This window comes from Tachypleus tridentatus, unplaced genomic scaffold (assembly GCF_004210375.1).
Source record: "Tachypleus tridentatus isolate NWPU-2018 unplaced genomic scaffold, ASM421037v1 Hic_cluster_2, whole genome shotgun sequence".
NCBI classification, from domain to species: domain Eukaryota; kingdom Metazoa; phylum Arthropoda; class Merostomata; order Xiphosura; family Limulidae; genus Tachypleus; species Tachypleus tridentatus.
In genome coordinates, this window is record NW_027467782.1 from 41271998 (window position 1) to 41335243 (window position 63246).

The window sequence follows — 63246 nt, forward strand, 5'->3', positions numbered from 1 at the left end:
CAGTGATGTCGAGAAAACCCACTTGTAGAGAAATACATATGCAAAAACGGCTCGTTTGGGTTGAGAAAATATTTTACATAGAAGAGCAAACAACGTTTCAACCTTCTTTGGTCATCGTCAGGTTCACAAAGAAAGAGGTAACTGACCGGAAGCTGACCACATGTTTGGAAGGGGTTGTGTAACTGAGTGTCGGAATGTAGAGGGCGGTGTTAGATGTTTGAATATATAATTTATTTATTTTATTATATTAATATAGGTATAAAGGCGTTTCTTTATATTGGCTTATTTTGGGTTTAAGTTGTTGTACAAGTAAGGCTTCTTTAATTTTGCATTTGTTTATGTTTGTTTCTTGAGTGTTTTCTACGGTTATGTTGTGTTTATTTGACTTGCAGAGTTCGAAAACGTGTGAAGGTGACTTTTTATGTTCTTTGAATCTGGTTTCCATTTTTCTACTTGTTTCTCCAATATAGAAGTCGTGGCAGTTATAAATAATGTTGGTGTGGTGTTTGTCAATGCAGTTTTTACATAGTATAGACTTCAGTTTTGTGCCTGGTTTTTGAATAAATTTTGGTATTAACTGGAATGTCATATTTTGTTACTAGTTTTTGCCAAATGATGGTTATTTGTCTGCTGATGTCAGGAATATATGGTTTGCAGCAGTATATGGTTTTGTGATTTTTTGATTCGTGAGATATATTTACTTTTGTTGGTTGATTTTGCTTTCTGTCTCGGTGTTTGCGTATAATGTTTTCTAAGGTTTGTCAATAACACTATTCGTTGGTAAAACGTAAGCCCATGATTTGGCGGTCGATGGTGATCACTAGTTGCTTTGCACTGCTAAAGTAGGGGCGACGAGCGCATAGCCCTCGAGTAGCTTAGCGAGAAATTCAAAACAAAGAAACTCTTTATTATTACTACATTTTTATCACATTGTTTCAACTTTCTTCGCGCTTTATTACTAATAACTTACAATATGTACATTTACAACTTAAAATTATAATTAAATCTAAGCCTGGTTACAAGAGGCCAACATGTACATGACAAGTTGGTGTGTCACTTCAGTTTCTAGAAAGCTACATTTGACTCGAAATCGAATAAGACATCCAATTTCATTCAGTTTGAATTGGATTCTGAGTCATAATCTATCTTTTCTTCAAAGTTTAAGTATCAAATATGTCCGCATGATGAAGATATTCTGGTAATAGCAGATTAATAACATATTATTGTGGTGATTCATAAAAAAATTAATTAACAAGAATCAAATGATTAACACTAATTACAAATTTTAATGACCACACTTACAAATTATATCCTAACTCACGTACGCTGCGTGATCTTCACAACTTTCACCTTTGAATCCGTTTGACCAATGACAGTCAAGTAGCTTTTGTGACGACTCCACATAGACTACATTTTAAAGAAGCATCAAAAACAAATTAATAAATGTGTTTCTTTTGAATAAACATATTTGTAAAAACTATGTGATTTGAGAATAATTAATAATTATAGTTTTTTTTTTCATTTTCAAACTGTGATACATGCATGTACACACACAAAATTTAAAGTTTCGTTTGTTTCAGAAGGTTTTACGTAAAGTTATTGTTGTTTTGAATTAAGCACAACGCAATCCGTACTCTACCTCACCAGAAACCCGGTTTTTATTCTGGTTGGTCTGCAGATATTCCGCTGAGTTACTGGGGGACGAAAGTTACATTCCCCAGGTGAGGTTCGAACTCACAACCCCGGCATATTCCACAAGTACTATCTTATAAGTACCAATGCGCTAACTTTGTTTGTTTGTTTGTTTGGGAATTTCGCACAAAGCTACTCGAGGGCTATCTGTGCTAGCCGTCCCTAATTTAGCAGTGTAAGACTAGAGGGAAGGCAGCTAGTCATCACCACCCACCGCCAACTCTTGGGCTACTCTTTTACCAACGAATAGTGGGATTGACCGTCACATTATACACCCCCACGGCTGGGAGGGCGAGCATGTTTAGCGCGACGCGGGCGCGAACCCGCGACCCTCGGATTACGAGTCGCACGCCTTACGCGCTAGGCCATGCCGGGCCCCAATGCGCTAACTAATTGCGCCACTGAGAATTCATACACGCCCTTCTAATCAAATAAGTTTCTACGCATAGGGTATTCGAACCTGCAACCTTTACATTACTAGTCAAGCGCCTTAACTACCTGGCCACAACGAGCCGAGAAACTTTATTTACCACTTAAATGTTCTCAATAACACATACATGAAAATGTTTCGTGTATCCTGGAGCGTTCCTTTGGCTGTTACGGTGGGACACACGACTCCTATAGTTAGTTATTGTTTATAAAAGAACTTATTACATAATTATGTGTTGTTTGTCAAGTCCAGATTTATATACACCTCTTGAAAATCGAACCTTGTTTACGTTTATTTATAATAGTGTTGGTTTTCAGTGATTTACAGCTACATTATGGCAGGTTACATGATTTGAGTCTGTGTAGAATGGGGCATTTCCTGGTGGTGATAATATTTCTTTCTGTAATATGTTCTCACCATGCACAGAAAGTTGGCATTTTTACATACGTAGATGTATATGCAATATGAAAAAATGACAGATTTTATTGTACAAGAACTCTAAAGTTAGAAAGCGTGTGTGAATACAGCTAAGAAGGAATTAAAAATAGGCTTTGTTTTATACATGGTAACAAACTATGTTGATAATTCACAAGAATACTTTTATGAGAAATGAATTTTGCACTGACTTTCTTCACTTGAAGCGTTTTGAATTTATATTACAACGTCCATCTAAAAATACGAGTTTATTATATTCAAAGTGACTGTACAGTATCTTGTGTGCTGATGAAGTTGTGTAGGCTCATACATCAAAAAATAATTTTAGTTTTTAGTTTCTCTTTTTAATGTACTCAGCTAAGAAAATTTGTAATTCAATAACATAACTTTATCTTTACGATATAATATTTATTTTGCATGTAAAGTATATCTATTATAAAGAGCAACACAAGCTACAAAATATATAAAACCGAAACTCATGCTTCAGATAATACAGATCATAATGTTATGAAACCAAGCATACATAAAATATTACTGTACATTTCTCTGTAGATCACTAATAAACATGAGGCTCAGGAATCTGACTGTGTTATTTATTAGTAGCAGTTATTTTGATTGTTATTAGTTTTATATTTCTGTGGGTGTTATGATAGGCTTGTTCCCATTCCAAAATATTAGTTCACCTGTTATAGGATACTATATTTGGCTTGTATGCATTCCTAAATATTAGCTTGACCAATTGTTGGAAGAGTTAGTTACATCCATGTCACGTGAGATCTTATCAATGCAATAGAGATAGTACTGTACATAGGCTCCACCTTTTAACTGGATCATTCGACTGATCGCAATATAGCATATTAATGCTTTATTGCCATCTATTGGTGTGAATTAGTAATAATTGTCTCTGAAAGAAAACTTTAAGGGAAAATATGAATTTTAGTTTGCTTTATGATTTTAAACATTCAGTTAAGCTATACCTATGGATAATTTCATTAATTTTTTTCTTGATTTCATTTCTTATATTGTTATTGTTAGTGTATTTCTATTCGTTATGCTCGTTCAAGTTGTTTTCAGAAGACACCAATGAAAGTGACTTAGGCGTATTGTCAATCATCACCATTCAACTTATAATTCACAATAGAAAATGTAAATAAATTGTATTTTAGAAACTTGCAGACACCTACAAAACTAGGTTATCAACACTCTCTCTGTCCACTTCAGAATATTTAAAATTATTACCACTAACTTATCATTACAGCAAGAACTACAAAAATATATATTTTAAATCTTAACACAAGAGCTACAAAAATAGAATAATTAATCACGTTAGTTAGTTGAATGTTACTATTAAAAACTGTTTCATTCTTTCACATATTATACTTTAAAGCATTCTTCAAAATTAGAACTATTAGTTTGTTGTTCAGGTCAACTGAGTCGGAATGAGGTCAAAGCAGCTGTTCGATTATAACTACTTGACACTGATACTCTGACAAATAAATCAGAGTAGTTCCATGACACTTTTGTTAATTCAGAAGGTGGAACAGTGAATAGAGAAAAAATATATATATTTTTTAAATTTTATATACATAATATGTAAAGTGACATGATATTTCGGTGAGAATACGAGTTATCACTTCCATATTAAATGATAGACTTTTAGAAAGGTAGTTACTGTTTGACAGACTTGTAATAATCATGTGTCAGAAATATGACCTTCAATGTTGTTCAATAGTTTGTGTATTTCAATCCATTTCAATCAGAAATGTCACTTTCCCTCGTTGGGACAGCGGTAAATTTTCGGATTTAGAAAACTAAAATCAAGGTTTCAGTTCTCCTCAGTAGACACAGCAGATAGCCCGAGGTGTTTTTGCTATAAAACACACACAGAGAAATGTTATTTACATTTAATAAGGTTAAAATACTGTTATGCACTATTTTTCTCCTTCAAACCCCCAAAGACCGAATAAAAATGTAGTGTTACAAAATACAATAGATCTAATACTAACGTCTTATAACAAGTGTAATTAATTATAATTGTGCTTTGCCAGCTTGAAAACGAAGTTCACATAATAGCAATTGTTAGTGTAAAGAGTTTTGTTCTTAGTAAGTTAAAACAAGATAAAGTAAACACTAAATGAAGTTTTAAGTTTCAACAGGCTTCTTGGTTTATCACATGTTTTTCAACTTGTATAAAAACTAACTTGCACTTAAATAATATATATATATACACACATATATTAAGTTATAATATTGCTACTTCATAATCAAATTTTTGTTAACTGTACATTATTAAAATTGTCCATTTTTACTAACCCTTTTTTTCTCAAAAACAATTTTTATTTACAAAGTCTATATTCATTGTTAAAAAATAAGTTAACTTTGTTCATTAATACAATAAGTTATTATTTTTTGTCACCTTCGGTTTGTGTTTACAATGCATCTTTTAAGAAAGCCGAATTTTTATAGAAGTGAGTCGGACTTAGTCCCTTCTGTTCGCGTCGAGAAAGAGACAATAAAGTTGAATCTTGTAATTCAACACAGAAGGTGTTGGAAGATCCAAGATTCATGTCACGATATACAACTGAATGCTGAAAACTCCAGTTGTGATACGTTTTGATAGAAACATACAATCCCAATATTCGGTTAAGAGTAACTGAATTTTATTATTGATGCCTCTCGATTCCATGAAGGAACACAGGGCCGCAATTTCTTGCGAATTCATTAACAGGCTGGTTTTTTAAGTGAGTAAATTGTTAGCACACTGCACAACCCCAACCAGGTAGAGAACCCTTAACCGTCCCTAATTTTGCAGTGTAAGACTAGAGGGAAGGCAGCTAGTCATCACCACCCATGGGCTACTCTTTTACCAACGAATAGTGGGATTGACCGTCACATTATAACGCCCCCACGGCTGAAAGGACGAGCATGTTTAGCGCGACTGGGATGCGAACCCGCGACCCTCGAATTACGAGTCGCACGCCTAACGCGCTCGGCCATGCCGGGCACGTAACTGAATAGACAGCGGTTACTACTGTCTGGCTATCCTTCATCTAGTAATCATTTACAAGCCAGTGATAGCTATGGCTAAAGTTTTGGGGATCTGTTCTAGTTCTTTCGCCCATGTATTGCAAAAGATGTCATCAAAATTGAAAATACCAAATACTTACATAAGTACTTTTATTACCACTTCTTAACTTAACCATAAATTGATGTTTAACCCTACAAAAGTACACATGTATTTACTTATTAATTACATACTAAGACATAACCTTACAACAAAAGTACTTTAATACTTTTCTTTCAAACTTCATATGTGGACTTGATTTTTATATAAACATGATAACGTTCTTTGTAACATATCACATTGAATCATCGTCCCATTTAAATTCTGAAAATTGATTAACCAACTTAATAAGATATGGTTTAATCACACAGTTTCTCGTTGAACAGATGATGGTTGTCTTCTCTACTCCGAATGACAACATGTACAGATATGTACACAGCTTGTTTCAATATTCTGATCATGTATGACGCCACAGTCCTTCAGATCAACCTTTACTTTATCAATTTCTTGTTGAAGAGTTGATGGTTGTCTTCTTTACTCCGAATGACAACATGTACATATATGTACACAGCTTGTTTCAATATTCTGATCATGTATGGTGCTACAGTCCTTCAGATCAACCTTTACTTTATCAATTTCTTGTTGAAGAGTTGATGGTTGTCTTCTTTACTCCGAATGACAACATGTACATATATGTACACAGCTTGTTTCAATATTCTGATCATGTATGGTGCTACAGTCCTTCAGATCAACCTTTACTTAATCAATTTCTTGTTGAACAGTTGATGGTTGTCTTCTTTACTCCGAATGACAACATGTACATATATGTACACAGCTTGTTTCAATATTTTGATCATGTATGGTGCTACAGTCCTTCGGATCAACCTTTACTTTATTAGCTTGTTGAACAGTTGAATTGTCTCCGAATCTGTCATGTATATTCTGATCATGTGCTACAGTCCTTCGGATCAACCTTTACTTTATCAATTTCTTGTTGAACAGTTGATGGTTGTCTTCTTTACTCGAATGACAACATTCGGATACATATCATTTCTTGTTGAACAGCTTGTTTCAATATTTTGATCATGTATGGTGCTACAGTCCTTCGGATCAACCTTTACTTTACTGCCTCACGTGTTAACATTTAATTACACCTGTTATTTAGCTGCGTTACAGCAGCCAATAAGGGTTTGTAAATGTGACAATATCTGAAATACATTTGATCTAAATCCAGAGAACTTGCTTCTTTGTTCTATTTACTTGGTTATGTGGTTGAATTCTGTTTTCCTAGTATAGGGGCATTACCAGGATCAGTTAGAACCTGGTAGATTGAGATATGTAGTACAGGATTGACAACAACTAAGGATTAGTTATAACCTGGTAGATTGAGATATGTAGTACAGGATGAACAACAGGTAAGGATCAGTTAGAACCTGGTAGATTGAGATATGTAGTACAGGATAAACAACAGGTAAGGATCAGTTAGAACCTGGTAGATTGAGATATGTAGTACAGGATGAACAACAGGTAAGATCAGTTAGAACCTGGTAGATTGAGATATGTAGTACAGGATGAACAACAGGTAAGGATCAGTTAGAACCTGGTAGATTGAGATATGTAGTACAGGATGAACAACAGGTAAGGATCAGTTAGAACCTGGTAGATTGAGATATGTAGTACAGGATGAACAACAGGTAAGGATCAGTTAGAACCTGGTAGATTGAGATATACAGGATGAACAACAGTACAGGAACCTGGTAACAGGATGAACAGCAAGTAAGGATCAGTTAGAACTTGGTAGATTGAGATATGTAATACAGGTTAAACAACAAGTAAGGATCAGTTAGAACCTGGTAGATGGAGATGTGTAGTACAGGATGAACAACAGCTAAAGAGCAATTAGAACCTGACACATTGAGATGTGTAGTACAGGATGAACAACAGCTAAAGAGCAGTTAGAACCTGACACATTGAGATATGTAGTTCAGAATGAACAACAAGTAAGGATCACTATGATCCTGACACAATGAGATATGACCTTCAGAATGAACAACAACTGATCTGTCGTACATTATTTCCGTAGTCATTATTACGTGCGATGGTAACCAGAAAACATTACTAAACTGTTCAAACTACTGAATCCAGATTATATATAAAGTATTACGAGTGCCTTAACCATTTGGCCATGCTGAGCTGTCATAGAAGGGAAACTGCTTCACCTGAAGAATATTGTTATATTCTATTTGTCAGACAGTGAAGATGGAGTAAACATTTTTTCAAATAATAAAATAATTTTCCATATCTTCAACCAAGTCTCCTAATAGTATTCGTTTTTCTATTCTGACTGTTTTGACACCAATACCATAACAGCGCATTTTCAGCGACAATGGTCAATATACAGTTTCTTTTTTACCATTTTCTACTCCCTAACTTCGCTCTCAATTCTTCTTTTACTTCTCAGTATTTTCCCTTTTTCATTTTATCTGTCTTACAAGTTTTCCAAATTTCTAAAGTATAAAAATTATTTCCATACCTTTTGCACACTTATTAGGAAGAATACTGCTCACTGATTGTGAACCTAAAGGATTTTGTTACGTATTTTAAATTGTTTTTATTCTCAGTGCCTTTGTGGTGTTAATATATTTCTAGTTCAGCATGTAATTTACCTATTTTGTATTCATGTGATTCAAAACGTTACAAGTCAACCATTTACACAGCAGTATGCCTGCAGTATTAATACTCAAGAAACCTGGTTTCGAAGCGTATAGTGGGCATTTACAGCTAGATGGGTAGTTATGTGCTTAACAACAAACAAACAAAAGTTTGAGTTTTGTTGCCATGTTGTTCGTGCGTAAGCCAAGAGTAGTGTTAACCTATCTTTCCTTATTTCTAATCCATCTATACTTACTCTATTTTTTAACGCTTTGAGAAGCCCTTAATGGATTAAACAGTGCCACTTTTTTCTTTCCCCCAAAGCATTCCATGGTTTACTTTCAACGTTTAATGCTTTTTTCTAGGTGTAAATTATGGTATTATTTTAAACACTCACTACACTTTCCTTACACCTTTGATTGATTAAGGTTGTTTTGGTAATGATAAAGACTGACACTTTTTAAGGTATTTTGTTGTTCTTGTTTCCTTCAAATTTTGAACTTTTTTCTATTGAATATTATCTTCATTCACATAGAAAACTCACCCAAACTTGTGAATTCTATATTTCATCACGTAAAATTGGTAAGATAATACTGTGGTCCAATACGCCCAGACACTTTTTTCAATATTTGTTAGGCCTTTTAAGGATTTTAAGGAATTACATAGTTTACACATTTATTTAGGGTGACAGTATGAGGTTTACTAAGTTGAAAGTTCACAAATTGGTTTATATTATTCTTTACAGTTTCTGGACCTTTTTTTTTTTTACTGACAGCAAAGATTTTCTAGCCCTCTGCCTAGCCTCCAATTGATAGTTAAGCCTTTATAGTTGGCGCTTTTTTTTTGTATTGACGAAAGTTGTAATCTTCAGAGGCAGTTAAACCTGTATGTTTACTGCGAGGATTCAGTTCATTTATAGTTTGTTTTAAACATTGTATTTGGGGTTTTTCTATGATATATTTGATTTTTTGATTGGGCTGAAGGTTTACCTTTAATTTTAAGAAGGATGGTGTCATTGTTTCTCATTTGCAAGTTTTTTAGAAACATTATACTTTATATAATATTTATATATTCCACGACCATTAACTTTCCATTCAATTCCCTCTGTCTTCAATGTCTGTATACTTTTCCCTCTCATTCTACACTATTTATCTTCATTACTTAATCGTCTGTGTGCTATATTCTAGACATCAAGAAATTTCACGCGACAATCGATAATCTCAACATCAGTGAAATACGAACACAACGTACGACTATTATAGAGCTACGTAATAAAACTTGTTATAACATTTACTTTAAATTAATTGCTTGCAAATATCATGTTACGAACAAAACTAAACAAACATAAGATATTGACTTTCGAAATAAATTAACAACATATGCATTTATTTTGGGCTTGAGTTGTTTTTTTAGTAAGGCTTCTTTAATTTTGCGTTTGTTTATGCTTGTTTCTTTATTTAGTATTTAAGTGTTTTTTATGGTCATGATGTGTTTATTTGACTTGCAGTGTTCGAAAACGTGTGAAGGTGACTTTTTATGTTTTTTGAATCTGGTTTCCATTTTTCTACTTGTTTCTCCAATATAGAAGTCGTGACAGTTGTCTAATTGTATTTTATAAATAATGTTGGTGTGGTGTTTGTCAATGTAGTTTTTACATAGTGTAGACCTTAGTTTTGTGCCTGGTTTTTGAATAAATTTGTTATTAACTGTAATGTCATATTTTGTTACCAGTTTTTTGCCAAATGTTGGTTATTTTTCTGCTGATGTCGGGAATATATGGTGTGCAGCAGTATATGGTTTCGTGATTATTTAATTCGTGGGATATATTTAATTTTGTTAGTTGATTTTACTTTTTCTCTATGTGTGTACGTATAATGTTTTATATGGTTTGTGGAGGAAACTTATTAATGTTGATGAAGTATTGTTTTGTCTAATTCGTCGTTAATTTTATCTGGTGAACATAGTTTTATGGCTGTGTTTATTTGGTTTCTTAGTATGTTGAGTTTTTGTTTTGTTTCATTAATTTAACTGATCTCCATTTATAAGAACTCTCTGATTGATTCCATTTTGTCTACTGAAAAGACCACATGTCTACAGCTTTTCTTTTGTCAGTACTTGTGATCCAATGGTTGTTTCGTCCTTTTGGTGTAGTGTTCTCTTCCAAGTTCACTGAGATTGGTTACTTCGTAGTAATGTGTATCTTATAAGAACAATTAAACCTTACATTTATCAAAAGTTACGACAAGATATTTATTTACTCCGCTATTGAATCTATGTAAAGAATATAGCCTAAGTAACTTAAGACGTCTTTTGTATATCAACTACTTCTGTTGTTAACAGTGTCAGTTTTACTTACATCATAAGTGTCAACCATACGACCCTATTGGATCATAAAAGGTTGGACTAGCCTGTCACATTGAATAACCTTCAATGACCACAACTTTGATTTTTTGCACGTTTGGTATTTGTCTTTTCTCTTCTGGGAGCCACACTACTGCTGGAAATAGTAAGCAGACAAATAACCAACATTTGGCAAAATCTAGTAACAAAATATGACATTCCAGTTAATACCAAATTTATTCAAAAACCAGGCACAAAACTGAGGTCTATACTATGCAAAAACTACACTGAAAAACACCACACCAACATTATTTATATAATACAATGTGATAACTGCCACGACTTCTATATTGGAGAAACAAGTAGAAAACTGGAAACCAGATTCAAAGAACATAAAAAGTCATCTTCACACGTTTTCGAACACTGCAAGTCAAATAAACACAACACAACCATAAAAAACACTCACTACAAATAAAGAAATAAAGAAACAAACGCAAAATTGAAGAAGCCTTACTTATACACCAACTTAAACCCAAAATAAACCAATATAAAGGAACGCCTTCATACCTATATTAATAAAATACATAAAATTATATATTCAAACATCTAACACCGCCCTCTACATTCCTACACTCAGTTACACAACCCCTTTCAAACATGTGGTCAGCTTCCGGTCACTTACCTCTTTCTTTGTGAACCTGACGATGACCGAAGAAGGTCGAAACGTTGTTCGCTCTTCTATGTAAAATATTTTCTCAACCCAAACGAGCCGTTTTTGCATATATATTTCTCAACAAGTGGATTTTTTCGACATCACTGATGTTTCAAAAATGGGTTTCGAGCCAATGATTTTTAGATTACGAAACAAGCACCTTAATCCCTAGGTCATGTCAGGCATCGCTAACAACAAAACATTTCCAGTAGAAAACATGGAGTTCGAATACAATAAATCCGTTTAGCTGAGCATTTTATGTCTTGAAATTTGATTGATAAATAAAGGGAGACAAACAGAGACTAGTATAAATACATTAGATATTACACTTTATTACAATCAAACCATACAATTAGACTGATTAGTCAGAGAAACAAGTACAATGTAACGTATTTCGATTAATTTATCACTGTGTTCAAATGTTTAGAAACGTATTATTATTTATTAGCCAGATCTAGAACTTCTGAAAAGAAATATGGTAAACAATCATCTCAACTGGTATATAAATCTGTCAGTTTATAACCAAATAAACATGTTTACAGTTCTTCCTCTTTGTTATAAAATTATCAAATCACTTTATCTTGTTAATAGCGATGACCAACTCAGAGTTAACTGTACGTCTTGGATTCTCGCGTCTTTTATCTAGAATCCTATTATGAAAAAAGACTTGACGTTATTTTGTGTTATCTGTCTTTAACATGTCTAAAGCATCTAGAAGAAGGTGTATTCATGTCAGTCTCATGTTGATTGTTTACTAATGTGAATGTTTTCACATACCATATCAAGCTGTGTTTACGGACAACCTTACTATTTCCATATATGCAAAAACGGCTCGTTTGGATTGAGAAAATATTTTACATAGAAGAGCGAACAACGTTTCGACCTTCTTCGGTCATCGACAGGTTCACAAAGAAAGAGGTAACTGACCGGAGCCGTTTTTGTATTTACATTTTGAAACATGTTTACCATTTCTACTTTGAAGGCGTTAAAAATGTGACGGCCAACCCACTTTAGTCTGTCGCTTCAAGAATTAGGGACGACTCAAGGAGGCATCTGTGGAAGAAAATCAGTAAACAAACCACCTGTTAATAAGCCATGATGTATTCATGGTAGAAAATTTGAAAGTTCCTAGTTACACTTTGCTTTGTTTGATGGATTTAAAGCAAAACAAAAACAAATGTTCAAAAATGATTCATTGGTAAAAGGTTGTTTCGGAATCAATAAGCATGTGTTTAATATTATTTTTTTCGTAACCACTTCGAGATTAATAAAACTATAACAGCAGCTCCATCTGCTGTTTAGTGTTTAAATTAGAGCCGATGTGACTGTTGTGACACCACGATGAGCATCAGTGCAACTAGGGTTGATTACATTATTTATGTCAGTATAACTGGTGTGAGACGATTTAGGTGTCAGAATGACATTTGAGAAACGATTATAGGAGTCAGTGTGACTAACACTGTTATATTCCTCAGTGTTATTGATTTGACTATTTTTATGGGTGACAGTGGCTTGTGTGAGACCGTTATGAATGTCAACATTACTGAGACTGTTATAGATGTCACTGTGACTGGCATGAGTCTATATGTAGGTGTCAGAATAACGCGTATGAGATCATTATAAAGGTTATGCACGTGACTTCATGCACCTGGTTGGCTTTGTTTATTCCGTTATATTGGACCTAATAACAAAATAATAAAAAAACAGAAACCCTATTTTCAGTTAAATACTTAGAAATGAATCGTGTAATAATACTAGTTGGTTGAAAAAATACAGAGTTGACCTTTGGTTATCTTTGTTGGTGTCTCCATGCAGAATAATGTGGTTGCTGCACGTGAGTAACACCATCATATTCCTGTTATGCACGTGCTACTTACAGTCAAGTCCTGACCCTCTAGTTGAACTACAACCCATACAAACGACTGTAGGGCAGTGGTTGTGACTGACGTAGTTACAAACATATTCGTAACGTATTAAAATGTTTTCTTTCGGAGAATGAAATTATCATGAATATTGGGCTATCTCCTGCGTCTACCGAGAGAATCGAACCACTGATTTTAGAGATGTACATCTGAATAAGCACCACTGTTTTATCGGAGTACATCACGAATATTAATATTATAATCACAAATGCTTCAAAAACAGACATTTTGTGATACAGACCCAACCAAGCCCAACTAAAACAATACTCTATCCCAACCATAAGTTATGATTACATATATAGGGTAGCATGTGAAATACACCCTTAATATATAAACTTTTGTTCATATGTGAACTACTGCTAAGTTAATCACCGTGTTGGTCCTAATGTTTTTACTATTTTATTATCAAACAGGATTAGCAGTTCACCAACATGAAGATAGAACTTTTGAGTCATTTTAACAAATTAATTACACATATATCATCAACACATTATATTATCTCAGAAACTGTAAGTATATTTAGCAGCCTGAAGGTGGTGCTTGTTTTACGCGAAATGTGAATATTTGGATCAAATCACACATTAAAAACTTTACTAGTATATGGTCTGTAAATTAAAAATGTACATGTAGCGTATCGTTACAATACAAGCGTTGTGTAGATAAACAATTAGATCTAGATTCCAGGTCTAACGTCCCGGTATAGCCAGGTGGTTAGGGTACTCGACTTGTAATCTGAAGAAAACGGCTCGAATCCCTGTCACAACAAGCATGCTCGCGTTTTCAATCGAGGTGGCGTTATAAAATGATTCAATCCCAGTACAAGTTGATAAAATAGTAGCCCAAGAGTTGGCGGTAGGTGATGATGACCAGCTGCCTTCCTCGTTTCTTAAACTACAAAATTAGGGACGGCTAGCTCAGATAGTCTTTGTGTAGCTTTGCGAGAAATTTCAAAAGCAAACAATATAGGTCTAACACAAAAAAATGTGGTAAACGTTATCGAACAAGCTGATTCTCTTTAGGAAAAGAAAGAGATCACCCATCACCACACATGAAATACTGCTAAGTAAGTACAGGTGATTATATAGAACACATCTGGGTCCAGTTTAACAATTTTTATACCACTTCTTTACTTTCGACTACATTACCAAAATGAACGAGTCTGATGCTGAACACCCAGCCTATTACAAGACAGCTAAACTTTTTATACCTTCAATATGAGGCAATGAACTCCAGGTAACTGAAAACATCTAGGTATTCTGTGTCTGGAATGTCCATAACTGTGTCTCTGTGAACGGCAGCTAAGTCTGTGGTTATTGTTTTAAGGTTGAAATAGGAGTTCGTCATAGACATTCCAAATTACTAACATTTTACCTTATGTAAATCATCAGTCAAAACTATAAACACAAAGTTTTCCTGTATGTAATAAACGTTACAGAAACTCGTCATATTTGCACACAAAATGTCAGATAGTAAAACTAGCTCCGCTTTCAGTTACCTCTTCAAGTGTCACTGTGACTTCTGAGACATCAACATGGGTGTCACTGTGACTGAAGCGAAGCTGTTATTGGTGTTAATATCGTAAAAATGGTATTAATAAAGTAGCTTATATTAAACACCCACTTCAACGAAACTATATCAAAATAAAAGTCGAATATATCCCTTACATAATAAAATATACCAGTCATATTGTGTTAATTGGTTTGGTGTAGCTTGAACTTTGTTTAAAGTCACATGAGAGTTATATCCGCTAGCCGTTCCTAATTTAGCAGTGAAAGGCCGCCAACTCTTCACCTGGTCTTTTAGTCATGAAGACTGAGATTGATCGTCACTTGGTTGAAAGGACAAGCATGTTTGGTGGGACAGGGATTCGAACCCGTTACCCTCACATTGGGACTACACATCTGGTCATACAGGACTAATCTAGTGTTAATGAAGATATACCAATAATATAGTGTTAGTGAAAGTTGTTGAAAATGTTGATGTATGTTGCCTTGTTTCTTAATTCAAGTTTAAGGATTATCTCCATCTTGAAAAGTCCTTCATCTGAACACATCTTCACAATCCATATACATTATTATTTTTCATGATAATCACATACATTCCCAAACGTGACAAAGTATTAGTGACATCCAACTACATACTAAATTACAAATAATGTTGTTACTGTACCACTGGAACCTTATATTCAAGATGTTGATTTGGTTATTCAACATTATTTTAATATAACATTCTGAACCCTGTGCATCCTACTAAAAATATAAAATGTATTAAATCATCATACATGAACAATTTTAATATTTCAGTAAATATAGAAATGTTTTCTTGATCAGTTTCTGTTAAATAATAATTTAGTATTGAATGAATCAGGTAGGATCGGACATGTTATGAAGATTTAAAAACTTGTTTGTTAGAATCTTTTAAACAAGCCTATCTAATAATAGTAGAACTATACAAAGATTCGATAAAATGTAAATTAGTTTGTACTTTGTATTTTCAGTACGTAGTTGTATTGAAATTAACAAATGTAAAGAAATTCCTCATATTGGTTAAGAACCATTGTAATGAAAATATATCAGACAAACTGTCTGTTCACTGTTTAAATAATTCAGTCTTTAATTGTTGTTTTTTTATAATTATATTTATAGAGCACACCCACAGTTTTGATCAAATCTTATTGCAAAAACATATACATGATTTCAATTATTCGTATCAATAAATAATCTGAACATGTGGATATAGTCTCTTTGAATCTCTTCTCAATAACATGTTTCAACAATATCCTTACCATAATTGATGTTTTGGACTACATTGAATCAGATATTACTGTTATTTCATTTAAATGTGTCATTACATCTGCGATCTGCCTTTACAGGTTAAACGGATTTCTTGTATTCGAACTCCATGTTTTGTACTGGAAATGTTTGATTGTTAGCGATGCCTGACATGACCTAGGGATTAAGATGCTTGTTTCGTAATTTAAAAATCACTGGATCGAAACCCATTTTGAAACATGTTTACCATTTCTACTTTGAAGACGTTAAAAATGTGACAGCCAATCCCACTTTAGTCTGTCGCTTCAAGAATTAGGGACGACTAAAGGAGGCATCTGTGGAAGAAAATCAGTAAACAAACCACCTGTTAATAACCCATGATGTATTCATGGTAGAAAATTTGAAAGTTCCTAGTTACACTTTGCTTTGTTTGATGGATTTAAAGCAAAACAAAAACAAATGTTCAAAAATGATTCATTGGTAAAAGATTATTTCGGAATTAATAAGCGTGTGTTTAATATTATTTTTAGCGTAACCACTTCGAGATTAATAAAACTATAACAGCAGCTCCATCTGCTGTTTAGTGTTTAAATTAGAGCCGATGTGACTGTTGTGACACCACGATGAGCATCAGTGCAACTAGGGTTGATTACATTATTTATGTCAGTGTAACTGGTGTGAGACGATTTAGGTGTCAGAATGACATTTGAGAAACGATTATAGGAGTCAGTGTGACTAACACTGTTATATTCCTCAGTGTAGCTGATTTGACTATTTTTATGGGTGACAGTGGCTAGTGTGACACCGTTGTAAATGTCAACATTACTGAGACTGTTATAGATGTCACCGTGACTGTCTTGAATCTATATGTAGGTGTCAGAGTAACGTGTACGAGACTGTTATAAAGGTTATACATGTGACTTCATGCACCTGGTCGGCTTTGTTTATTCCGCTATATTGGACCTAATAACAAAATAATAAAAAAATATAAACCCTATTTTCAGTTAAATTCTTAGAATTGAATCGTGTAATAATTCTAGTTGGTTGTGATGCTGTTGCTTGAACAAAATACAGGGTTGACCTTTGGTTATCTTTGTTGGTGTCTCCATGTAGAATAATGTGGCTGCTGCACGCGAGTAACACCATCATATTCCTGTTATGCACGTGCTACGTACAGTCAAGTCCTAACCCTCTAGTTGAACTACAACCCACACAAACAACTGTAGGACAGCGGTTGTGACTGACGTAGTTACAAACATATTCCTTTAAAGTGTTTTCTTTCGGAGAATGAAATTATCATGAATATTGGGCTATATGTTGTTTCTACCGAGAGGAATCGAACCACTGATTTTAGAGATGTACATATGAAGATGCACCACTGTTTTATAAACTTTTGTTTATATGTGAACTACTGCTAAGTTAATCACCGTGTTGGTCCTAATGTTTTTACTATTTTATTGTCAAACAGGATTAGTAGTTCACCAATATGAAGATATAACATTTGTTATAACTTGTAAGTGTTGAGACATTTTAACAAATTAATTACACATATATTATCAACACATTATATTATCTCAGAAACTGTAAGTATATATAGCAGTCTGTAGGTGGTGCTTCTTTCAGGCGAAATGTGAATATTTGAATCGAATCACACATTAAAAACATTACTAGTGTATGGTCTGTAAATTAAAAATGTACATGTAGCGTATCGTTAGAATACAAGCGTTGTGTAGATAAACAATTAGATCTAGATTCCAGGTCTAACGTCCCGGCATAGCCAGGTGGTTAGGGTATTATTAAAGTAGCTTATTGTAAACACCCACCGAAACTATATCAAAATAAATGTCGAATGTATTCCTTACAGAATAAAATGTACCAGTGATATTGTGTTAATTGGTTTGGCTTGAACTTTGCTTAAAGTTACACGAGAGTTATCTCCGCTCGCCGTTCCTAATTTAGCAGTGAAAGGCCGTCTACTCTTCACCTGGTCTTTTAGTCATGAAGACTGAGATTGATCGTCACTTGGCTCAAAGAGCAAGCATGTTTGGTGGGACAGGGATTCGAACCCGTCACCCTCAAATTGAGAGTAAAGCGACTACTCATCTGGCCATACAGGACTAATATAGTGTTAATGAATGTATACCAATAATATAGTGTTAGTGAAAGTTGTTGAAAATGTTGATGTATGTTGCCTTGTTTCTTAATTCAAGTTTAAGGATTATCTCCATCTTGAAAAGTCCTTCATTTGAACACATCTTCACAATCCATGTACATGATTATTTTTCATGACCATCACATAATTTCTTAAATGTGACAACCAACTACATACTAAATTACAAATAATCTTGCTACTGTACCACTGGAACCTTATATTCAAGATGTTGATTTGGTTATTATAACATTCTGAACGCTGTGCATACTACTAAAAATATGAAATGTGATCGTGTTAAATCATCATACATGAACAATTTTAATATTTCAGTAAATATAGAAATCATTTCTTGATCAGTTTCTATTAAATAATAATTTAGTATTGAATGAATCAGGTAGGATCGAACATGTTATGAAGATTTAAAAACTTGTTTGTTAGAATCTTTTAAACAAGCCTATCTAATAATAGTAGAACTATACAAAGATATTATAAAATGTAAATTAGTTAGTACTTTGTATTTTCAATACCTACTTGTATTGAAATTAACAAATGTAAAGACATTCCTCATGTTGGTCAAGAACCAATGTAATAAAAATATATCAAACTGTCTGTTCACTGTTTAAAGAATTCAGACTTTAGTTGTTGTTTTATGATTTTTTTATACAGCATACCTATAGTTTTGATAAAATCTTGTTGCAAAACATATACATGATTTCATTTATTCGTATCAATAAAAAATCTGAACATATGAATATAATATCTTTGAATCTCTTCTGAGTAAAATGTTTCAACAATATCCTTTCCACATTATGGAAATGATGTTTTGGACTACATGGAATCAGATATTACTGTTATATCATTTAAATGTGTCATTATATCTGTGATCTGCCTTTACAGGTTAAACATACTGATAAGTTATGATGGTAAGTATTTTGCATGAAGAAAACCAAATAATTCTACTTTTGAACTTACAAAGTGAAGGACCAATAAATACGTTTATTTATAGTTATTTATATATATACACTAGAATACGCACATAAAATTTGGATACAGTTTTGGTAATGTCGATTTTCAGCTTTGCTTTACATCTGTAGTGTCTATATTTTTTAAAGAAAAAGTTATTGTACGTTGATTGTGAATTTATGAAAACTTAATATTTCTCATACACCGTAAATATATTTCCGATAGATACCACTTCTCATAAGATGGCTTTACTGTTCAGTTTCTGTCGACACTAGTTCCACCTACCCAAGGTTTCAACAGGAACGTGGCTACTTCTACTGTCGCAGCCGCTTCCAAGAAAAGAAGTACCAGAAGTGTGAGTCGATATTACGATATCTTACCTAAACTCACACTGACTTGGTTGAGGAAACAGTGATGAGCACTCTTCGGAAAGTGTCCAAATGCATCTCTATTGGAGTGCAACATCCCAACCTAGAGGAAAACACATGTGGGACAACGCTCATAACCAGATACAGTCTTCGCCCATGTTGACAGTACGTTTCACTAAACTGGGTGTCAAAGAGGATGACATCCTTAATTGTAGCTATGATGGTTGGTCCACCTTTCCCATGGTAATGTGTGATATCCTAGCCAACACAGTGCATCTAGACCAGTCTGTCTCCTTTCTATACCAGACCACCTGAGAATTAACCTTTTGAAGAAGATATGACAGGGGTTTCTTAGCCAACTAATATTATTTGGTTGGTCCAGTACTTTTCTAAAACCAGTTTTACCACAAAATAACCAGCAGGAGATTGTACCCGGCTGATATAACGTTCTCTAGTATACCACAAAGGAAAAATGATATATGGAAATGAAAAGTAAGTAAGCTATATGTACAGTTAATCCAAAAGCCACGTTTGAAGTTTGAAGAGTTTTGATAGTAGGATGATAATTCGACACCGAGTCTGATGAATAAGTGATATTTAAGGGGAAGTACTAATAAGGGGTATTTTATGAAGAAGGAAGTTACTTAATAACTGTAGAAAATAAAAAGTCATAAACAGCATGAAAAACGTTAAAGTAAAAGTAGGAAGGAAAAATTTTAACACATCATAAAACTATTGTATCAAATGTAAAGGTGAAGATTGGAACCCCCATTTTATTATCTCCAACTGGTTAGTTCAGAAGACATCTGGTTTTGGAAGAAGTTAACATTTCCTTACATGAAAATGTGTTTCCATTAGATACTCACCAGTTCACACAGAGATTATATCTTCTGTGATCATCTGCCTTGAGTATCTGCGTGACACTAGTTTTTAGGCAACTTCAACCTAAACTCACGTGATTCTTATTATACTATCGTGAACTGATAGTAAGGGAGAAAAGAACTGGAGAGAAAGCTCATGTGTAAAAATGGTTGTAATCCATCCGTTTTTTGACATGTTGGACCGGAGGAGGAAAACTTGTATAAAACAAGTCACAGCAGAAAATGGGATGGAACAAGAATCATTCCAAAGGAACCAGCATCTCTATGAAGTACTTCTGACATGAAATGAAGACGTAAAGTGCGAAAAGGCAAACAAAGAAGGTTCAGGAAAAGGCAGGGTAATTGTGTACTGGATAGTTGAACTGAACTAAATGGGTCAGCAGCCCAAAATTCAAAATTTATACCACAGTTTGTGAATCTAGATAGTGCATGTAAAAATACCCATAATTCTTAATGTAAGAATCAGTAAGACTACGAGGACCAGACATGTGGTCCTTAAAATGTAGTTGGTTTAAAAAGAAATCAGTATGTATTAAAATGTAAGTAAATGATGAAAAACAAGTAATACATCAGGATTAGATTAATACAAACGGGATTGTGAAAGAGGGAAAAAGACCTGGATTGGAATATACATGAGAAATTAAGCCCACATAAGGAGAAGATGGTCCAATACTGTCCTCAGTTGGAAGTTCACAAAGCTTTAGAAGTAGATGAACGTAAACAAACAAGCTGACCTCCTGCTAAATTTCATATTGAAATCGAAGGGATGAAAGAGAGTCAAATAGATGTGAATGAAGTTACAGACTACATAATGGTGTTCACTAATATATGAAAAGTGACTGTCATGTCAAATAGATGTGAATGAACTTGCAGGCTACATAATGGTATTCACTAATATATGAAAAGTGGCTGTCATGTCAAATAGATGTGAATAAAGTTGCAGGTTACATAATGGTATTCACTAATATATGAAAAATGGCTGTCACGTCAAATAGATGTGAAATTACAGACAACATAATGGTGTTCACTAATATATGAAAAGTGGCTGTCACGTCAAATAGATGTGAATGAAGTTACAGACTACATGATGGTGCTCACTATTATATGAAAAGTGGCTGTCATGTCATCAACACGTAACTTTCCTTTCCTGTTGAAATTTCACTTATGTGAAGAAATTCTTCTCTCACAAGGAATAGAGAAATAGTAATATGGTCTTCTAAGTTACCAAATGAAAAAAAAAATGTAATTAGAAAAACAAAGCAAATCTCTGTTATTAAAAGCTAGTAAATTCACAAAACAATTTTTTAAATACAATAGAGCGAACTAGAAAATAGGAAGTTGGTGTTTCTAAGATTGTTGGAAGACATATGCTGAATTATGAGAAATCTCATGACCAAAACTCTAAGGCAAACGAACAAAAAAGATATCTTAACTGTGTTAAAAGGTTTATCTTGTTTCAGAAGGAGTTGTAACAGGCAAAGAACATACCAGTCGGCTGAGAAACTCCTTTCATACCATCTCCTGCAGGCTGGTTCTTTGGAGATCTGGTATGGAAAGGAGGTGGACCAGATTAGATGTACTGTGTTGGCTAGGATGCCCCCACCCGATCATGGGAAAGAGGGTGGACCACTTTAGATGTAATGTTTTAGCTCGGATGCTCCCCACCCAATCATGGGAAAGAGAGTGGGCCCGTTTAGATGTATTGTATTGGGAAGGATGCTCCCCACCCTATCCTGGGAAAGTATGTGGGCCCTTGTAGATGTATTGTGTTGGGAATGATGCTCCTCACCCTATCATAGGAAAGAAGGTGGACAACTTTATATGTACTGTATCTGCTTAGATGTCCCTCCTCCCAACATGGGAAAGAAGGTGGACCAGCCCGGATATCTACAGTTAAAAATGACATTTTACACCCAACGTAGTGACCCGTACTTTCAAGATGGGAATAAGAGTGTACCTAGTTATTTACACGTTATCCCACAAGTGCGTTCCTCCAAGAAAAGAAGTCACACTCCAGGGGCATCTTGTGGACACTTTCCGAGAACTGCTCATCTAGGTTCCTCCACCAAGTCAATATGAGCTTCTCAATGTGATTCCTGTTATTTTTAGGTAAGATATCGTATCAAAGTTGATGTTTTCTTACACTGAAAATATATTTCCCATTGATACTTTACTCTCCTCACACTTCTGGTACTTCTTTTCTGTCAACTTTGAAGACTGTGTTCTAGAGTAAATAGGAAGCCAGCTTCCAGCTTTGATAGTAGAGTATGTTTCAGTGAAGCGTTGTGCTTGTTTATTTACATGCTACAACGCAGATGAACCATTGTTGAAACGTGCGGTAGATGAGAATTTCAAGGCTAGTGGGACCAAACATATTTTCGCATATTGAAAGCTGCACTGAACAATAATATCTGTTGTGTGAGAACAAAAAGATATTCCATCGAAAATAGTATGAAACTAGATATTTTAGACTATGTACAATAATCTGGTATAATTATCTATGTGTGCATAGTTTTAAATATTTTTCAAAACGATGCCTAACAAAACATTTTGCGAATCTTATTACATTGTCCTTCCAAAATAAAGTTTGTGTCTGCCAATCAAACATTTCTAATACTCTGAATTCAACCAATTAATGTGGCAGACAAACAGAAATATCTTTTCTCCTTCGTCTCTTCTTATAGTTTCCATTAACACTTGAACCAGTAATTTCAAGTTATCTCAGATAATTATGCTGCAGTATATTTGGTAGAATTCTGTAAATCAAAACAAATCATTAACCATGAATATAACTGTAAACAAAACTCAACAACTGACATGACAAATAATGATGTAATGATATCTAAAATCAATATTTAAATAAAATCAGGACTAGTAACTTTATATCAAGTACAAAATATCTGAATTAAAATATTAACAAATAATTTGTTGAAAAATATATTGTGAAATAAACATTTTTCCAAGTATAACATCAAATAAAATTAAATTATATTATGTGTGTGTTATTTCTGTAGTGAAGCCATATCTGGCTATCTGTTAACTGAGAATAATTTTAACCTTGATTTTAATGTTGTAACTCTGTACAATAAGTGCTTTACCATATGGGGAATGAATTATATTAAAATATATAAATAGTATTACTTGTTATATGACGGTAACCAAATGCTAGGATTAAATATGTTCAAATTATTTGTATGTAACTGGAACCTAAAATTGGTAAACATCCCAGATAGAATACCAAACAGAATTTTTCAAACAATCCCTTTTAGAGCTCTCTTTATCTCTTTGCTTATGAATTTCGCACAAAGCTACTCGAGGGCTATCTGTGCTAGCCGTCCCTAATTTAGCAGTGTAAGACTAGAAGGAAGGCAGCTAGTCATCACCACCCACCGCCAACTCTTGGGCTACTCTTTTACCAACAAAAAGTGGGATTGACCGTCAAATTATAACGCCCCCACGGGTGAATGGGCGAGCAAGTTTGGCGCGACAGGGATGCGAACCCGCGACCCTCGGATTATGAGTCGCACGCCTTAACGCGCTTGGCCATATCGGACCCTTATCTCTTTGTGTGTAGTGTTTCAACAAATGACTTTAATGTTCTTAAACATAAAATTAATTGTTCATTAGAGAAAATTCTATATTAATTTGAATGATTGGTATATTTTGGTGTTATTAATCAAACGTTCTGAACCTATATTCCTTACACCAAGAACTACAAGAAGTAATGATTGAGTATTTCAGTCATGTTAAGAACCACTCAACAATAACATACCGTTACGTCACATGTTGATGTGTAAATGACAGTGTTATTAATTCATAACAAGTTAGTGTAGAATATCCTGTTTGTTGTCAACATTATTCATACCTGTTCTACTGTTAAGTAAATAGTTAATGTTGAACTTTACCTTCATTCGTAGCTTTCACTCTCAACCCAGGAAGTGGCCGTCATAAACATGAGACAGATGAACTGATGGACAGACACCACGGTTGACAGTATGTATAAAACAATTAGAAGGATCATGTTCTCTGTCCAACCTGGATTGGATTTCCTTTTTTCTTTGTGACTTAGCACTGAATGGATGCCACAAAATTATTAATTACAAAGTATTTTTGAGTAAAACTGTTCGTACAGACTTAGAATTATTTCTAGCTTAAAGTTTAATGTAAAGGTGTGCACTCAACATCTGAAGGTTACTCACAACTCGTGGTCGTTGTTCAGGTCAAATTCTGTAATATCATAAAAGGTAAAAAGATTGCAGTAAGTAAATCACTTAGAAAATTGTACGAAAAACAAGACATGAGTAATTAGTATGTGTAGGAATGATAATTGGTTAACAAATACGTTCATAGGATTTGGGATTAGAAGTCAAAAATCAATAGGTATGTTGTCTACTGGAGAAACTCGTCGCAGTTCACATATAAACAAACATGCAAGTCTGGACTGGTTTTAATTCTTGACATACACTGAATGAATGATTCAAAATTATAAAGTCTCAAGTATATCTGAATAAAACTGTTAGTATACATTTAGAATTAGTTTAAAATATGATATGTGAGTGTGCACTCAACATGTGAAAGGTGCTTACAAGTTGGTGTTGGATAAAAAAACAACAGGTAAGTTAAAAAGATAAGGTAAAAAATACAGAACAATATGATGATAGGTAATTGGTTTTTATAACTCACTAATTATGTTTTAGACCCAGATTAGGTTTAACCCCATATCATACACATGGGATTTCTTCTGACTAAAGACATCCGAATTTATCTTTGTTCATGACTTGTCCATATTTTCACCTAAGAAAACTGCATGGCCTGATATACTGACAAAGCCGAACGCCATCTGGTAGTAAGAACAAATGAAATATGGGATTGTTCATGAAAACACACAGAAATGTTTGGTGACACATGGTTTTCGTTTATACGCTAACATAGTGAAGAAACAAGACATGAACGATAAAATATAAATATTCTTTGTAGGGATGATACTGATCTGGAATTCATACTTAAAGAAACCATCTACATCAAACAACTTTAGTCAACACCAAATATCATGTAACCTTCATTAACATTGAACCATTTAAAATATGTACAGCATTTTTTTATTGCCAGTAATTTACTTTCTATGTATTTCAGTTTTGATTAAATGATTGTTATTTCAGCAACGTATTTTAGTTATCTGGTTAGAAATAATGTATTATTTTAGTTTTGCTTTAAATAGTGAATGTGGAATACGTAAGATATTTTACGCTTCATATTAACAATTGCAGCATTATATAAAATTCAGGATATATAGTTTAGGTAAATTCAATATAAACAATTAATTAAATTATATTTTCTAATCTCACTATTACATAAACGACATGGCGTGCATATCTGTGTCCATTTGACCGAAATTGTTTTGTTTGTTTTGGAATTTCGCACAATGCTACACTAGGGCTATCTGTGCTAGCCGTCCCTAATTTAGCAGTGTAAGATTAGAGGGAAGGCAGCTAGTCATCACCACCCACCGCCAACTCTTGGGCTACTCTTTTACCAACAAAAAGTGGGATTGACCGTCAAATTATAACGCCCCCACGGGTGAAAGGGCGAGCAAGTTTGGCGCGACGGAGATTCGAACCCGCGACCCTCGGATTATGAGTCGCACGCCTTAACGCGTTTGGCCATATCGGACCCTTATCTCTTTGTGTGTAGTGTTTCAACAAATGACTTTAATGTCCTTAAACATAAAATTAATTGTTCATTAGACAAAATTCTATATTAATTTGAATGACTGGTATATTTTGTTGTTATTAATCAAACTTTCTGAACCTATATTCCTTACACCAACAACTACGAGAAGTAATGATTGGTTTTTCAGTCATGTTAAAAACCACTCAACAATAGCATACCGTTACGTCACATGTTGATATGTAAATGACAGTGTTATTAATTCATAACACGTTAGTGTAGAATATCCTGTTTGTTGTCAACATTATTCATACCTGTTCTACTGTTAAGTAAATAGTTAATGTTGAACTTTACCTTCATTCGTAGCTTTTCACTCTCAACCCAGGAAGTGGCTGTCTTAAACATGAGACAGATGAACTGATGGACAGACACCACGGTTGACAGTATGTATAAAACAATTAGAAGGATCATGTTCTCTGTCCAACCTGGATTGGATTTCCTTTTTTCTTTGTGACTTAGCACTGAATGGATGTCACAAAATTAGGGAGAAAGGAGAGAGTGAAAGGAGGAGGAAATACATTTTGAGTACAGGAAAAACCATACCAGAGGGTTCCACATTACTTCTGGAACATCTATTCTCTTTGCTCTGGCTATATGAAATCTAATTTATGAGAGGTAAAGGCAGACTAGCCACAGATACAAAATTATAAAATCTTTAGAGGAACATGAATTCTTCCAGGTCATAACCAGGCAGACAAAGTCCCACATCTCATTATTGGAATTATAGGGACTGTGAACCCAAACACAAATCTAAGATATAGTGGTTAGAGCATGAGGACTGCTTTGCTTTTGGTCTTGTTTGGTAATGTGGAATTACTAGAACCAAACCTGAAAGTTACAGAATATTGCATGTTGATTCAACAGAATTACAAAGAGACGACAAGCATCACAAAAATGGAGAAACCCTTATCCCAACCTGATGAAGTACAAAATGCAACAAACCAAACTCAAAATTAGAGAACCTGTCACACCCTAAAAAACACAGATTACCTGAGTTGTGATTACAAACCAAAATCCTAGCCCCCCAACTTGAGAGGCAAGGAAACATCCTTTGTCCCTAGAATTATGAGGATATGGAACAAATTAAGTTATTCCAATAGCACTGGAAGTGACTCGTTGCATGGTGAATTATGAGGACTCATGGATCTTCTTCCATGTTCTATGAAATAAAGAAAATTGTCAAAAAGTAGGGCCATACACAGCTCAAGAACTATGAAGCTTAGACTGGTCTTGCTCCTATCATATATGTCTAAAGCTTAGACTACACAGCTCAAGAACTATGAAGCTTAGACTGGTCTTGCTATCATACATGTGGAACTATGAAAATCATCCAGGGTTCCATTATTGGTAGGAGGACACCCAGCTTTGCCTTATTCTTCTTGAATGGAATGAGTATAAGCTCACTTGGGATGAATAAGTTTTATTAGTTACTTGTTTCTATATCCCAAAATATAACACAATAATTTTCTTTGTTCACTTCAATTTCAATTACATAGGTTCAACTCACACCGTTTTAATTGAAAATACTGTCTAAAACATGGATCCTATGGAAACAACAAAATTAATTCATACATATTGCTACTTCCAGGCTCATGATATACCTATTTTTGTGAACAAAACTTTACAACTGAAACCTATATTATTATCACTTATAACATAACTTTCTTTTAATTGCTATTTCATTTGTATATGTTCCATTCAACCAGAGCAATAATTATTATTCATGAAAATTACTCTGGAAGCAGAACTTGCATGTTTTAAAATGTTAAATGTGGCAGTTACTCTGCTTCTTGGAATTCATTTGAAAAAATTATATCATATTGAAAAGAAAGAAAACAAAAATAATGGTGGACACTGTAATTAATATTATTAATAGAAGGAAAACAAGCAAAATAAAATAAGAACCAAATGTGTTAGAAGAACTTAACAGCAACTTATATATGTAAAAACAGCTGGTATGGGTAAAGAAAGCTCTATATTGAGGAGTGAATAACGTTTTAACCTTCTTTGGTCATCATTAGGCTCACAAAAAAAGAAAGAGGTAACTGATTGATACCTTACCACATTTAAAAACAGTTGTGTAATTGAGTGTAGGAATGTAGAGGGCGTGCTTAGATGTTTGATTATATTTATTAATGTAGGTATAAAGATGTTCCTTTGTATTGATTTATTTTGAGCTTGAGTTGTTGTATAAGTAAGGCTTCTTCAATTTTCCATTTGGGTGTTTTCTATGGTTATGTTGTGTTTATTTGTGTTTGAAAACGTGTGAAGGTGACTTTTTGTGTTCTTTGAATCTGGTTTCCATTATCTGTCAGTTACCTCTTTCTTTCTTTGTGAACCTGACGATGACCAAAGAAGGTCGAAACGTTGTTTGCTCCTCTACATAGAGCTTTCTCTACCCATACCAGATGTTTTTACATATTTTTTCTCTGTGAGTGGGTTTTCTTGTCATCACAGATTAACAGCAACTTCTTCATAAAAAAGACAATCCTACATTAGTTTGTGTCATGTGAATTTTTGTTTGTTTTTCCATGAGCTTTTCCCACAGTCTTAGAGCCTGCAGGACCAAACCTGGTGTGGAGGATTTGGGTTGACTTGGGAGGGTTCTTTATTTACATAGGGTAACCCTCCTCATTTGTGAAAAGGTTAAAACATGCCTTGCTTAGAAGATCACTCAGGCATGACAGGAGTCTAGAAGGAGGTTCTTATCGTCACTTAGTCTGATTCTGGCATTTGATTTTCAAAATTCACATTGTTTGGGCAAAGACATGGAATTGTATGTGTACTAAAAATGTCTACATAGAAGTCATCTGAATATACTATACATTGCATCTAGTGAAAGTATGAGGCATATTCTGCCCCACAACCTAAAGAAAATTATCCAAAAGGTCCCAGGTTGCTGCAGCAAGAAATACAGAAGGTGAGAAACATCTGCAGCTATTAATAAACAGAAAGAAAGAAGCCACTGCCTATTTGTATAACACTAACTCAGGCATGAACTGAAGAAGATAAGATAAGCAAGATAACAATTCATTGTACAAACAACAGAACAATTTTCATCTTAAAGTTAACTTGAAAACAGAAACTACCTTTCTCTTCCATACAAACTAAGTTTTAAAAAAATATCTTAATATAAAAATAAAAATTGCTGTAAGTACAGGGTGTGATAATGGTCAGTATAAAGCCTACAGTCATCCACAGTTAAACAAATGCCAAAAAGCTGTCTGAGAAAGAAACTTAAAATCATAGAAGTCCAAAGGTTAGAATAGGAACCAACATTAAGTGAAGAATAACAAGTACAATATCAACATCCCAATCCATCAGATATGTGATTCAAACAATGAAACACAAAATAGAATAATTCATGTAAAGTCAAGAATTTTTTAGCACATGCAAAATTAAAGAAAAAAGGGTATATACTGCTAAAAGAAATTTGATACATCTGTTTCAACTAAAAGAACTACTAATTTCACCCTTCCATAACTATATCATCAAATATTTCTTTATTAATTAACTGTCAGACAATTTTCTATATTGTTCATCACATCCTGGTGGACCAGATGTAAGGACCATCAACACTAATCATCAACTTTAAGTAAAGGTTATAATGGCTACTCCACAGCAGATTGTACTAGCTTGGTCCTGTTTCTTTCTCTCAGGGTGGGATGAAGCTCATTTTAAAGGACAGAGACTTGTCCAAGTCAGTAATGAGTTGGGGTTCTCACCTTTGGCTATGATCATTTGGAATCATATTTGACATAAATAATATGCTGATTGTAGAACTTTACACTAGTACAGTAAATCATTATTCTTGATTTAGTACAAACCTTATACTGTGTAAATATGTTTGAAAATCTAACTATTTAAGGCAATCTGTCTGACTCGTAAGAAATACAGAGACCACCCAGTTTTGGACACATTATTCTCACAAAATATAGTGTTTTGGGTTATTAACTTTTCCAACTTGTTTTTCCTTTCCTGTTTCTTATTATTATACTCTGCATAACACTTCTGGAGTCTGCACATCGTGAGTACTTGATTTTGTCTGTCAGATATCAAGTCTGCCTGGATACCACAAGCTAGTTATCAAATCATATTTTTTTGTTAACTGGAACAGGTTCATGCTAATGATTAGAATACTGTTTTCTAAAAACTTTACTCAAATGATGATGAGGACCAGATTGGTATTAAATGCCCATTGTTGGTTTAATTTCTGTTACTAGCATAAGGTGTTTGCTATAACAGAGATAACGGTGAAAGAACTCACATAAACTCTTTATTTAATATTTTTGGTATTTTTCAGAATTACAAGTGTGTGTAATAACAGTACTTCAACTACACAAAGTTTGCCATATTATTGTCAACGATCTACTTTACTCAATCTAGAATTCACTACATGATGTCAATAACTAGATTTTTATGTCAAGTCAGCCATAATATGGTACATAACTGGATTTTTATGTCAAGTCAGCCACAATACGGTACATACCAGATTTTTATGTCAAGTCAGCCACAATACGGTACATAACTAGATTTTATGTCAAGTCAGCCACAATAAGGTACATAACTAGATTTTTATGTCAAGTCAGCCACAATAAGGATTTTATGTCAAGTCAGCCACAATAATAACTAGATTTTTATGTCAAGTCAGCCACAATATGGTACATAACTAGATTTTTATGTCAAGTCAGCCACAATATGGTACATAACTAGATTTTTATGTCAAGTCAGCCACAATATGGTACATAACTAGATTTTTATGTCAAGTCAGCCACAATATGGTACATAACTAGATTTTATGTCAAGTCAGCCACAATGTCAAGTCAGCCACAATATGGTACATAACTAGATTTTTCAGCCACAATATGTCAAGTCAGCCACAATATGGTACATAACTAGATTTTTATGTCAAGTCAGCCACAATATGGTACATAACTAGATTTTTATGTCAAGTCAGCCACAATACGGTACATAACTAGATTTTTATGTCAAGTCAGCCACAATACGGTACATAACTAGATTTTGAGTTATGCTCTTGCTGTTCATTTAATTCTTTGAAGTACATCTCTCAACCTATGTGATATTTCTTACAAACTTAATAATCACCTGGAATAAATAAAACACAACATCAGCAATTGATATGGCAAACAGTGTGGTTCAAATACTGTTATTATACACTTACCTAATTTTCAAAATCCCTAAAAGACTAGATAAAAAAATGTAATCCAATATACAGTAAAACCTGTCTAAGCCTGAGACTGCAGAGAGGTGAAACCTATACAAACTGGAAATATCCACATTTTGCAGCATTATCTTAAGAAATCTCTTATAGAAGGTCCTCTATATGTAAGAACCTGTGTAGTGCAGATGGAAAACTATCTTTCACCTATCTCATTTATCAACAAGTATGATTATAACCTGAGTAAGGTGAAAGAATGTTTTTGATTAAATATTAATAAATTCTCAGACATTTTGTTACAGTAAGTATTGGTTAAATATATTCTGTTCTTTTTTTCTGCCATCATTATTCTGGAGATCTCTATTTGAAAGAACAATTGACTGTACGTTTGGTCCCATTTGCTGATGGAAAACTGGAGAAACCATGGGTAATAGGTAAAAGTGAAAATCCGCACTGTTTCAAAAATTTAAGGAAGTATCAACTTCCTGTGGAATGGAAAGCGAATAATAAAGCGTGGATGACAAGTGCTATATTCGAGGAATTTTTGAACAAATTAAATAAAGAATGGAACAAGAAAATAGGAATATCTGCTATTTCTAGATAATGCAACTTGCCACCCAAACGTTCAACTTTCAAATGTTCGTTTAGTCTTTCAACCTCCATGTACAATGTCAGTTCTACAGCCACTAGATAATGGAATTATACAGCGTATAAAACTGAAATACAGAAAAATTGATGCTTCAGCATATTATTGCAAACATGAATGACTGTAAGAGAGCATCTGAAATGACCATGAAAATTTTAAGTCATTCAGTCAAATGCTCAAAAGATGAATGCATAATAAAATGTTTTCGAAACTGGAATTATTCTTGATAATGACTGAGATTGTGGAGAAGTTGTTTGTTATGATGATTATAGTGAAATCCAAACTCTGATTGAGAAGAATGATGCAGATGATTCTGTGAACGTAGAAAGTTTTGTGAATGTTGACAAGAATGTTTTAACAGAAACTGATGAAATTGATTTAAAATCTATAATAGAATCAAGATGGTAACAGTGTGAGAGATTCAGAAGATGAACAAAATGGGAAAAGATAAGTGAGGAAATACAAATTTCTACTTCATTGCAAGTGTTAAGTCATGCTTATGCTATCAAATTGTATGGAAAAATGAAGTGGAAAAATGAATTTCGTGAAAAGGTCGTACAATTGGCGTTCTCTTTTAACCACATGAGAAAGCTCATTAAAAAAAGGAAACAATTGATATTGAACACTTTCTTCAAATAAATTTAAAATTTTGTGTACTTGTGTATATTTTGAATGTCTATTTTTGTTCTTATTCTAATAACTATAGCATAAACAGTATAATAGCTTTATTCACAAATGTCTTATTTCCCTCAAGTGAAGCAAGCATAACATTCTGCTCAAAATATATATATAATTAAGGAAATGCATGTTCACTGTCTGAGCTCTAAAACCTGCTTAAGCCAGAAAGTTTAACTGATCCTAAGCTATTCTACCTTAGACAGGTTTTACTGTATAATGACACATGCAATCAATTATAATTAAGCTTTGTCCCCTTTGGAAAATGCAATCACACCATAATAACAGACTAAGTCTTTGCTTGTACCATCTTCTTTCTGTGAATATTCATGAGTGTTAGGTAAGCTAACTTCAAAGGGTAAGACAGATACTCTTTCAAGTTAGAATGAATTTTGAGGTTCTCTCCTTTAAATATATTTATTTAGAGTACTTGTTGGCATGGTGAGATAATACGCTAGAATCTTTATCAAACTCAAAGAGTAGGTTAGTTCCATGGTTTTAGGTCTCTTCTCCTTTGATCCTGTCTTTGGTCAATCTAGACAATTTTACTCTGTTTTCTAACCACAGCAGCCAGTAGCAGTATTACAGTGGAATTTATAAGTTGGTCATTTTGTTTCAAGATTTTTAAAAATAAAAACTTATTTTATGTCTTTATTTGCTCTTTGTGCTCATTTTAAAACTCTGATGATAGTGCATTAAAAAAAGCAACCAATAAATACATAAGTATGTTCTTTAAAAACTCTGACTAAAGTACAAATCTTCTAAAAGTCATAAATTTATATGAATTAAGCTAAGTTTTATGTTAAATACAATTACTACCCTTAAATAAAATTGTGATCATCACAGAAAGTAGGTTTAAAAATTCCACCCAAGTAGTTTTCTACTGATTTCAGTTCACTCTATTATTCAAAACTGATGACAATATGCTTATGTTGCAATTTTTCATTTGATCTTTAATTAACAATTTATATGATAGCAAAATAGCTAAAATATTTGTTTGTCTCCCAATGGGATGTGCTTCAATATGAAACTAATAATAAGCAAAATGTCCGATAGAGTTAAAAATTTACTACAATGTTTCTACCATGTGTTTTTCTCTGCAAAATATTATAGAAAGTAAATTAATATCTACTTTACACAATGATGGAGACCTCACTACAACTGTCCACAAAATTATTACAAGTAGCATTTGTCTATTAATGTTCCAGCTGTCTACAATCTCAATTAAAAATAGGTTTAAAATTGCTATGATGCTGTAATATCAGATTAACACATTTTTGTTTGAACCAACAATGACGTGTGCTTAACAAATGCAACACCTTATATATATGCAGTGACAACTGAGTTAGAAACTAACCACACAAAAGCTATTAACACATTAGTAAATAATGAAAGTCAAAAACATATTGTTAGTAGTAGGGACTCATGGATTATGCATAATGATAATCAAGTGTACAATACATTGCTTTTGGATCAATGGTGACACATTTTGAGAATAGTTAGAACTGATGCAAGACCACTAATAATTAAGGCACCAAAAGTATATAAAGAACCACAATTTATCTCATCATAAAATGGAAGTAGGGTTACAATAGGTGTTGTTTCACTAGATTGTAAACAAAATAATAATAATGACTCAAGTGCATAAGTTAGCTGCACATTCAAGTGAGTCAGACCCAAACAAATAAAATAACAGACTCAACAAACTGTGTGACTGATTACATTACAAAATATAAGAGCCTAAGGCAGTGGAATTTAAAAATTAGTGATATGAAGTACAAAAGAATTAAATTCATTTCATCACATGGGAATACAAAATCTAACAGTTTCTGTTTCCTTGTTAACACACAAGGCAAAACAGTCCCACAATAAAATAACATTAATAGCATCGTCTGACATCAGGGATGGTAAAGTGTTCATATGTTGCAAAAGACAGCAGCAAAGTACGTTATCTGAGACAAGCCTCCAGAAAGTACAGTGTAAATACACCACTTTAGTGTACATAATAGTGATTCCTTAAATGGTCCTATTTACATCATTCAAAATATGTACAGAACTTTTCAGAATTTGCTTTACAGTTCTAGGTTATAAGAATACTCAACGACTTGCATTTGTTTCAAAATTAAACTACAAGTTAGTATAAATATAAGTCTTATGTAATGCAAAAGTTATTACTAAACTCTTCAATAATAAGTATAAAACAAAAAGCAATGTATGGTTTAAGTCTAGTTCTACAAATAAAAACTAAATACCAATTGTTAAACTTTACAATCATACTTACTATTTTTCTTTGCATTATGAATATAGTCTGGTTCTACTGTAGCCTTCATTTTACTCAGTTTATCATTTCCTTGAAACTGAACCGATGTTAAACAATCAAAACAATTTTATTTTGAGCATGAAGTAAATTAGATGCTGATTGGTTGATGAGTTCAATCCTGAAAAAACAACAACCAACAAAACACACACACTACTCAAATTTTGCTAAGGATCACACCATAATTTTGTAATATTTCATGGAATATACACTCATTATGTCAGGAAAACATGTAGTTTCAAGAACTCTCGATACAAAGTGACAAAAATCCTATAACCCAAGCCAGTTTGCCACTGAAGAAGAAAGACCCCCTTTCGTCAGCACTCAGGTTAAGGGTTTTTATCCCTTTGTATCAAGGAATATTCAAATATAAACAAAACCTTATGTAGCAATTTACAAGATTTTAATTGACATAACAAAATTAATGTCCAAAATCTGGATTAATATTGAAAATGTCAGAGTATCCACATAGTCATCAAACAGGATTTTGTTCTCACTTTAACACCAGGTAAGTCCTCCTGTCACATTAATAATAGTCTGATGATATCTTCCCAATTCCTAGATCAGTCTGTTGGGGTATATTATTTCATTCTTGGGCTAAGATGATTCCAAGATCCAACAGGATGAGCTGATACAGCTGCCTTGCAATATGTCCCAAGCATGCTCACTAGAATTTTGATCAAATAAACAAGCTGGCCAGTCCATTATCTCAATATTCTCATCATGGTACTAGTTCATCAGCCTGGTACTGTGTGATCTTGCAATATCATCCATTAAAATGAAATCTGGAACTATAACTCCTGTGTATGGACTCACAAAGATATCCAAAATTCAATCCCTGTACCTTTTCTATTTAAAACACTATTTTAGATGATGTACAAGTCTATATGACCCATAAGATTGATGCTACCCAAAACCATCTTTAACCCAATCAGTGATGAGAAAACCCACTTGTAGAGAAAATTATATATTTAGAAAAGCAAAATCAACTAATAAAAGTAAACATACCCCATGATTTAAAAAATCAAGAAACCATATACGGCTGCATACTATAAATTCCAGACATCAGCAGAAAAATAACCAACATTTGGCAAAAACTAGCAACAAAATATGACATTCCAGTTAATACCAAATTTATTCAAAAACCAGGCACAAAACTAAGGTCTACACTATGTAAAAACTACACTGACAAACACAACACCATTATTTATATAATACAATGTGATAACTGCCACAACTTCTATGTTGGAAAACAAGTAGAAAAATGGAAACCAGATTCAAAGAACACAAAGTCACCTTCAAATGTTTTTGAACACTGCAAATCAAATAAACACAACATAACCATAGAAAACACCCAAATACTAAATAAAGAAACAAACATAAACAAATACAAAATTAAAGAAGTCTTACTCATACAACAACTCAAGCCCAAATTAAACCAATAGAAAGGAACACCTTAGTACCTATATATATAAAATATATCCAACATCTAAGGACGCCTTCTACATTCCTACACTGAATTACACAACTGCCTTCAAACATGTGGTCAGCTACCGGTCAGTAACCCTTTCTTTGTGAACCCGACAATGACTGAAGAAGGTCAAAACGTTGTTTGCTCCTCTACTAGTGCTTTCTCTACCCATACCAGCTGTGTTTAAATATAAAATTATCTTTCACCCACCTTTGTATCAGTCATGTCCTATTATAAACATAACTCTCATTAAGTCATTCTACACTCAAGTGCATCCATCATGATAGCCCAGGAAGTAGCTGGACTCATCTGTGAAGAGAACATCTGATCAATACCTGTGATCAGTCCAGATATTCATTACTGATGTCTGGATCTTATTGTTGGTGTTCTTGCTCTTAGTCTGGCTGTTTTAATATTTATGAGGTTTTCTAAAGACATTCAACTGGCTGAATAAATAGTTTAGAAAAACATTTCAAAACTGAGGGAACCAATAGTCATGGATCCACAAGCAATTTGGTACATAAATAGTTTAGAAAAACATTTCAAAACTGAGGGAACCAATAGTCATGGATCCACAAGTAATTTGGTACATAAATAGTTTAGAAAAACATTTCAAAACTGAGGGAACCAATAGTCATGGATCCACAAGCAATTTGGAAAACATACATAAATAGTTTAGAAAAACATTTCAAAACTGAGGGAACCAATAGTCATGGATCCACAAGCAATTTGGTACATAAATAGTTTAGAAAGACATTTCAAAACTGAGGGAACCAATAGTCTTGGATAAGCAATCTAGTTTAGTGAATAATTTTGAATAATTTTAGGTTTTAAAGATACGGTATGTTCTCTGTAGCAGATGGCAGAAACAGAAAAGAATCCATAAACAGACAAAATTTTGTTCACATATTTAAAAAAACAGCTGGATTACCACAGATTAGAATTTTGTTTAACTGTTCACATCTATTATTACACAGAATACTAAGTATATGTAATATATACATATTACATAGTATATATATGTAATATATACATATACTCTCAATATATCGTGTGCATATTTCAACTTCAGGAGGTTTTTCTTATTTACCCCCAAATGGTAGTACCTTAATATTATTTTATTTTTCTTTACTTTCGAGATCAGTCACCTTCCCACAACTGTCTAGAAGCAGTAAAGAGTGATACAGATGTGGGACGTTGGGAGTTTGAGCACCCACATCTCGCTCTCTTCATTTCTATTTCTTTTGATTATTCATGAATTTTATTAATGTAAGAATGGAGGTTAACACTGATAGATGATGTATCCCCACCATAATGTGGGTCCTACTTTCACAGTCACATCCAAAATCTATGGTACATTTTATATCCCACATTATAGCCTGTACTATGGAAATCCTTTTGATTGGTGCAGAGTTTTTAATTTTTGTTTGGGCTTATTTTTGTTTATTGCAAATTATTATTAGTCATAAGTTGGGATCTGATGTTTGTAATGCAGTCCTTCACATTAATTTTGTTTTACTTTACTTGATTGTCGACTATCAATATTCTGTACACACATGCTTTTTTGCATTATTGTAATTTCTTCCAATGAGTCTGAACTTGCACTATTCTCAGAGTGTGTTTGGTACTATCCTACCAAGATTTTCTCAAACCATTTACAAGTCACAATATATTAGTATTTATGTTGAGCCGTGGGGTGCTATTTGACTATCTGGTGGCATGTAAAGGGACAATCACTGCAGCACAATTCTCAAAAGTCTTCCTACCTACCCATGTCAGTGACCAACTTGCCAGATAAGATAGTATTTTCATCCAAGATGGAGATTTTGCTCATTCAGTTCAAGTCAGAAAACAACAACTTGAATGTTAGGGCATTAACCAATCTTCCATGGCCAAACTTATTGCCAGTAATGAACCTATTGAGAAGAGTTGTCTATTCTTGATATCTCCATGCTAAAGCACCCCAAACAAACAACCACCTTCTTGGAACACTCTCATCTGTGTTCTGTATGAGGACTAGGATTCAATCTCACAAGGCTAGATTTCAAATCTTGTAAATAATCATGATTTTGCTTTAGATACCACACAGAATAGGCAGATTCACTAAATATTGAAGTTAGTTTCTCTTTTCTTAATGGTAAGCTGTGTTATATATAAATATACACACACATAACGACATCATGGTGTTAGTAAAAATGAAAAAGTAACAATGGAAACATCCCACCCTCTTTTGTTCATTTATTTTTGAGGCCAAAAATGGTTATGCTTTCAGTTTTACTTCAACTAAATACCTAATAGTATTGCATAATTCTAATACAATCTAATTTCAAGTGACTGAATTTTAGAAATTGATCTTGTAAAAAATATATGCCACAGCTAACAAACTATTATTCATTACATATGATTTTTGTATACACACACACACATCCATACAACAAAATACTATTTCAATATTTTTATACAATACAAATACATAACCATGACAATGGTTATGAAATATGTAAACCTTTTGTGTTGGAGTATAAGGACCTGGTGTTGTCATCATTAAACGTTTCTCATGCTTCAAATTTGGCCATGTGGTATCAAAACTGAACTTCTCACTTCTACCCACAGGACTTAATACAAAATCTGTCTCTGGAGAGTTGTTTAGTGGGATAATGTCTGGAGAACCTAGATCAGAGTTTCTCCATTTAAAAGGCCTGCTCCTCAGCTGTTCTGGTGAAACAAGCTCCTGCAATAGTGTCCGGAATTTTTATGAAGCTCTTCACCAAATGATTGTTTAAAGGAGGCAAAACTGACCAGTTCATCAGAACTGGATGATACGTCAGGATATCTTATAGGAGATGCATGGTGTCTCACACTGCAGTTCTTCTCTAACATACTGTGCTGTTTTTCTTCTTGAATACAGGTTGTATTAAGTTTTTGTTCACTTTTGTTTTCAGTGCAATCTGTTCTACTCTTGGTATCAATGTTTAAAGATTCTGTACTTTTGCTTCCTAAAATTTCAGATTCTGGCACAGTTCCAAACCTTGCTTTCTGTATTATGTTGTCAGACTTATCTTCCATACCTAATCCACAAAGACCTTTACAACTGTATTCTTTCTGAGTAATACCTGTCTTGTTTCCACTACTTACACTTTTGATTTTTTCCAACGAGTCAGATAAAACAGTTGAATCCTTTTGTGCACTCAATTCCTCAGTACTGGATACCATATTTACTGAATGAATAACTGATACATCAATACCAGAATTATCATGAGAAGCTTCATGCACTAACTGTGTTAGTTCTTTCTGCGTATCTTTACTTTTATTATCAGACCTTGAAAGTCTCATTCTTGTCTTAGAAACAGATGAGGGTTCTACTGTTAGTTCAAATTTTTCAATATCAGACCAGTCAGTTCCAGAAGATTTTCTCCTGGTTATATTTTTAGACTTATTCTTTTTTTTATTTACTGAATATTTTCTTTGCTTTTTTTGTGAAAGCCAGATTACTTCTGGATCTTGTGGTTCATCTTCTGAGCTTGTAAAGCTGTACAGTCCTGATATTTTCAGAGGTGGATACGTTCTTCCTCTCTACCAATAACAAGAAACAATAGTTAGTCTGGATTTCTGAGGACAAAATAACTTTTAAATTTCACTACTTTTCAAGAATGAAATTGAAACCGAGTTAGAAAACAATGTATTTTTAACTGATTCTACACTAAGACACATAGTTACAGTTCATGTCTGGTAAGACAGAGACTACACCAACTGACCCTAACCACTGTTAATATTTTACTTTCAGTAATAAATACATATTCATAAAACACACAGTTTATAATAAAAATTATGTTTTAATACATCATTTTTATCATCAAAAAGTTGAATAGAAATTAGATTAACTATCAGATATATGTAAACCAAGCTACATAGCTAAGTGATAACTGTCTTGGTAATTAAATAGAAGCAATTAATATGGTAATAGCATTATTAACCAGTACCTGCTGGATTTGGGCAGTGCCACATAGGTGAAAATTCTGGTAACGAAAACAATTCCCTTACAGTATTTTACAGAAAGAAATTGACACCTGTTAATGTTTTAAAATAAAGTATTTCTACATCATCTATAAGAAACACCTAAAACTGTATAAAAACATTTATATTACATATGAGTTAATTTTTAAATTGTTAAAATAATATATCCAATATATATTTTAGTGAGTCACATGGTATATTGAATGCAGTACTGTTTAAAATTAGATGTGTGTGATGTTAAAATGCTGACTATAGGGACCCAAGTAATTATTATTATAAAGCTAGAATATAAAATAAGAACTCCACATCTTTTTTTGTTTTTTTGAGACATGGTTTATGTACTGAATCAAACACATTGGTCCCATTCACCATTTCTGAAAACAGTTCCTTATATGCACTTACTTCAATAGATAACATGTGAATAACCAATTAACAGCTTAGAATGTCCCTAGAATGGTTTTACCTGCTATTTTAATCTTTGAAAAGTCTACCTTGTTCTATCAAACCAAAATTTCAAGAAGTTAGGTTGTGTCTTTAGTCTGCTCAAAGTTTCATATTTTTAAACCGAAATACAGCTTAGATTCTGAGCTTAAAAAAATTAAATTATATGATATCAGGAGCTATTTAAGATTTTTTGGTTATTCAACTGTATATACAAAACCTAACATGAAATTTTGTTTAATATTTTCCAAGTGTGAAATTTTAAAAGGTTTAGCAACCTATGTTCATCAGCAACTGAGTTCAAAGGTTCGAGTTAGAAAATATAATTGTTTGCTCTATATTTTAAGAAAACTAAGTTTGTAACTTATTTCTAAATAGTTACCTATATACATATAAAATACAATAACTAAAATGTGACTGAATATTATAAAATACCAGTCTACTAAAATACAGTTAATACAGGAAAACTATAGGGCACTTTTATACTGTTGGCGACAGTAACACAAGTACACATCAATTCAAGTTATGTAATGTTAGCTAGGCATGACTGAAAGGTCATTATAATAAATATATAACATTAAGACTTACACTACTTCAAGAAACATTTGTACTTTCATGTTGTTACATGTAGTAACTTTAGCACAAAAAAAGCATAATTTATATTTATTTCCCAATTTTTGTATAATGGTTACAAGGTGGGTCAATTGACAGATCCCACATACTTATGGTGTAGAAAATAACATAAAATATAAAGTCTTACTCAAACCAAAACTTTGAAATGTATTTTTAGGTCTTAGAGATACAAATAATATTTGAGATTTTTGGGATGAAGAATAATTTTCTAATCATAACATGAAATTACTTCATGCTCGGACTAGTAAAGAAACAGACTCAGTATTTTAACAAACAAATCTTTAGTAAAAATATTTCATTAAAAATATGATTTTGTGCACAAAAAACTTGTAACATTTACTAATGGTATACCAAATTTTTTGTGAAGATACACATATTGTATCATAAGTTATAGTGTAAATAGTGTGTATGAGCTTGTGTATATTACACTGAGTCCATTACAAAAGGGTTAAGGTATACATAAAATTTATACAAAAGAGAGCAAACATACTTTTATCCACAAATTAAAAAAGAAGTTAATTCAACTTATATAACTGAAAATAAGCTATGTTATAAGAATGATAAATGCTAAACATGTTAATTTGGTTATGAAGTGGTAATTGGGTTTGTCCTTGGTAAACATGGCTGCCTCCACTTATCAGCCCATCCTGCTATCTGTGACTTTTCTTTAAGGCATATGATGAAGGCAAATATACTCTACTGGAAATACCATCTTCTCTTTGTCAAAAATCTTTTCAACCATCTTCCACTCCTATTTATATACTTGGTTCAAAATCATGTGACTCTGTGGGCCCTACTATTGTTTCTGTGTTCACTGCCTTGTTGTATGCCATTTCTCTTGCCCTGGATCATGTAGAAGCTATGCAGTACACTAATTCTACTAACCCTGTAATCACTTCACATTATTACTCACACTGTTCTTGTAAATATTCAAAAAACAACTGGCTCATTTTACTTTATCTTCTGTTTCAATCTGGATACCTGGCCATTTATGGGAATAAGCTTGCTGAGTCTGTCTGCTCTGATGCTGTTAGTCCTATATCTACTTCATATGTGGCTACAGTCCTCTACTGAAGGCTCTGCTTCATGCCAGTGCCAACTTAAGACTTAAGAGTGAAAATATCATAAGTTTTTCCAGATCAAACCATCTGTTGTTTTCTTTGGTCAAGAGGAAGTTATCCTAACTTGGCTATCACTGGTCAGTTCAACCCATCATTTTCTTTAATCTGGAAATGATCCACCAATGTGTGGTCTTTGTAACACTTTAGTCCCAAAGGCTCATATTTTACTCTTGTGCTCTTATTATAACTCTGAGTGATGGCACCATATTTGACATGTGTTTTTTTAAGAGTTTGGCCCTGACATTGGATGGTGTCATTGGCAACAACGATACCATCCAACTTGATTGTATTTTTAAAGTTTTAGAAACTATTGACCTTTTAAATTCTGTTTTAGTCTTCTGTCTGACCTTAGGACATTGTTTAGTTTTATGTTATAACAGTTTTACTTTTATGGTTTTACTGGTGTTTGACACATATAGCCAAGTTGTTTTGCATTAATAAATGCCAAACAGCCAAACCAAACCTGAAATACTTTATATAATTTTTTTTGCTTGTACATAGAGAATTTGTGTTTCTTTTTCAAGTAAAAGCTAATTAGAAAATTAATGAACGACTTAACATTTCACAAGGCTAAAAAATGAGTGGAAATCCTCCAAGTCTGATGATAGTGTATATTCACATTAGGTTGTATTTAACCATACCTATAAATTCCCATGTTATTAAACAAAATTAGATTTTTTTTTTATTCATAATGCTTCACCAGGTTTATCTGGCATCATCAGGTAGGATTCTAGAACTGAGGCTAACCAAATTTAACTAAAAAACAGTAATTACATGGAAATCTGTAACAATATTCACTTTCAAACATATGACTGAGCAATTGCAAATAATAAAGTAATTTATCAATGAGTGTTAAAAGTAGGTATAATAAACAAAACATTTAGGCCTGAGTCTTAGGTATTGAAATTCATTCTATATACAAAAGAGAAGGGAATGTACGATGTAGAAACAAGAAAAATGTGTGAATTTTAAAAACGTAATTCTTTTTCATATCTAATTAAGTCCATTCTTCTATTTCTTTCTGTCTTGGCACAAAAATTAGTGAAACTTTTAAAATCTCTTTTTAGTTTCCTCAAACATTAACCAAAAAGGGAATACTGGTAATTGAATCAGATTAGATCTGATGCTTTTGCTTAGTTTCAGAAAAAGAAAATTGAATCAAAAACAAAAGTGTAATAGGTATAAAAAACATTATAATGTACTCTTTGAAGATGATGCATTTCTTTATAAAACCATAGAGAAACATATACAGTCATATGAAAAAGTTAGGATACCCTATGAAAGCCTGTGTATTTGTATAACAATTTTTGGATATATAGATATTTAATCTCAATTTCAACAATACTGAGAGATTATAGGAATATAACTAAACAATTAAAACTGAAGAAAAGACTTTTCAAGATCTTCTGTAAATGTTATTCCACAAAAATGCATATTCTAACTGAGGAAAAAGTTAGGACACCCTACCCCCCTAATAGCTAGTGTTATCCCATTTGACTGAAATAACTGCAGTGAGACACTTCTTGTAGCCATCTACCAGTCTCTGACATCAGTCTGAAGAAAGTTTGCCCCACTCCTCAATGCAGAAGTCTTTCAGCTGTGAGATGTTTGAGAGGTTTCTTGCATGTACAGCCCATTTCAAGTCACCTCACAGCATCTCAATGGGATTAAGATCTGGGCTTTGACTCGGCCATTCCAGGACTCTCCATTTCTTAGTTTTCAGCCAGTCCTTGGTGGATTTACTGGTAAGATTTGGGTCATTGTCGTGTTGCAGGGTCCAGTTCCACTTCAGCTTTAATTTTCTTACAGATGGTCTCACATGATACTCAAGCACCCTCTGATACACAGTAGAATTCATGGTGGATTCTGTGATTGTGAGCTGTCCAGGTCCTGCTGCAGCAAAGTAGCCCCAAACCATGACACTTCCACCTCCATGCTCCACAGTTGGTATGAGGTTCTTTTCCTGGAATGCTGTATTTGGTTTATGCCAAACATGTCCTCTGTTCTGGTGTCCAAGTAATTCAATTTTGGACTCATCTGTCTAAAGAACATTATTCCAGAAGTCCTGGTCTTTGTCTACATTCTCTCTGGCAAACTTCAGTCTGGCCTTGATGGTTCTCTTAGAGAGCAAAGGTTTCCTCCTAGCACACCTCCCATGCAAGTTAAACTTGTGCAGTCTCTTTCTGATTGTAGAGGCATGCACTTTCACATCAACAGTAGCCAGAGCCTGCTGAAGCTCCCGTGATGACATGTTAGGGTATTTGGAGACCTCTTTTATCATCTTGCAGTCTGCTCTTGGAGTGAACTTGCTTGGATCACCAGACCTGTGCATGTTGGCAGTTGTTTTGAAAGCCCTGTACTTGTTGACTGTTTTCCGGACAGTGGAATGGCTGATTTCAAAATCTTTTGGGATCTTTTTAAATCCCTTACCAGATTCATAAGCTGCTACAATTTTCTTTCTGAAGGCCTCAGACAGCTCTTTTGCTCTCACCATGGTGCTCACTCTCACTTCAACAGTCAGGAGCACACCAAACTAAATGTCTGAGGTATAAATAGGGCAAGCCTCATTCAAAATGCTGAGTAACGATCTTCTAATCATGTGCACCTGGTGTGATACACCTGTGTGTGAGTTGAGCCATTTTAAGTGAGAATAAATGTGGGGGTGTCCTAACTTTTTCCTCAGTTAGAATATGCATTTTTGTAGAATTACATTTACAGAAGATCTTGAAAAGTCTTTTCTTCCATTTTAGTTGTTTAGTTACATTCCTATAATCTTTCAGTATTGTTAAAATTGAGATTAAGTATCTATATATCCAAAAATGTTACAAAAGTACACAGGCTTTCATAGGATGAACTGACTTTTTCACATGACTGTAGATTAGGAAGCTCCATCTCTTAGTTTAAAGTGTACTTTAAAATATGCCAAATATTTGAATCAAGTTCCCCAAACTAATAATATGTTTCTTAACAGTATCCAAGTATCATAAATACTAATTATAGAGCACCACATTTACATCAAAACTACACTGCAATACTGACTGCTTGTTTGTTTTTGAATTTCGTGCAAAGCTGCATGAAGGCTATCTGCGTTTTGACTGCTTGAGTTCATAACATGTTTATTTTGTTTTTAGTGAAATTTTTTTTTCCTGGTTATTAATGTATACTCCTAAGTTTATCATTATATATGACAGCTATTTGTATCTCAATAATTTTATTGTTGTTAAAGTACAAAATGGAACTGTAACTACATTAGTACATTTTGTGTCTCAATAATTTATAAGATAAATTATCTCACATCAATGGTTAAAATACAGAAAAACTGGATGTCAAACTATGCAGCTGTCTGAATGAATATATTTGAACAGTTCACAGGTAGAATTACTTGACAAAACAAACTTTCCAGTGTCAGTATTTATAAATGATGGTCATTTGATATCAATATTAGAGAATATATTTGAACAGTTAACAGGTAGAATTACTTGACAAAACAAACTTTCCAGTGTCAGTATTTATAACTAATGGTCATTTGATATTAGTATTAGATAATATATTTGAACAGTTAACAGGTAGAATTACTTGACAAAACAAACTTTCCAGTGTCAGTATTTATAACTAATGGTCATTTGATATCAGTATTAGAGAATATATTTGAACAGTTAACAGGTAGAATTACTTGATAAAACAAACTTTCCAGTGTCAGTATTTATAACTAATGGTCATTTGATATCAGTATTAGAGAATATATTTGAACAGTTAACAGGTAGAATTACTTGACAAAACAAACTTTCCAGTGTCAGTATTTATAAATGATGGTCATTTGATATCAGTATTAGAGAATATATTTGAACAGTTAACAGGTAGAATTACTTGACAAAACAAACTTTCCAGTGTCAGTATTTATAAGTAATGGTCATTTGATATCAGTATTAGAGAATTAACAGTTAACAGGTATATTTTCCAGAACAGTTAACAGGTAGAATTACTTGACAAAACAAACTTTCCAGTGTCAGTATTTATAAGTAATGGTCATTTGATATCAGTATTAGAGAATATATTTAAACAGTTAACAGGTAGAATTACTTGACAAAACAAACTTTCCAGTGTCAGTATTTATAAGTAATGGTCATTTGATATCAGTATTAGAGAATATATTTAAACAGTTAACAGGTAGAATTACTTGACAAAACAAACTTTCCAGTGTCAGTATTTATAAGTAATGGTCATTTGATATCAGTATTAGAGAATATATTTAAACAGTTAACAGGTAGAATTACTTGACAAAACAAACTTTCCAGTGTCAGTATTTATAAGTAATGGTCATTTGATATCAGTATTAGAGAATATATTTAAACAGTTAACAGGTAGAATTAGTTGACAAAACAAACTTTCCAGTGTCAGTATTTATAAGTAATGGTCATTTGATATCAGTATTAGAGAATATATTTAAACAGTTAACAGGTAGAATTACTTGACAAAACAAACTTTCCAGTGTCAGTATTTATAAGTAATGGTCATTTGATATCAGTATTAGAGAATATATTTGAACAGTTAACAGGTAGAATTACTTGACAAAACAAACTTTCCAGTGTCAGTATTTATAAGTAATGGTCATTTGATATCAGAATTAGAGAATATATTTAAACAGTTAACAGGTAGAATTACTTGACAAAACAAACTTTCCAGTGTCAGTATTTATAAGTGATGGTCATTTGATATCAGTATTAGAGAATATATTTAAACAGTTAACAGGTAGAATTACTTGACAAAACAAACTTTCCAGTGTCAGTATTTATAAGTAATGGTCATTTGATATCAGTATTAGAGAATATATTTAAACAGTTAACAGGTAGAATTACTTGACAAAACAAACTTTCCAGTGTCAGTATTTATAAGTAATGGTCATTTGATATCAGTATTAGAGAATATATTTAAACAGTTAACAGGTAGAATTACTTGACAAAACAAACTTTCCAGTGTCAGTATTTATAAGTAATGGTCATTTGATATCAGTATTAGAGAATATATTTAAACAGTTAACAGGTAGAATTACTTGACAAAACAAACTTTCCAGTGTCAGTATTTATAAGTAATGGTCATTTGATATCAGTATTAGAGAATATATTTAAACAGTTAACAGGTAGAATTACTTGACAAAACAAACTTTCCAGTGTCAGTATTTATAAGTAATGGTCATTTGATATCAGTATTAGAGAATATATTTAAACAGTTAACAGGTAGAATTACTTGACAAAACAAACTTTCCAGTGTCAGTATTTATAAGTAATGGTCATTTGATATCAGTATTAGAGAATATATTTAAACAGTTAACAGGTAGAATTACTTGACAAAACAAACTTTCCAGTGTCAGTATTTATAAGTAATGGTCATTTGATATCAGTATTAGAGAATATATTTAAACAGTTAACAGGTAGAATTACTTGACAAAACAAACTTTCCAGTGTCAGTATTTATAAGTAATGGTCATTTGATATTAGTATTAGAGAATATATTTAAACAGTTAACAGGTAGAATTACTTGACAAAACAAACTTTCCAGTGTCAGTATTTATAAGTAATGGTCATTTGATATCAGTATTAGAGAATATATTTAAACAGTTAACAGGTAGAATTACTTGACAAAACAAACTTTCCAGTGTCAGTATTTATAAGTGATGGTCATTTGATATCAGTATTAGAGAATATATTTAAACAGTTAACAGGTAGAATTACTTGACAAAACAAACTTTCCAGTGTCAGTATTTATAAATGATGGTCATTTGATATTAGTATTAGAGAATATATTTAAACAGTTAACAGGTAGAATTACTTGACAAAACAAACTTTCCAGTGTCAGTATTTATAAGTGATGGTCATTTGATATCAGTATTAGAGAATATATTTGAACAGTTAACAGGTAGAATTACTTGACAAAACAAACTTTCCAGTGTCAGTATTTATAAGTAATGGTCATTTGATATCAGTATTAGAGAATATATTTGAACAGTTAACAGGTAGAATTACTTGACAAAACAAACTTTCCAGTGTCAGTATTTATAAGTAATGGTCATTTGATATCAGTATTAGAGAATATATTTAAACAGTTAACAGGTAGAATTACTTGACAAAACAAACTTTCCAGTGTCAGTATTTATAAGTGATGGTCATTTGTATTAGTATTAGATGGTCATTTGATATTTGATATTAGTATTAGAGAATATATTTGAACAGTTAACAGGTAGAATTACTTGACAAAACAAACTTTCCAGTGTCAGTATTTATAAGTGGTCATGGTATTAGAGAATATATTTGAACATTTGATATTGACAAAACAAACTTTCCAGTGTCAGTATTAGATGGTCAATATATTTAGAACAGTTAACAGGTAGAATTACTTGACAAAACAAACTTTCCAGTGTCAGTATTTATAAGTGGTCATGGTCATTTGATATTTCCAGTGTCAGTATTAGAGGTCATTTGATATATTTAGAATATTTGAACAGTTAACAGGTAGAATTACTTGACAAAACAAACTTTCCAGTGTCAGTATTTATAAGTGATGGTCATTTGATATTAGTATTAGAGAATATATTTAAACAGTTAACAGGTAGAATTACTTGACAAAACAAACTTTCCAGTGTCAGTATTTATAAGTGATGGTCATTTGATATTAGTATTAGAGAATATATTTAAACAGTTAACAGGCAGAATTACTTGACAAAACAAACTTTCCAGTGTCAGTATTTATAAGTAATGGTCATTTGATATCAGTATTAGAGAATATATTTAAACAGTTAACAGGTAGAATTACTTGACAAAACAAACTTTCCAGTGTCAGTATTTATAAGTAATGGTTATTTGATATCAGTATTAGAGAATATATTTAAACAGTTAACATGTAGAAGTACTTGACAAAACAAACTTTCCAGTGTCAGTATTTTAGTAATGGTGATTTGATATTAGTATTAGAGAATATATTTAAACAGTTAACAGGTAGAATTACTTGACAAAACAAACTTTCCAGTGTCAGTATTTATAAGTAATGGTCATTTGATATCAGTATTAGAGAATATATTTAAACAGTTAACAGGTAGAAGTACTTGACAAAACAAACTTTCCAGTGTCAGTATTTTAGTAATGGTCATTTGATATTAGTATTAGAGAATATATTTAAACAGTTAACAGGTAGAATTAGTTGACAAAACAAACTTTCCAGTGTCAGTATTTATAAGTAATGGTCATTTGATATTAGTATTAGAGAATATATTTGAACAGTTAACAGGTAGAATTACTTGACAAAACAAACTTTCCAGTGTCAGTATTTATAAGTGATGGTCATTTGATATTAGTATTAGAGAATATATTTGAACAGTTAACAGGTAGAATTACTTGACAAAACAAACTTTCAAGTGTCAGTATTTATAAGTAATGGTCATTTGATATCAGTATTAGCAGATATATTTTGCCCTCATTTCAAAAACCATTCCTGAAAAGGACTATCTATTTTAAATTAAAATTTACTCATTGTTTAACAGCATTTCTTGCATATGTATAATGTCAATTTAAATTCACCATATACATGTGTATGCAGCTCACAGTGCTAAAAGCATAAAAATATATATGAGGTCCGTTAAAAAAATACGCGGACTGTTTGAATTGCGAGGCTCTAGTTGGTTCCAGGGGAATCTGCTTGATGTCGCTAGGTTCGCACAGATCAGCTGATTACGATGCCATTTCCCGATTGCATATATCTTCATTTGTGTATTAGCTATGCGGTTTTAAGTGAAGTGCGATTTTTTCGTTTGGCGGATTTCAGAATGAATGACCTGAAGGAGCAATAACTTGCTGTGAAATTGTGTGTTAAATTTGGAAAATCTGCGACTGAAACTTTTGCTATGCTTAACATGGCTTACGGTGATGTTGCTATGAAGCATACGGCATGTTTCAAGTTGCATGAACGTTTTAAGGATGGTCGACAGTCCATTGAAGATGATGAGCGTCCTGGGCGTCCTTCCATGTCAACTGATGACCCACACGTCGACAAAATCAACACCCTGGTGCGGGCAAATCGACATCTGACTGTCAGGGAGCTTGCTGAAGAGTGTGGGATATCAGTTGGATCTTGTTACGAGATTTTGACCGAAAAATTGAAGATGCACCATGTTGTTGCGAAATTTGTGCCTCAGAACTCGTGAGTTTTTGGCCAAACACTCGATCACTGTTCTTCCCCACCCCCCCTACTCACCTGACCTCTTGCTCCTTGTGATTTTTTCTTGTTCCCCAAACTCAAAAGACCCTTGAAAGGAAGAAGATTTGAGATGTTTCCCGAGATTAAGGCAAATGCGACAAAGGAGCTAGAGGACATTACAAAAGAAGCGTACCAAGACTGTTTCAACAAGTGGAAATACCATTGGGATAAGTGTGTGCGTTGGGGAGGAGAGTACTTTGAAGGGGTCCCAGACCTGTAACTTCTAAATAAAGTACATTTTGTTTTATGACGTCAGTCTGCGTATTTTTTTGAACAGCCCTCGTATTGTATATGCTTACAGTTAGTAGTAATGTTTTACTTATCTAAAATAATAAATAATTACCAATTATAATATCACATTTGCATGCTTGAATTCCCTCTATTTCCCAATTAAATTTTTCTTTCAAAGTGTTGGCAAAAAACTGCATATATTTAAACATAGAAATTTTAACTAATTTTATTTTTACAATAAGTTGTTTATAAAGGATACAAAGCTTACCATACTGAAGCGTGATTTTCCTTTGATTTCTTCACTTTGAGCATTTTCAGAACAGATGCTTGTATATGCCTCCATTGTCTTTTTTGATTTCAAGTTTCTGAAATGGGAGTTTGAAAGTTTTAACATTTCAGAATCTCATCACAATTAATAGGTACTTTTTCAGTATTACGACCTAATTTAAAATCTACCTCTGGAAATTTATTACTTATAGAGTTACATTGAAATGTTTGTCAGTTTCAGAACCTACTCACCTGCATGTTGACCAAAACACCTTTATTTTAGAAATTGTATAGACCATAATTTCTCATCCTTTTCAATACTAGTGACCCACTTACAACCTTTTCAAATTGTCACAGACAACTAAAATGCAAACAGAATGAAAATCCATTGATTCACATATTTATTTGTTTTTGTAAAATCCCAGACTGAGTAAGTGGTTGTCAGACATGTTGTTGAGAAACACTCATAAAACCTTACTTGTTCTACTTTTATTTATCAATAGTCTTGTAACTAATTCATCTTTATCATAACCCTATTATTTACTAATTATGTCACAATATCAAAACATATTTTGCAGTTTTCATAAGCTATCAACCAAATGTAGATAACTATTTTTCTAATAGTCTAAAATGACAATGGTTTAATGATAATGCACTAGATGATACTACTAGTTTTCCACCCTGTAATAAAAGATTAAATAAATTTTAAAAAATCCAAATTAGAATTCTGAAGCATGTTCAAAAATGCTGTTGTGTTGAAATTTCACGTTTGTGTATATTATGAAATTCCATCCACAAAACTGTCTTTAGTACAATTGTTATTTTAGCTTGTGAGTAATTGTCATTGTATTAAATACTTTAGAGACGATACGTCAAGTGAACAGTGGAAAACAAGAACTGCTCAAGCCTTGCTACTTTAACCTGGTAAGTATTGAAAGTAGAAAAGATATCACATCATGTTTTTTATCTTGTAAACTAACCTTATTCACTACACTTTTTGAGAAAAAATTTACTGGACACATAAAATTATATTTAAGATCTGCAAGTTAAACAGCATTAGTACTTTTAAGCCTTCCTATAATTTCACTTGAACAGCTCAGAGTAGCTCACAGGTAATGTCATTCCATAGCATATTATAACCTCTATGTTACCCAAGTGACTTACAACTTATAATAGTACGAATAGTAATTAAACACAGTTTAAAGGCAAGCAAACAATAAACTTTAATTACAAATAGATAGATATTGTTAAAAGCTACTTATTTTAAACAAATGTAGTCTTATATTACAATTTTAAGAAAAAAAAAGTTATTTAGATTTATTTCAATTTGTTTTTGGTGGTTACAATATTGATTAAATTGACCAATCCGGTTTTGATTTAGAGTAGAGAAAATAACAGGCAAAGTATAAAGTTTTAATGGAAAGAAACTAAAAGCATTTCAAATGTATCAGATATTTAGAAGGTTTTATGGATTACACAAATAATGAAATTCGAGATTTTTGAAATGAGGAAAAGTATTTTTTGATTTTAATGTGAAAAATTACTTTGCATTTGGACTATTTAAAACAAGTACTCAATATATTTGTTGGCAAACCTTTATCTTAGTTTATTAAAAATATGATTTTTTTGTATGTGAAAGACTGACAAATTTTGTGAAGGTATACACACTATATTAAAAGTTAGAAGTATTAACTCTATAAAAACTTTAAATGAGTAGAAAGACGTCATGTGGCCAGTAAAATCAACCAAACTTCTCAAAAAAACATGAGCAAAATTTTCGTAAATATGCTCTCAACAATGCTGAAATAAGATGACTGTGACTTGTTTTTTTTAAGTAACAAATCTACATCAGGACATCTGCTATATCCATCATGGGATATTGAACCCCTGATTTTAACATTGTAAATCTTTAGACTTATCACTAAATAACGAAGCAAAAATTGTATTCTTCAGTAAAGAGGGAATAAGCTGTGTCAGGAGAGTGTGTCAAACTCCTATGGGTGGAAGACTATTACATGCTACATTACAGCTTTATCACATGTAAACACATGGGATAGGTGAAAGTGTCAGGCTAGTGATGTGTGAAAAATTGCACATATAGAAGGCAGCAACAAATGAGAAAAGCTATTATGTAAGGGGATATAAGGTCTAACAGTGTAAATCAAAATGGCTTCATAGAACAACATCCAAAGAAAAACAGGACTACAATAATTACTTCATCTGTACAACAAATATCTTACTTGGAAGATCTGCCACTTCTCTTCTCCACCTTCTTTATAGGTGGAACCTTATTTTTATTCTTGTATTTCTAGACAAAAAAAATAGAAATTCAAAAGTTTTATTTAAGACATCATTCTGAAAATCAACACCAGAAGTAAGAAAATATATGAAAGTAATTAACATTAATATGTTTATGTAAATTAGTTTAAAAGCTTTGAATTTTGATTATTATCACTTACTACTATGAACAACCTTTAGTATTCTACATTTATAAGAAAAGAATTTTAGGTTAAATCAACTGTGAAGTTAGAGAATACAACATTCAATTTAAGTTGGACTTGTAGCACAAAAAACAATCACAATTTTATTATTTTAAGATTTACCACTTTCCTTACAAAACAAATCTTACCAACATCTCATGTTTTCTTACAGAGTGACTACAGAACTTAATGTCTTGCATCAATTATACAATTTTCTTTTATGTAAACTGCAATAAAAACATTTACTTAGTTTTAATTTTATGATCTTATTAACCTTTAACAGAGGTTCTCTCCATAATTAATACCTGAAACAAGCAGAACAATGATACAGAAAATTGATTTTGAAATTGAATATAAGTGAGAAATTTTTACATAGCAAAAACGTAATAAGAATTTGAGCTGGAAGTTGTAGAGGGAGCTTAAAGTGAAAAAACTACTAGGTACTTTAAAATACAAACTATTAGATAGTTTTGAATATTATGTTATATTTATGTGCATCTACTTACATGGGTTTTAAAGTAAGACAACATATAAAATAGACATGATATAGAGAAAAAACTGAAGCAAAATTTCTGTTTTTATTAGGTTGTCCAGAAATAAATGTCAGAATTCTCACAATGACATTTAGAAGCTGAATATTGAGTAACTTTAATTAGTTGGTTAGTTTAATCCAATGTTTGTCACTTACAAGGTGTTTTAATTGTCTGCTGTTTCAACTGTACTCAGAGAAAGTTTTGCAACCCCCAAGGCAGCATAGACAAGAAGGACCTTCACCTGATTTCCTTCAAACTTGGATGAAAAGCTAACAAAACTACAAGGAACATCAACCAGCCATTTGGCCATGGATCTGTTACTAAACATACAGTTCAGTGTTGGTTAAAAAGGTTTGGACATGGAGATGAAAGTCTTGAAGACCACAAAGGTTGTGGAAGGAAGCCATCCTTAAATGAAAACACAATAAGGGAAGCAGTTGAGATAGACCCTCGTACAACAGTATGTTATCTTACAGAAAAGCTAGACACAAGCAAATCAAGCATAGCCAACCATATGACTGTGACTAAAAAGGTGAAGAAATTGGCTTTGCATGAGCTGACTGACAATAAACAAAACTGGCATTATGAGAACTGTCAAGGATGACACTCCAAACGAATTGGGAATCGAGGATCTGCCTCATCCACCTTATTCCAAAAACCTTTCCCTTACAACTTTATGAACAATAAATGCTTTCAAAACCAAGCATTTACAGAAGAAGCTTTCAGAGAGTTCACTGACCACAAAAAGTCTGATTTCTACAGCAGGGGCACAAACAGCATCATTACAAGTTTGTAAAAGGGTATTGAAACAAATGGTGCTTACTTTGATTAAAGCATGTTTTACAACACTGGTTTATACTTTTCCAAACTTCACAGTTCAAAAACGACATTTATTTCTGGACAACCTAATATTTTATCATTTTAGGTCTAACATTTTCATCACATGATTTTTTTAGAAACTGAGTACCAGAAATTTTGCACCCAAAAACTGTTAACCATTCCCAAAGTTAGCTTATATTATACCCTAACTTATGAAAATAAAAAGTAGCTTATTTGTTCTAACAGTGACAGTCAAGTTACAATTATAATGACACAAGAATAAATAGAGTGCAACATACACATTTGAGTAGAGATATTGTCCTATGTTATTGCATACATATTTTAAGAATGCTGACATTTTACAGACAAAATAAGTAACAGCTGGTCTCAAATTAAGTTGTAGTAGAAGAGGTTCCAAAACAAAATACTAAATTAATAATGAAATTTATTTTTAAATGTTATAAGTCAACATTTAAAATTAATAGCTCTTGAAACATTTAAACCATTGTACTATATGGTGATCATCAGACAAACTGTTTAAACAGAACTACAGTTAGTGTATGCTGACATGTTTTCACCTGATGTCAAAATATATCCTTGTGGGTCTATTACAAAAATATTAGGTAAACTTTTCATATGAGTAGCATAAGTCATTAATTGAGTTGTTTAATTCACAAAAGAAATATACATTTCCTCTTGACTACTAAAAGACAGATTTCACATTTTCAGATACAAGACTGTCCATTACAAACAGTTTTTCAAATATTTTTGTTAGTAAAAAATACCCTACACTTCCAGCCTTTTTGGTTAATTTTGTTTTACATAGTACACTAATCATGACAGTTCACTAACAATTTTCAAGTTTTAAACACAATGTACCAATAACAATAGATAATATTTGAAGCTTTATATCTCGAAGCTATTTCATTAAGAAAACTTTGCAGTCATTTCATCTATCAAGTTGCAACTTAAATCTGCATATTGTAATATGTTTCAACACTTCTTAACTAAATTATCTTTCACTCACTAGTCCAAAACAAGTGATAAAACTTAAATATTTAAGCAAATTTAATTTGTTTTTGAAAGTCACTAAAATGACTGAGCAATGTGCAAACTTAATGAATATTTTTATTCCTATGTACAGGTTTAATACGGTGAGTAAAAGACAACTTGTACCACCACCATACATATCACTTTTCAAAATAACAGTGAAAATAATCCTATAAACATTGGTATATAAGTTATATTTGTATCTACTAACTATCTGAAAATTAAATTTCATTTTGTGATTACCATTAATATCATCAATTTTATGTAAAAACTTACGTTAATAATTTTCTAAAATCATAATACATTTCGATTTGTTTGTTTAGAGTTAAGTACAAAGCTACGTAAAAAGCTGTCTGTGCTCTGCTCACTACAAGTATTGAAACCCAATTTATAGCACTGCAAGTCCATAAACACAGCACTGTGCAATGAAGGGGGGGTCACAAACATGTAGAATGACAACAACATGCATTGTCAAAAATTTAAAAATTTCATATTCAATACACTTTTCTTTATAATAAAAAAAGAATCCAGTTTGGTAATTCAAAATAAGCATACAACAGTCAGTTTTAACACACTTACTCAAGCACAAATAATATTAATTTGAACTCATCAAACAAACATTCATTCTCAATATGGCTGGTATGGGCATTAGCACTTTCATTATCTATTCTTCAATATCTATTCTTGTCCTTCAATATATCTAACACCCAAATCTCTATTCTTCGTTGTATTACCCACCACTTCCCACCCACATCTCTATTCTTCTTTGTCTTACTATTTCATATATCTATTCTTCATATTTTTACAAAAACCTGACATCCACATCTTTTTACAGAGTAAAATCCATAACTGAATCCTTACTACTACCAATACAAAAAACAAAATCATCCTCAGATTTCCCTGAAGATGACAGCACACGAGCAACCAAAATTTAGGATAAAAACACTAAAGAATTAGGTCAAGTGATTTTACAGAGTAGTGCAAAAGTTGCACCCCCATAAGGATTTTGAAAAACAATAATAAAAAAGTAATAACTAATTTGTTCATTAATGTAATGTTCACAATGCTGGCCATTAGCTCCAAATCAGCATGTTCTTGTAAGATAATGGCCAGCAACTTGAATATTTACTTTAACAAATAAAAATGTAAGTATTTTTGTTTTATTTTTATTCACAACCCTTATGGGGTCTGACTTTTACACCACTCTGTACAGGCTACTAAAAGTGTAATTCTAAATTTCTGTTTGAAGAGGTATAAACATTTTCCTAAAATACATGTTACAACTGGCTCTCACTTCTCTGCTGTATACTGTAACTAATGAAATTGGCATTAACCAACAAACTCTGGACCACACACAACAGACAGCCATATAAACTTTGAAACTACAACTACATCTTTGTGGAATTTTCTTTTTTTAATTTCAACATGTCATTCACTTAAACGTAAGTGCTTCCTGCATGTTCACTACCAGGCTGATTTAGTCCGACTGTACACCATACAAGTTTGCTATACATGACCATGCACAAACCTAACTCCACAAACTCAAAAAGTAACAATAAGAAACACTAGAAATTTCTGATGTATGCCAGAATTTCTTTTTGTAGGGTTTATCATCAATCAACCCAGTCTTCAGAGCATAAGTACACACACACACCAAAACAAAGATTTGTTAGTTAATTTAAAACACACAGGGTTTCTCATGTGAAAATCTTGATATAATACTTATATGTATGTTGAATAAAATATGTTCAATAAAAATTTGAATTCTACAAGTTTGTAGTATTTCATGGGAAGCATGACTGGATTAACACTACTATTATTGGGCATAGCATTACTGTCTCTACTTTTATAAGCTTTATTCTAGAGTAGAAATTTCTGACTAGCCAGATGACAATCAGTTGTAGTGTAACCTATCAACATGTTGATGTAGTTTGTATACACAAGATAAAAGGATGTCAATCCTGTAGTACTAGACTTTCACAACTTTTTTCTGCACCATTACCATAATTATTTCCAATCCTGCATATAAATATACGTGTGTGTTTATTATTAAAATATTATAATTCATAGATAAAACTTAAAAGTAATTACAAATATATTTCTTGTGTATATATACACACACTCACATACATACCACTTGACATACTAGTTCAAAGCACAAGAAAGATAAAGGAACCTACAGAAAGTGACAGAGGGTGGTAATCAGATACAAATGCAAATTCTCATATGTCATTCTTCAGGAGGAGATATGTCAGGTTTGGAAAAGACACAGGTCCTCTAAAAGTGACATACAGTGGTCAGATCTAAACCCTCCCATGTCACTCTCAGGAAAGAGCCTAAGGGTCTAAGGATACATGACAGGCATCCAGACCACTGATTCAACAATTCATCTATAAGTAGGTATACAGATATTTTAACAGAAAAACAAAAATACATATGCCTTTCCAGATATCACTCTTTTTTATATTAATAACAATTAATTAATGCTAATATTTCAATTAATACTTTCATAATGTACTCAAAAATTTATGAAGAAAATTTATTCAGTTTTATATAAAAATTAATCAGAAGTCTCTTGCAACATATCTTTAGAAACAATTTCTGACCCAAAGAATAATTATTTTTAGAATTTCCTTTTGTCAGGATTAACATCCTGAACTATTTTACACAATAATGTAAGACTGCAATTTAGAAGTATTAGATTTTTAAACTACCTCAGAAAATTTAACAATTAATTCGAATAGAGTTCCAATTGAAACAGCTACAAAGTAGAAAATTCTAATGCTAACTTTTAACTTTTTTTAAATGTATCATACAAAAATAATTTCATGAATTTTAAACATAACCATATCCATTTCTGAAACATTTGCAATCATACAATACATGTTAAAATTCCAAGTTTCACACCTTTTGTTTCAACGTGATGAAATGAGAACCCTTTTCAGCTGTGCTTGTAAGGCTTCCAAAGGACTGCGACACTTAAAGAACCTACAGTTCACAAGATACTTACGGAGAGGAAGAGGGGGGAATTTAGGATCCAAAGAAGCCTTCTTAACATAAGAGGAGAGAAACTTAGGATACACAGAAGATGTAAAAAAGGAGGAAAAGCTATGGCATAAAAAACTTACAAACAGAGGTTGAAGGAAAAATAGATTTAGAACATGAAAAAACGGTGTGTATCAGTACTTTATTATAACAGCGGCTGGAATGATATAATTAAAAAGTTAAATTATTTTGACTTATATTGCAAATATAAATGAAATGCTATGATAATTGAAAATAATTACATCAGTAACATTGTATGTTACTTTAGAATGATATCTGAATATAACACACAAATCACAAACATCATACTGAATATACTGACTTTGTTTTCTCTGCTCGCTTTTCTACCCATTAATATTATTGGTTACTTTTATTTTGTTTCAAAAGAATAAATATATATTTACAAAATAAGCTATATTTTCAACAAAATGGATTAAAAAAGTAAACATGAGGCAACAATCATTATCTTAAACAAAAAGATATTCACTGAATCAATGTTGAGCTGGACAAATATTGTCAAATTGTTTTGTGACAAATTAATTCAACTTGAATCTCTGTGTGTGTATTTTCTTATAGCAAATACACACTGAACTATCTGCTATGTTCACGATCACGTCTGGTTTCAAAATTATGTGAAAGTAACATCTATTACATAAAAACGTAGTTTAATTATGTTACATTCAAGCATGTCTTTGTTTAGATATGTTTGATTATTTTTGAATTTTATGCAAAGCTACACAAAGCTATCTGTGCTAGCTGTCCCTAATTTAGCACTGCAAGACTTGAAGGAAGACAGCTAGTCATCATCACCCACTGCCAACTCTTAGGTTACTCTTTTAGAAATGAATAGTAAGATTGACTGTCATATAATAATGCCCCCATGACTGAAAGGGCAAGCATGTTTGGTGTGACAGGGAGTTGATCCCACAACCCTCAGATTGTGAATCAAGCACCTGGCCATGCAGGGCCTATTTAGATATGATCCTAAATAACAATAAAACAACTGTGTTAAATTATTACATAGCATTAGTAGAGCAAATTTGTTTTAGGTATATTAAGTCTTTTGAAGTGATAAAAGGTTTAATACATGTAAAAGATTTAATAAATTATACATTCTGTACTATGAACTTTTTAAAATGACAAAACTTGTGAAACATATGGTCACATCATATTAAAATCTGTTTAAAACATGAAGCTTTTAAAACACCTAAGGTGCAATCATTATTTAAAACATTTTATGTTCAAACAGAATAATATCCTTAATCACTATTACAATAATTTTAATATCAATACCAAGCAAATAAAATATGTATGTACTTTCAATAATCACTGATGGTGTATTTATTTATACAATCTACTGACAAGATAGTTACAAGCCTGCCTGTACACATAATGTAAATAATCTTGAAATACAAGAAGTTTCTTCATGATTTTATATTATGTTTGCATGTTATCTTAGAAATGCCTATAGTAAACACATTTAAAATAAGTAAAAGTTGTAATTTATGTTAAACATAAAATCAAAACACTTTCAGAAAATGTTTAATCTGAACACACACAACTGAAACTAGTAAACTTTTGGCAATTAAAGAAGTTGATATCACATACTAGAAATTGACTTTATTAAAAGATCTTACATTCATGATAAATCAAAACACAAATGTGATAATAGGAAGCATCTATTAAACATTTCAAAATCAGCATAATTAAATCACCAATAATCTAAAGATACAAAGCAAACAATATTTGTAATTACAAGAGAAATAAGCAAAATAAATTTACAGTTATAACACAAGAAAATGGAAAATAAGTTAAGAATAAGAAAATTATTTTCTCCAATAAGTGCATAGGGTAGCCATTTTGAAAGATAATGCTTTGTATGAAAGTAATATCTTTACAAAAGGCTAGACTGGATGAGATAAGATTAGCTTCTATTTAATAAACAGAGAATAAAACTGCATTTTAAAGAAAAGGGTGTCAAACTGAGTAAGAAGGTCTTTAATTGTTTTTACAACAGACAGAAATTGAAAAGCCATTAACATTATGGTTGAAAGAAACATACAAGAGTTATTTGTCTCAATTTCATGAGTTAACTGTATAGATGATATGAATGAAGACAGTCAATGGTTTGGGTATGTTTCATCAACATTACTTCTATAGATAACAGGCTTAAAGAACAGCTACATTTCTTGGAAAAAATAACTATCTCATCCTGACTAATTTGTTTGTACACAAGATACCCACTGTACCCAAACTTGCCTTGTATACCTGCTTACCATATCTCAGGAGACAGAACTCCATTATCACAGAGCAGTTGAAAAAAAATATGTAACTCTTACTATCTCCTAATTGATCTAAAAGTTATTATGATACCCAATTTCAAACTAAAACAATTTTTCCACTATAAAAATCATTTGCTGACTCTCCACTATTCATGTCTTCTCTACTTATACATGTGTGGAGACTTTAAGGTCCTCTATATTGGTGCAACATAGGCCGATTTGAGAAATAAACATGTTGTATCTCTGGTATGGGTACTAACACTTTTACTGATAATGAGGGAACAACATTTCAACCTACCTAGGTCATCTTCAGGTTAAGAAAGAGTGTTTGAATGTGACCATTGACGGACGAGAGTATAAGCGGGTACTGGATTGTAGAGGCATTGCAGGTGGAGGTTAGGTTATTAATTGGTAAAGTTATAATGGTGTTTCTTTATATTGGTTTAATTTTGGTTTTACTTGCTGTATAAGTAGGGCTTCTTTGATTTTGCATTTGTTTATATTTGTTTCCCTACTTAGTATCTGTGTGTTTATTTTATTACTGAGTTCAAAACATCTGAAGATGTTTTTTTATGTTCTTCAAATCTAGTTTCCATTATTTTGCTTGTTTCTCAAATATAGAAGTCCTGGCAGTTGTTACATTGTATTTTATAAATTATGTTGGTATTGTGTTTGTCAGTGTAGCTTTTACATAGTATGGACTTTAGTTTTGTACCTGGTTTATGAATAAATATGGTGTTTACTGGAATGTTGTTATAAGTTTTGAAATTTATTGTTGTTTGTTTGTTGTTAATCTCAGTGTGTGTATAATTTTTTCCACAGTTTTTTGAAGAAATTTGTTAATGTTGATGAAATGTTGTTTTATTTTGTTAATTTTAACAGGTGAACATAGTTTTGTGGTTGTATATATTTTGTTTCTTAATATGTTGAGTTTTGTTTTGTTTCATGTGCTGAGTCCCAGGGAATGTATAATCCAGTATGGGTGATTTTTCTGTGGACTTCTGTTTTGAATTGTGTATCAGTGCTAGTGATCTTAAGGTTAAAAAATGATATTTGGTTAGTTTTTTCCTGTTCACAGGTGAACTTAATGTTGTAGTGTATCAAGTTAACGTGGTTGAAAAAACTCAGTATGTGTTCTGTAGATGTGAATCCAGCAATTGTATCATCAACATACCTGTACCAGTATAGTGGTGAGTGTAAGGTTGAATTGATCACTTGTGATTCAGTCTGTGTCATAAAAATGTTGGCTAGAACTGGTGACACAGGATTCCCCACACTTAGGTAATTTATTTGTAGGTAGTTTTGGTTATTGAACATAAAGTTAGTTTTGGTGGTAGTGAATTTTATAAGGATTGTTTTTTCGTTGCTGGAGATGTGTATCAATGGGTTGGGGTCTTGAATATAAAGTTCTAAAGCTATCTTGCAGACTTCAGTTGTTGGGACTTCTGTCAAGAGGAAGATTACATCAAAACTGACCATTAAGGCAATGAACCAAAACAAAAACTCAACATATTAAGAAACAAAAGCCACAAAACTAACATAAACTCAACAATGAAACCAACAAAATAAAACAACATTTCATCAACATCAACAAATGTCTTCAAGAAACTGTGTAAAAAATTATACACACACACTTGGACTAACAACAAATAAACAACAATAAATTCCAAGACACAACAGACTACAAAA

General features: G+C 32.5%; 1 protein-coding gene and 1 long non-coding RNA gene across 4 annotated transcripts; both read right to left on the minus strand.

Annotated features, from left to right (window-relative positions):
* Positions 1-19146: 19146 nt before the first annotated feature.
* LOC143242640 (uncharacterized) lies at positions 19147-27342 on the minus strand. Of its 2 annotated transcripts, none has more exons than XR_013023032.1 (2): positions 26404-27342; positions 19147-23138 (listed from the first exon to the last, which is right to left on the minus strand). It is a non-coding gene; the product is annotated as an uncharacterized LOC143242640 (long non-coding RNA). The 2 variants fall into 2 exon arrangements; XR_013023033.1 differs by lacking the exon at positions 26404-27342 and adding an exon at positions 24288-24808.
* Positions 27343-37230: 9888 nt separating this feature from the next.
* Positions 37231-59669, minus strand: LOC143242850 (uncharacterized). 2 transcript variants are annotated; one of them, XM_076486451.1, is made up of 4 exons: positions 59138-59669; positions 53589-53656; positions 51350-51446; positions 37231-39970 (listed from the first exon to the last, which is right to left on the minus strand). In XM_076486451.1, the coding sequence occupies exons 3-4, from the start codon at positions 51422-51424 to the stop codon at positions 39104-39106; spliced, it is 942 nt and encodes a 313-aa protein (XP_076342566.1). In that variant the 5' UTR covers positions 51425-51446; positions 53589-53656; positions 59138-59669; the 3' UTR covers positions 37231-39103. The 2 variants fall into 2 exon arrangements, with proteins under 2 accessions (XP_076342566.1, XP_076342565.1); XM_076486450.1 differs by lacking the exon at positions 59138-59669 and adding an exon at positions 53978-54057.
* Between the last annotated feature and the right edge of the window lie 3577 nt (positions 59670-63246).

Coding starts and splice junctions, on each gene's coding strand:
- LOC143242850 (XM_076486450.1), bottom strand. CDS start 54,028: ATGCAAGACATTAAGTTCTGTAGTCACTCTGTAAGAAAACATGAGATG. Junction 51,447..53,588: donor AGAAGTGGCAGATCTTCCAA/GTAAGATATTTG, acceptor CTCCCATTTCAG/AAACTTGAAATCAAAAAAGA. Junction 39,971..51,349: donor GAAAATCACGCTTCAGTATG/GTAAGCTTTGTA, acceptor TGTTATTGGTAG/AGAGGAAGAACGTATCCACC.